Below are 72,089 nucleotides of genomic sequence, written 5' to 3'. Positions count from 1 at the left end.
ACAAGTGGGTACTTTTGACTATTGATTGCAATTATGATGATGACATGAACCAAAGCACTGTCTGTTTGCCCACCACACCCACACACAGAGTCCTTCTGAGGACCAATCCTACTGAACTAGAAGACTATATCATCAAAGGCCAAATCTCACTTGCCTCACTTTTGTCAGCCTCCAACTGGGAATTTGCAAACAGCAAGGCAAGCAGGATTTGGCCCCAGCAGGGTTAGCCTTAGGTATAGACCACTCTGACAACCACCTAGGGCAGGGGTAGTCAATAGGTGGACCATGGGCCAAATCCAGACCATCAGATGCTTTTGAACAGACCACGAAATCTTTTTATTTACTTACTATTGTTATTGCGATGTGTAGTCTGGACCTTGACTATATATTGACCAAGAAATTTGGACCTTGAAAAAAATTGACTACCCCAACCTAGGGAGTTGATTTTTCAGGGGTATATATCCAGCTTATTTTTCTCCCCTGCATAGCTTATGTGGGGGTCTTCCCTTTTAAGCCCTTCCAGTCCCCCACACAACTGCAGCTAGGGTCAGGGGCCGCTGCACAAATGCAGCTCCAGTTCAGCCTTTCCAGCCTTGGCCCCAGATAGTTTTCAGGCGAAGGATGCCTAGTGTGGCTTAATGTTTAGCTCCAGCTGGCCCTGAAGAGGCATATGAGGACATTTGTTTAAATATGAACTGAACTTGGGAAAGGTCTGACTGCATTTTTCTTTTGCAACAATCAGCCCATTAAAATAAATCCTGACAGGAAGACCGATACCCAAGTGATGGGCATGCTGCGTGAATAGAATAGAAACAGGAGAAAAGGCTATAACTACTGTATTTAGGAAATGCGTCATCCTACTCCACTTACCTCCAAAATCCCTGGAAAATTACTTGGTAACTGAATTTTTAAAGTTTGCTTTGGTTCCTCCTCATACACACCTCTCCTTCCCCCTTTCCTGTCTTTATGCCTCCATCCTTCAGGCATTCCAGAAGGAAGAATTATAAAACACAAAACCCACCATAAAACCCAAATCTACATATGCAGGAGAGACTTCTCTTAAGTCATTCCTTCTCTTTTTTCACTGATGTATTCTCTCAAGAGTGATAATAATCTTTTTTGAAATGCAGGTCTAAGACGGAAGGAATTTTTATCTGGAAGAGTAATATAAATTAGCTTTGACTGCCAGTTTCCACTGATTATTACTTTCCAGGCGGAATTCCTACAAATTCTTGAGGCATGACCTCTGATGAAAAAATAAACCCCTTTAAAACTTGTTGAGAAATTCCAGATAACTTTCACAAGAGATTTAATTTTAGAGCATTAACACAATCTTGGTTGGAAAGATAAAACTACAATGCAGTAATTTGGTAGGAGTCATTACTTAACAGTGAAGTCATTTGAACTTATTTTACTGTGCTTAACTTTTTTCTCTCTCTTTTTTTTCCCAAGCTAATTTTATTATGCATTACTTAATGCACTTTGGATTCACCCTCATAAAAGGATAAAGTATCTCAGCAGATAACCAGTCTTATACAGTTTGAGAGTAAACTTGTGAGCATTAGCTATCTACCACCAAAAAGTCAGAGTACAGGATATCATCTACATACTGTCAGTTAGCATTCATTAGCTTGTAAATCTTGGTTTTGTGAGGCTTAGGAAAAGGTAAAAGCTGCCATGGATAGAATGGAACTGTTTTAAATACCAGTGCCAAGCAGTTACTAATGGCAAATACATCTTTGAATCCTACTTCAGCTCTCCTAAGCAAATAAATAATAATTTAAAAAAAGGCAAACCAAGAAAGCACTCTATTTTCTCTGCAAACGCATGACAAAGTGAGAAACAAAGGCTGGAAGATGTTTATATTTTAATCATTGTTATAGTTTTTAATACTTAGGTTTTGAGCATATGATCCTCAGCAGGCAAGGCTTCTGTAGGCTTCAGCGAGCATTACGCGGATGGGTTTTGGTTCTGCAAGTAGCTTATGCAGGCAGATATTGCAGGGAGCCTACTGCTATCAATAGAGCTGCATGCAAGTACCAGGGTCTGCCCTGACTGGGGTCAGAGAGGATCAAGTCCTTAGTAATCATTTTCCCTAGGGTAAAGCCAGAAGCATTCTCAGCTCAATCCCAAGTAATTTATAGTAGAAGCCCAATATTGCCATAGACAAACGAACAAAAGGGGTGACCATCTCTCAGTGCTCTAGATTAAAAATAACAAGGCTCCATTTTGGAGGACATTCTTTCTTCGACCCAAACAGGACTACTGATTTAACCCTGTATATGTTAGCAAAATGGCTGGGATTTTCAAAGGTCACCAAAGAACATAGGTACCCAGGCCCAGATTCACAAAGGTTATTAAACTTCTAACTCCCACTGTACCCAATGGGAGTTAGGCTCCTAAGTACCTGTTTGAATCCAGACCTCAATTCCAATTCACTTCCAATAGGAGTTGGGTGCCAGGCTCTCTTAGGCCCCTGAAAATCCCAGCCATAACCTCCTCTCTACCTTTAGATAATAATAAATTTATTCCCTTCCTTTCCACGTTATTTCCAGCTTCACATATTCTGGGGAAAACCTGCTCTGTTCTACACACTGTAGAGTCACCGGTGATATTCCCCCTCCCCACATCCTATTCACCAAGGTCATGTCCTCCCAAGAGATGCATGCAGGTGCATCCCTCCGCTCATGCAGAGGCATGTTGAAGTCTGTGTACTTCACTTTGCAGGATTAGGGCCTCACTGGAGCCATGAAGCTGGATAGGTCAATCAGAACTTTTCTTTTATGGGTAAATATTCATTTAAAATAAAGCCCCACCCCTTTCCCTCCCAAAAGCTGCCTACGGCATTCTACCAGATTCAGCTATGTTACAAAGGAAATAATATATTCTACTTTAGTAGCGGATGACCCAGAGATTTGGGGAAATGGAGATTTCTGACTGAAATCTTTAGTGATACCAGACACGCAGCACCTTGGGTCAGTACGCTGAAAAGTGACGCAGATAGAATGAGAATTTGTGTGTAGGCCTCAAATTCCCCGCCCCAGCATGAGGCCCCCACTAGCAGTGCTGATTGAAAGTTTTCAAATGAAATCTTTTTCGCCAAAAAGTGATCTTTTTCAAAGTGGACATTCTCCCTCCCCCCACCCCGACCTCCCAATTTCTATAAACATTTTCTAAAAAAAAAAACAATTAAAATTTCTATACAATTTTATAAAACATTATATATTTTATATATTATATACTTTTATAAAATTATAATTATATATATCATATAATTTTATAAAATTATAAAATAAAATTTATAAATTTCTATAAAATTTTTATAGACATTTCTATAATAATTTTTATAAAAATTTCCAAAAAAATTGAATAAGTGAAAAACTCACTTTGTAAGCCCTCTTTCCCCCCGCCCCCCCCCCGCCCCCCAGTTTTTGACTAACTCTGCTGCATTACCAAGCTTTGTGCAGGGAATCTTCTCGTGGCCACAGTTCACTCCTGCTTTCCTTCAGTCCTAATAGATTCTATTTATCCTCTCCTCTCCTCACTGCATTACTGCCCCCATGAGCAGTTACTCCCTAGCCTCAATCCCTGCCCCCTTCCAGATGGAGATCCTTGCCCTTCTCACACCATTCCCAGCAGAAGCCTTGCTGAATAGATAGCAAATTTGGATTTGGCTTGTTGTGCTTAATCTGAGACTAGACGAGAGAGAGCAAGTGGAGCCCTGACCAGTGCACTTCAGCTGGAAGGTTAAGTATGAATGCTGTCCCCTCTAAGGTAGTAAATAGAATTGTCCAGCAGTTTAGGAGCATCTAGCAGCTCCTCCAGGTACACCCCCAGTAAATATCTGTGTTTGTAGAGGTACAGAACAAGGGACCATTTCCTAAACTATAAGGGTCTGGAAAGCAGCTGGATTTCATCTGGTGTGGGGGAGTCGCCAGCTGCCATAAATTCTGCATAGCTGACTCCTATGCCACCTTACTTACTGTCCCAGGGTATCCAGTGGAGCTGGCACAAGTTCTCTGCAGTAGGGTGAATTTCGTCCTTTACTAGTGCAACTGAAGCTTGCACTGTCTATGCTGTATTAAGGACAAGAGCTCAGTCTCCAGTGTTGTCAATCAGGAGCCTTTCACAAGAACTATATTCACTTTAACCACACACACACACACACACACATACAAAAGGAAATTTTATTTGAAAAGTTCTGAATTTTCCAAGAGTGTCATTTTAGAGCTGGAAAGTTCTCTGTTTTATGGGTATCTCCATATGACACCTATTGGAGCTGATCCATTCCGGAACTCAACCAAACTCATTAACCAGAATTGGACTGGAGCTAGTTCCTATGAGAAATGTAGGCTTTTGTTTTTAATAAAACATGTGGGCCAAATTAGAACGTAAATAAATGAATGACTCTCTAGAATCCCAGATAACACTTGCTGAGCAATGGGTCAGGCCAGATTTAATCTAAAAATCTTTCTGCTGCGTGTAAATGATTATGTCATAGCATTTGTCTTTAATTACTAAACTCTTTCCAAAGGCTTGACTCATAGCATGTTTCTCGGTTAACCACATAAACTTGTACTACACGATTTGTCATATAGATTTTTTTTCCTACAGCATTGTTAAGCCCTGGCTCCTGAAAAAGGAAAGTAGTGCTCTCTCAGAGAGACACACTTGATCTTTACAGTAGTGGCTTTGGTTTTTTGTTTTTTGTTTGTTTTGTTTTTGTTTTTTATAAAGTTTCCATATAAAGAAAAAAATTACACCATTCAACTTTTGGCTCATGAGGAATATTGTTTAATATTGATATAAAACCACAACAATGAAAGTGTTTCGTCAAATACATCTAGTTAAATACCTGTGCTACCTATAAAACAAAATGCAGGAGAACTGCCTTATAAATCCAAATGTAAGGATTGCTGTGTACCATGTCTGGCCCTTGGCCCACATACTCCAATCTCCAAAAGTAGCCAGTGCCAAACACTTCAGAAGAAGGCACAAATTCCCATGATATCCCTAAGGGTGTGATTCCCACCTGGCACTTTAGGAAGCATTTCTTTGTGATCCCATCTCAAGATCACTATCCCTTATAGGAACACAGAGTAGAACCGGCTGAAAAAAATGAAATTGCAATGAAGAAAACAGGGCAATATCTTCACAGGAATTCTGACCTGTTTTTCACCCAACTCTAAGAGTGACATGATTTGACAGCTGGGTTTGAGAGTCGCAACACGAGAGTTGGGGGGAGAAAATGACAAAGATAACAGTAACAGGAAAAAAAGATTGTATGAATTAGTTGGAAACCTTCAGTGGTTTCAACCTGCATCCTGATAATTTGGCCTGATCCTGAGAGGGGCTGGTCACTGGCCAATGAGACTGGCAGTCAGTCAGCACGGATTAGAACCAGGCTTTCTTTCTTTTAAATGAAAGGATTGCAGTGGCTGGAGGCTGTCAGTGATAATAAAAGGGCTTCAAGGCACATTGAAGTGATCTATTTATTTCTCCTGCACAACGAATTCCAGTGTTGCAGTTACGAAAGATACAAAGGTCTTATGAAGATTGTTAACCTACCCGCTATATGTCGTTGAGAGCATTAAAGTTCTGGTGGTTTCTCCAAACCCTGCCCTGATTACAGGACTTACTCTCATCTAGTCAGTGAACAGAAAAGTGCCTGTGCCATGTATCTGACTCATCACAACTCAACACAGTTCAAATATCAAATAACTAGAAGTTAGTGCTCCCAGTTAACTTCTTTAGACCGACTTGTAGAGTAAAAAACTTTTGGGGGAAAAAACATTTTCACCATCAACTAAAATAAAAAATACACTTGGATAAATTGCCATGTGCTCATGGACATCCCCAGAGCAGCGTAAGGGGCTAGATGCATAATGTAAATTATTCACCACAAGGGTTTTGCTCAGCTCTAAAGTTCATAGAGAGATGCAGGCAAAGCTGGAAGGAAAGCAGGAGAAAATGAAAGGGCCTAGGATTGGAGAAAAGAGAAGCCCTGGCAGCTGATTGCACAAGAGACATTACTGGGTGGAACCTAACATACCTGCCATTAGCTGCCATGATTCTCTGCTTTTTCTGCTGCTGTGCTCTTTCTCTTCCTGCCACTCTGCCTGCAGGATTGCAAGAATCTCTTGCTGCCTTATGCTCTTTGCTTTCTGTCTTTCACTCACTGGAAAATGTACTGTAGGAAATAACCCTGCACTGGTAGGGGATGGATTTTGCTAGATAACCTAGCAGGTTTTCTACTCTAATTTCTATTACTCTCTCTCTCTGAGCAGTCTGACCTGCCCTATCTGCTGCCAGGTCAGCTCCTTTCTCTTTCTTTCATTGTGTTAAATGATTCCTCTTTATTTCCAAGTCCTCTCCGTGTCCTTCCCGCCTAGAATTACCAACTCCTTCTCTTGTCAAAGCTCCACATTCTCTTTGCAGTGCCCTCTATTCCTCACTATTTTCTTTCCTCCCTACCTTCCCACCACCCCTTCCTCAGCCACAGACCCCCTAGTTGTTATTTATAGTTCTAGCTTTGCTTCTCAGCCGTGCTATCGTACACTGCTCAACTGTCTATACTGTGGTGTTCTTACCATTTTGGGCTAACCACTAGTACTCCTTTTCTTTTTGTGAATACAGACTAACACAGCTGCTACTCTGAAACTCACCATTATTGTCACTCACACTTCAGCTCCTCTTTTTCTCCCCAACCATGCCTCAAGGGACAGAGCTTAAACAGAACATGGACTTCAAATGGTTCATCTCTCTCCCCAGGAAATCCCTTAAAACCTTTTGGGGTGGATTCTCTCCCACACCAGTGTACCATTTTGCCTATGAGTTGGGGTGGGCATCAGGGAGTTGGTGACAGCTCGCGGATTCTGAGGCTGATCCCAGCACCAGTAAGAGCTGCTGCTGGGCAACTCTCAATTGCATCCGTGACATAGGATCCTTCATGGACCCTGCGCTAGTGAGAACTGATGTGGTAAACAGAACTATGTCATACCACTTTCCTGACCCCAGTGTGTCTCTTCTATCCCCCTGAGCCAGAGTGAGGAGGAAGAGGCAAAGACCCACATTAGGCACAGGTACTCCCAGCAGAGCGTTATTCTACACCAAGGGAACTCTGTGTTGGGAATCTGTATTCAGCTTGTGTTGCCTTTATGTCTTCTGAATGGCACAAAACAAACCAATCAACCAATCCTGACTAGAGAAGCTGGCCAATTACATTCAAGTACATTAAAGCTTTCTCCAAAAGCATTCCCTTAATCTCAATCCCAACTCCTTGCTTTGTTACTGCATATTTCAATCTCTCCTCTCTTCCCCTCATAAAATGCAGTAAATTGTCATTCACACAGTAAAGGGATGCAGACAAGTGGCAGAATTTTGCATGGGAACAGAGTAACTGACCTGGGCATCAAATACCACAGAACCATATTGGTTTGAGAGCCTTCACTAGTTTGAGCAGACTGAATAATAAAAAGTGAGAGTCCTGAGAGAAAAATTAAACTTTCCATTCACAGAAGGTTGTTGCATGCTCACGAAACTCGTAAGTCCTGGCTGCTGTTTTGGCAAAACTAGTAAGACACGCAAAATTAATGTCATGTCTCAGTGACATTACTTTCTGGAATTTTCTATTGACATAACCTCTGGAGTAAGGGTGAGAGCCAACAGACTATTGATCTGAAATCATTATTCCAACAGAAAATATTTTATACGTGATCAGGGACACCAATAGGAAAATCATGTCATGTTCGTGACAAAGTTAGAACAGGAACTTTCCTGTCATCCATTAAAACATTAATAGTTCCATTGCAAGAGACAATAAATGAAATACATGTTTATATTTCTGATAAAATACACTTCAAAGGAGAGCCATAGTTTAATTTCCAAGTGAATTAGGTCTAATTTTGTTTCACGGAAATTTGGAATGAATATATACATTTCCTCTTCTCTCACATACATAGAGTGGCCATGATTGTTCCATTCTTTCCGAAGTAGAACTCCCCAGTGGAGTTAATAGAGAAATCTGATTAACAGTGGATGGGATGATATGATACAGAGGCATCTGAGGTACCACAACTATCTCTTATTCTAAGTATAAAGAAGTGCTGTCTCTTCTTTCTAATATGCAATGTGTTTGCCACTGTACTGTCAGGATACTCGGTACAAAGCTTCAGAAATTATCACTACTGACTAATTAAGAACCCTACCAGGAGGCTAAGGGAAAGTGCATGAAGGCAGACCATCCCAGGTGTAACATCCTGGAAAGGTGAAGTTGAGGAGGTACTTGCATGAAGGTATACCCTCTGGTCCTTGTGCCATCGTACAGGGTCAAGAAAATCTTCCCAAGAAGAGAGACAGCAGTTCAGGAAGCCCCTCTCTGATATCAGAGTGCAGCTGCGGCTCAGAATCATAGAATGTCAGGGTTGGAAGGGACCTCAGGAGGTCATCTAGTCCAACTCCCTGCTCAAAGCAGGACCAATCCCCAACTAAATCATCCCAGCCAGGGCTTTGTCAAGCCTGACCTTAAAAACCTCTAAGGAAGGAGATTCCACCATCTCCCTAGGTAACCCATTCCATCTCCCTAGGTAACCCATTCCAGTGCTTCACCACGCTCCTAGTGAAAAAGTTTTTCCTAATATCCAACCTAAACCTCCTGCACTTCAACTTGAGACCATTATTCCTTGTTCTGTCATCTGTTACCACCGAGAACAGCTTAGATCCATCCTCTTTGGAACCCCCTTTCAGGTAGTTGAAAGCAGCTATCAAATCCCCCCTCATTCTTCTCTTCTGCAGACCAAATGATACCAGTTCCCTCAGCCTCTCCTCATAAATCATGTGTTCCAGTCCACTAATCATTTTTGTTGCCCTCCGCTGGACTCTTTCCAATTTTTCCACATCCTTCGTGTAGTGTGGGGCCCAAATCTGGATACAGTACTCCAGATAAGGCCTCACCAATGCCAAATAGAGAGGAATGATCACGTCCCTCGGTCTGCTGGCAATGCTCCTACTTACACAGCCCAAAATGCTGTTAACCTTCTTGGCAACAAGGGCACACTGTTGTCTCATATCCAGCTTCTCATCCACTGTAACCCCCAGGTCCTTTTTTGAAGAACTGCTGCCTACCCAATTGGTCTCTAGTCTGTAGCAGTGCATGGGATTCTTCTGTCCTAAGTGCAGGACTCTGCACTTGTCGAACCTCATCAGATTTCTTTTGGACCAATCCTCTAATTTGTCTAGGTCCCTCTGTATCCTATCCCTACCCTCCAGCGTATCTACCACTTCTCCCAGTTTAATGTCATCTGTAAACTTGCTGAGGGTTCAATCCACGCCATCCTCCAGATCATTAATGAAGATATTGAACAAAACTGGCCCCAGAACTGACTCTTGGGGCACTCCGCTTGATAGCGGCTGCCAACTAGACATGGAGCCATTGATCACTACCTGTTGAGCCTGACGATCTAGCCAGCTTTCTATCCACCTTCTAGTCCATTCATCCAGCCCATACTTCTTTAACTTGCTGGCAAGAATACTGTGTGAGACTGTATCAAAATCTTTGTTAAAGTCAAGGAATAACACATCCACTGCTTTCCCCTCATTCACAGAGCCAGTTATCTCATCACAGAAGGCAATTAGGTTAGTCAGGCATGACTTGCCCTTGGTGAATCCATGCTGACTGTTCCTGATCGCTTTTCTCTCCTTGAAGTGCTTCAAAATTGATTCCTTGAGGTTGCTCCATGATTTTTCCACGGACTGAGGTGAAGCTGACTGGCCTGAAGTTCCCTGGATCCTCCTTCTTCCCTTTTTTAAAGATGGGCACTACATTAGCCTTTTTCCAGTTATCAGGGACCTCCCCTGATCACCATGAGTTTTCAAAGATAATGGCCAATGGCTCTGCAATCACATCCGCCTACTCCTTTAGCACCCTCGGATGCAGTGCATCCAACCTCATGGACTTGTGCTTGTCCAGCTTTTCTAAATAGTCCTGAACCACTTCTTTCTCCACAGAGGGCTAGTCACCTCCTCCTCACACTGCGCTGCCCAGTGCAGTTCGTGAGACAGAGGCAAAAAAAATCATTGAGTACATTAGCTTTTTCCATATCCTCTGTCACTACGTTGTCTCCCACATTCAGTAAGGGGCCTACACTTTCCCTGACCTTCTTCTTGTTGCTGAGATACCTGTAGAAACCCTTCCTGTTACTCTTAACATCCCTTGCTAGTTGCAACTCCAATTGTGATTTGGCCTTCCTGATTTCACTCCTGCATGCCTGAGCAATATTTTTATACTCCTCCCTGGTCATTTGTCCAAACTTCCACTTCTTGTAAGCTTCTTTTTTGTGTTTAAGCTCAGCAAGGATTTCATTGTTAAGCCAAGCTGGTCGCCTGCCATATTTACTATTCTTTCTACACATTGATGGTTTGGTTTGTTCCTGCAACCTCAATAAGGATGCATTAAAATACAGCCAGCTCTCCTGGACGCCTTTCCCCCTCATGTTATTCTCCCAGGGGTGAGGAATCAAAAGATAGTGTCTGGGAGGGAGGTTTGGCTAATAGCAGAGGCAGTCTCTACATCATTAAACCCCCTAACCAAGCTGTAATTACTCAGTCAGCAGACTAAACTCAAGGTGTGGCTGAATGTAATGAAGTCCCCTAAAGGCAGGACGTTTTGCCTGCCTCTTCCAAGAAGCCTGAAATGCAGGCATGGTCTGAATGTAGCAAAGACTCGTGAGTGTGGCCACACATTGATGGACATCATCCAAGACTTTAAAATGAAGCAAGCCCTATGTATTGGATAGGAATTCAGACTTTTGGCACCACAGATACTTAACCCTCACCTGACAGCATCTTAAATGCAGCGGTGATTACCCAATAGCAGAAAAATAAATCTGGCATTATTCCATGAGGTATAAATTGACGTCTTACAGTTTATGAGTTTGTACAGTAATTTACAAACTGCATTCTGTCATTCATTGTATATGTGAACTGAACACTTGGCTTTGACCCAAGCAAATTTTGGCATGTGTCAATGACCTACAGGCCTCTAGGACTCTCACAAGAATGTGAGTCCATATTTTATGTGGCTGTGTACTGGTGAATGGAATGTTTAAATAAATAGCAAATTGAGTCACATAGCCATGAATCAACAAATAAAATGTCCCGAAGCAGATCCCAAATGGGAATCCCCTCAATTTATGACCATGTACTGTAGGACGCTCATGTTCTGAAGTGACCTCAGGGGTCTCTGAGATGAAGACTGGTAACATGGCAGACAACTGCCTCTCCTTCTCAGCTCTTAAAGTGGAGCTGCTCACCAGGGCACTGAGAAACACATTTGTATTGGCTCTGGAACCAATTCAATTCAGCCTGGACTCAAGGTTCAGAACATTTCTTCCCTGTGATTTAAACCCTTGGGTATTTTCCCCAATTTATTTATTTATCAATGTATTTAAAAAAATGTTTCTACACAAGGGAAACCTGAGCTAAGAATTAGGAATAGAAGAACTTCCTGTCCCACCAAAACCAGCTAAGCTAGCACAAGTGTATCCAATTTATGATATACCTCTAGCTATCTGTCTTTATATAAATAGAGAGGTAACAAGAACTTGTTGGGCAAATATAGTTACACAAAACTGAAATTTTAAATCTGGAAAATCTAATTGAAATATTTTATTTCATGTCAAGCCAAATGAAAACATTTCAGTTTGTCAAACCAAATCTAAACGCCTCACTTGGGGTCAGTCTGACATTAATTTGTGTCCACCTGAGCTGCTGTGGTGCCTCATGGGAGCTGTAGTTCAGAGCCTAATGATCCTATTCTCCCTTAGAGACTGGGTTCCCTGGCTGGGTTACATCTTCCACAATGCACCATCCAAAAACAATTGTGATGGGAACCTAACCTCAGCATATTGATTAGCACCTCCCACCTGAAGATAGAAAGTGAAATCCTGCCCTTACTGATGTGATCCTGGGACTGAGGAAGTGGAGTGAACATTTGGCCAAGCATAGGGACCGAAAGCCATATTGCCAATGCAGGACAGAATTGCTCAGAGTGTGCCTGAAACAACATGCTGATGCTCTGCAAAGGTGATGCGTGCAATACTGGCTAATTCCTGTTCCCAACTGATAGTGCCAGCTGATGGCCTGGCCATGCCCTTTAGCCAGCAGACCAAATCACCTCATGACCATGGTGTTCTGACAGCCAGTAGATGGGTTTATCAATCTGATCCTCCTGTTGCACAATGGGATGGGAAGGATCCATGTGCTGTCTTTGCCCCTAAAGTACATGGATCATGTCTGTATGAGGAAATTACATGGAACAAACAATTAATCTAAGTTTAATGTAAGAAACATGAAAGGATCATGCCTAGTTAAAAGACACTGTTGCATACTTTATACATCATACATGTGTGAACCTTGCATTTCTGATAGTATGAAGGCATCTACTGAATCCATTAAACACAGGGCAGGATTTGGCCCATAGCATTCTAAGTCAAATCAGTAATTCTAGTGAGAAGTTCAGACTTGAGCACGCAAGGCAAAACTTCTGAATGAAACTTTTTCCATTGCAGTTCACAGAAAAGGGTATCACACACATGAGCAAATCCCACATTTTTGTCATTTACAAAAGGCCCTTTTGCCTACACACATATTGCAAACCCTCCACTACCTCCCTGAGGGCTACAGTCAAACCTCAAAATGGGTCAAAATATATGAAGCAGAGCTGTTCCTTGCTCAAAAAAGCAAACGAAGAATATTCCACTCCTTTTTTTTTTTTCAGCTGGAGTTGCTGAAGTTGCAGAAATTAAAGTGGGCTGGAAACAACTGGCACTCTGGGTAGCTATGTGGATTTTTCACTCCATCATTTACTCTTTAAAAACAAAGCTACTTTATGTCCATTAGCATCCCCTGCCTTAGGTGATAATGCATGTGGTTGTGTCTATTACAAATCCTAATATCAATGAGACACTTTTTGCAAATTCAAGAGCTGCATAATGTCTGCCCCAGAGGTATTGACCAGTTATTTGTTGCTGGAGGAGGTCAGCAGTGAAATAATCTTGTTGAAGCTGATTCCCTCCACAACTAGTGTGTGATCCAAAGCTCATTGAAGACAATGGGAGTCTTTCAGTTGACTCCAATGGGCTTTGGATCAGGCCCTCAATATTTTCTCTCCTCTGGATTCTGGGTGGGATTGAATATAATTCTGCTTTCAGTCTTCTCCTGGGGCTGTCTCCAGACTTTTAAACACTCTTTGTTCTCCTTATTTCCCATCAAGCCTAGAATTTCATGTAGGAATGAACTGGAACTTCTCTTGAAACAGGAGCAACTGAAGGTGGTTGTGGATCCCACCTGGAAGATGGCAATCATTTAATATAAAAATGGACCTCTGGTGACACCCACAGTGCCCCATTTGTAATGGCTTTCATAGCAGGAAACATTGTACCGTGTGCAAGAAACCCTTCCTCAGCTGAGTGTCCCTTGTGTGTCTTCACCTCTTCTTCTTCTGACCTCCTTACTGCTTCCGATTCTCCTTTTCCTGGTTCCCGCTCTATTGTGTCTTCCTGTTTCTTTCTCCCCTCTTTTCTGTGTTTCACTTCCTTTCCATTTGCTCTTCTTTTTTCCCCTCTTTCTTCCCTTTCCTTATTCTCCTTTCATTTTTCTCCTCCTCTTCCCCGTCTCCTTTCTATTTTGGCATTATACTCCTCTTCCCCCCAATGCCCTCCTCTTTTTCTGTTAAAATAATTCTTGTTCATTCTCTTTATTGTATTTTTATATACACTTCCCTTTTACAATCCTGAGATAAGGAGAAATCAGAGAGCAAGGTTATCAACCACATAAAACAGTCCTCTGCACCATAAGCTGAACTTGTTACCCACATATGTTTGAAAGGAATGACTGAGAAATATTCTAGATTTTGTCAGTTGAGTTTAACAAAAATGGTTTGTGATATTCATATCAGTTCAGATGCTGACTGGTGCTCATGTTTTTCTTTTTATTGGATTTGACATAAACCTCCACAACTGCGACTCTTGCCAGCTCTTGTTTTCCCTTTTGTACAAAATGAAGAACACAATAATTTTGCCAGTAGATTTTGTGATCAGCAAAGTATTTGCACAGCCTAATTTATTTTTCTAAACAAAAGAGGTGGGGCTAGAATGATTCAAAGAACCCATTACACTCTCTCCTCTTAGCTCTCCTGCAGTCTCACATGAAGTCAGTTAAATGGCCTCAGCTTTACCCCCAGGGACCATATCTTTGAAAGCGACAGGCGGCTTCGGTACACAAAGCACATTTTCCCTGCTTATGTATTTCACACAGGATCCAGGGCTTCCCACTGATGCCCAATAAAAAAAAATCACTTGGCCCATGAGTTGCCTCTTGCGATGCAGATGAAGTAAATATGTCCTTTGGCAGGGACCAAACACTCCTGTTTCCCACAGAAAAGGAAGAAAATTCCTCTTATTGCATGGCTGGGGCACCCATGGTTCTCAGGAGAAGTGTTCGGTATTTGGGAGTAAGGGTATAGGATACAACAGTTACCACTGTTAATAAATGACAATCAGCTAATACTGCAATCGAGTGAAATATCACAATCAGGCCAGAGAGTAAGTTAAGGGGCAAACTGGGCCCATAGGCCTCCTTAGCGCTGGGGTAAGCAGCTGCGATGGCTGAGCAGAGGTAACCTGAACTCGGTACAATTGGGACACAAGCAGAAAGCCATGAAGGCGGGAGGCTGGGAATAACAGCTGGGGATGCAGATTAATCCTTAGTGCTCATCACAGCTCATTCAAAGAGCCACCACATGCGTTTTCCTGCACACCTGCTGCTAGATGCTAAGAGGCATGCAGCAGCGTGGGACACTGACTCCATTTGACAATCCCTGCTCAGTGCATAGAGTGCCGATGGCCGCACTAGCTGCCCACTGCTTGTGCTCAAAGAGCATTAAGAAAGCACACTGTGTAAGTCCTGCATGGCTGGGTATGGGTCAGGGTGGTGATGGCAGGTATGGGGAAGAGGCGTCTGTGCCAGTTTATCTCAGTTACATACCAACACACTTGTGCAGGAAGAGCCACAAGTTATCCCTAACTATGAACATATTGGTGTCCTGTCTTATTCCTCCACCTGGATGTGTCTGTATGATACCTCCTTACTCCCCTGTGTGAGCTACCCATTTTGCAGGTCATGGTGTGGGTGGGAGAGCAATCTCCATAGGGCCACTCCTCCTGCATAGGTGGGCAGGGAGTGGCAGACACTCCCACAACATGATGGGCATAAGTGATCTGGCATCTGTTTAAGGGCTGAGTCACAATCTGATCCCTGATCTGCTCCTGGGGCAGTCCAACAATGTGCTGTCCTTTCCATTAGGGCTCATGACAAAGCTTCAATCTCCACCTATGTGAGTCTTATCTAGGGCTTAATCCAAAGCCCACTGAAGTAAATTGAAAGACTCTTTGACTTCAATGGGTTTTGGATCAGGCCCTATTCACACGGGCATTTGCAGTGAAGTTTTGCTGGGGTGAATGTAGTAAGGACATGGGTCTATCTTGGGGGATCAAGTCTATTTAGTTACTATCAATGAGCTATGAATTTTTATGAGCCCTTGAAGCATGAAGAATAATTGCATTTTATAAATAAAATAATTAAATTTAAAAAAATGGTCCTGGCAACAATAACCTGTTGTCTAACATGCCAAGGATGTCTGCACTTGTTCTGACTAGAGGTACTGTATGTTCTGACTTTCTATTGATTTCTTTTTCAACAGACCATCACTAGGACACAGTCAGACAACTGCTGCAATGGAGTACTGCACAGGGGTATGGTAGATTATAGAGAGGAAAACAAAACCTCTGACAGAAAATAATCCATCTTCTCTCTCTCCCACACCATGAAAACCATTTAAAGTTATCCTGATCCTGATTCTTGGGGCTCCAAAACTGCTTCTGGTGTCCCCACTGCTGATAGTTCTGAATCTCTGGCTGTAACCGTGCCTTAGTGGGTCACAAATAAGGATGCCAAATTCAGGATGAACTGCTGAGAAATAGGGCAAACATAACCCCAAACTGGTGGCTATTCTTTTATAAGATATACCAAACTATCCACAAAAGTAAACTCGTGTTTCACTACACTGACTAACAAGAAAACATAAAGGCAGTTTCCTCAGGCATTCCAGTCCTTATATCACCACCAAAAACACTGGGTTCAGAGTTGAGTGGTTCTTTACAACCAGTCTCATCAAATAATAGGTTCTTCTGATCCCAAAGGACCAGCCACACACCCAGGTCAATATATAACTTAGATCTTACCCAGAAATCACACTGATGCCATTCCCTTAGTATCTAAAATCTAAAGGTTTATGAAAGAAAGAAAGAAAGAAAGAAAGAAAGAAAGAAAGAAAGAAAGAAAGAAAGAAAGAAAGAAAGAAAAGTGAGAGTTAAAATTGGTTAAAGGAATCAAATACATACAGTAATAGCAAAGTTCTTGGTTCAGGCTTGTAGCAGTGATGGAATAAATGACTGGCTTATGTCAAGTCTCTGGAGTACATCCACAGCTTGGATGGGTCATTCAGTCCTTTGTTCAGAGCTTCAGTTTGTAGCAAAGTTCCTCCAGAGGTAAGAAGCAGGACTGAAGACAAAATGGAGGTGTTTTCAGGGCCTTTTATAGCTTTTGCCATGTGTAGGGCAACCCATTGTTCTTACTGTGGAAAATTACAGCAACAAGATGGAGTTTGGAGTCACATGGGCAAGTCACATGTTCATGCCCAATTTCCCTCAGTCATTGCAAGAAGCCATTACGTACACTCCAGACAGCACCTTGACATGACAGCCCACTCAGTGTAGATAGGCATCTCCCATGGTCCATTTTCAACCAAGTGTTTCTCGATGAACCACTTAATTTGAACAGTTCCTCCAAGATGTGCTGGCTAGCTACCTTGTGGCCATTACCCCAGGAGCAAACATTTGAAATCCAAGTACAGAGGCAATACTTATAACTTCACATACAAAAATGATACATGCATACAGATAGCATAATCATAACCAGCAAAACATGACCTTTTCATAGACACCTCACTCAACAACCCTTTATACAATATTTGCTGCAAATATATACCAGTGGTTGCAACAGTGATCTATATAGTTATATTTTAATTAGATAATGTCACACTGGCATCAATTTCTTTGCTAGCTGGTTATGCCAAATGCTGCCTGTTTTTGAAAAGGCTGCCCTGCCAAATGCGGCAAGGCATATCCCGGTGAAAGAGAGAGGAATCATTCAGGGTCCTTGCCTTCCATTATTCCTAACTGTAACTAGAGCTGGTCAAACAAACGGGTTCTTTTCAGCAGAATATTTTCACTTTTGTGGAAAAACGAAAAATGAAAATTTTTTAGCTGAAAACTAATGAAAACCAAAACATTTTCAGTTTTTGTTTTTTCAACAAAAAATTGAAATAGTCTCTCCACTGCTAGCCTCATTCTCCCTTCCCCCACTGCTCCTCTCCAGCCTGTCCTCCCTACTCTGCCCCATATTTCACCCCTGCTTCTTTCCCTTCCTCCCTCCCTCTCAATGTCCCTCTCCTTTGTCCTCTCCTTCTTTCCCATTTCCTTACCCAAATCACCCTCCATCATTTACATACATAAAAAAGAAGGTGAAATGGGGCCAGTAGAATGTGCCCATCATCACCCTAATCACTTTACTTCTGCGTTATACCCCTTTCCACCCACATTCACCTGGGCTTGGGGATTGTTGAGGGGGCTTTGCTGTTTGTTTTGGTATGGGTTTTTCTGTGCATGTGTGGGGTCTTCTTAGCCTGTGAGCTCTTTGGGGCAGGGACTGTGCCTTCTGATGGGCACCAGAAAATATGAGGATAATGAAGTAAACCCGGATCCCACCAACTGTTAGCCCTCCCCCATTCCTAAAGCTCTGGCTGCAGCCTCCACCCATTTGCAAAGTGGGAGCTCCCATGCAAGTACCACCACTGATCACAACAGCAGCAATGTGGGCAGAAGGAGAGATGGACTCTCAAGTAACCAGGTCCCAAACGCTTTAGGTCTTCATATGCAACCTCTTATCTAGAAGTCCCTCACTTTATCAAACTCCTCCTATAACATATGATGGTGCTCTCTGGGCCCTGGAGGACCCAGGGCTCTGTGTTTTCAGCTCCACAATAGGCTAACTCTATGACCTCAAATGCCACCTGGAAACCTATTGATAGGGAGCATGGATTCTGGAGGACTGACTTTATAAGCTCCCAACTCCATTTAATTACCAGATTGTGGCATTCTATACTAGGTTCAGTTTCCAAGTGGTCTCATGGTGTAGTTCCAGGTAAATCACATTACAACAGTCTAGACTCAAGGGGACAAAGGCATGGATAATGTGGCAGAAAGAGAGAGAGAGAAAAGCCACAGTCTTCTTGCCAGGTGCAACTGGAAAAAAGTGACCTTGGCCACAGCTGCTATCTAATTATCCATGAGCATTACAACAGGCTAGCCTCAAGGGGACAACCCAGGATGTAATAACACGCCAAAGTTACAAGTGATGGTTGCACTTCCTCAGACAGTGGCATCCATTCATGTTCTGCCAACTCTTTTGGCTGCTTCCTCCAGCCCACCACTATTATCCCTCTCTTGCCAAGATTGAGACACTGCCAGCTAATCATCCTACAAGACCCAAGTTCATATAGACATTGGTTTAAACAGGTGCTCTTCCCACAATGCACTAAAACACTGTATAGAGTCAAAACTCCTCCTCTGCATGAGGTTTGGTTTTCTTAACAAAGACATTAGCAATAACATGAAGTTCATCCCAAGCTTTGCTAGTCTCAGGGTCCTAACTTCAAGACTGCTCAGCCTACATCCTAGATCCCGTGTCCTTAAAAAGCCAACCCCACCTCTCCTATGTCCAGCTGAGATACCTAACCACCTTCCTCAGTTAGTCAATAAGACCCACTTCACCCTTTCCAGCAGGATCAACACCCACTAAAAGACTAGGGTGTTTCAGATGAACACTGCCAACCTCTTACAGCTGGGATATTTGTCTCACTCCTCCAACCATGTTAGACATGAGTGAGATGTAGAGCTTAATGTCACTGGGATACTGAATACATCACAGGCCAACCCTCCCAATGGCTTCCTTTGTAATATGTATACTGAACAGAAGGGGTGAGTGTGTACACCTTTGTGGTACCTTGCACGAAAGGACTCTTGGAAAGATGAATAGCTGTCCACAGCTGCTAGGGTTGCCAACTCTTCAGGACTGTCACGGAGTCTCCAGGAATTAAAGATTAATCCTTAATTAAAGATTGTGTCGTGATAAAAACTGCAGGAATATGTCCAACCAAATTGGCAACCCTATCCATAGCTTCCATTTGAGTTCTCCCAGTATGATGAAAATGGAGCCACTCAAGAGAACATTGACTTGCCCATGCTACTGTCTACAGATGAGTCAACAGACCCTCATGATCAGTGTGTCAAAAGCTGCTGGCAGATACAAAAGAATGAGCATGGACATTTTATTGGGGCTGGCAACACATTACAGGATTGAGCCCTATATTAGAAGTGAGGTGAGGTGCTGCCTTCTGAGTTACCACTGGAGTCACAAAATGAAATGCTTATAAAATAAATTCACCACAGACCCAAGTCATTAGGAGAAAAAAAAATCCAAACCATGGACAATATTACATAGCTCAGATAAATCAGATAATAGGGGATTTTCCAGTGGAAGAAGCCTTACCTCATGCTTAAGCAAGCAAAAAATCCAGAACAAAATCCTTGGAATTGCATTTACTCTTAATACAAAAGGAGACATGAACTACTAGTTACATTTTTGGCTAATTATTAGTCATGCATTGTAATAATAGCAGCAAACTTATTCCATAACAGTGTCCTAATCTCAGCATTGAGTTAGTACTTTAGATTTTAAAATCAATGTCTTACAAGAGACACTATTTCCATAGGACAATACATTTTCCTCTCTCAATTATTCCCGATGTTTTACCCATTATTGAACATTTTATGAACTTCCTCAAGGAAAATAAAATAGCAGCTTCATTTATGAACAAACAAGTTACTTATGAAGCAAAGGGGAAAATAAATGTTACATATGAATAAAAACTCCACATGCCAGACACAGTTAGAAACATTTCCTGTATTCAGAAAAACAACAACACTCATCAGATTTTACATCTAAAGGTCACTAGCTAAAGGTTTCATGGTTTAGTGTTAATGGCCTGCTTCTTTCAAATAAACACAGAAAGCAGAAGAAATTTTGTACTGTGTTCATGCGAGGTGGAAAAATCATATACAGACATACAAAAGAAATTGAAGTGTGACTGAAGGGATAAACTGTTTAAAAAAGAGAGAGAGAGAGAGAGAGAGAGAGAGAGAAACATCCAAAATATGTTGTGTACAACATTCCTGAAAACAAAACCATCATTTCAAAGGAAAATGATTTGTGTCAGAAATCTGTGTAATGGTAGACAAATGAGTTAGGAATATTGTGTGATGCATGCTATTGACTTACAACATGCCCGTTAGACACTATCTGGTTGTCTGACGTATTACGCAGTATTTATTACTTTCCATTGCCGAGCATTGGAGATGACCTGAGAAAACTGGGTTTTAGTTGTGCAAAACCTCTTTGGTCAAGTTGTAGATTTACAAACCCCAAAACAGCGGCTGTTCTGATCCCAGTTCAATTTCTTCTGAACAAACCAAAGCCAGAATGCTCCTGAACTGCTGCTCCACCAAGATCCAAAGTGTGTGGGGGGGAGTGGGGTGTTGTTAGCATGTCAGATACAGCTCCTCTGTGCTGGTCCAGGCCCAATGCAAGTTACAGCAGTAGTTTACCAGCTGGCTATGGTTCCCAAAGGGCTACAAGCCAGACAAGAATAGGAGTGCACTGTTCTCTGTCCCTGACATGCCCCCTAAATGAGGTGGGAGGCAGTGGTCACAGGAGCTAGATATACTAGCTTTATGCAGGTGGCCAACTATGGCTATATTCTGTCCCCTTTTACACCACCTGAGTGGCACAAAGGAACTTGTTGGGGCAGGGCAGGGGGTGGAATCTAATCCACAAAGTTCAGATCAGGATCTGATCTTCTGTAAAGCACAGAGAGAGAATTTGGCAAAAGCAGAGAGAGACCTGAGCCACAGAAGTTCAGATCCCAATGCAAATTTCCCCAAATGTTGGGAGTGTTCAGCTTACGGTCCATTTCTAGATAAACGACTCCAGTTTTGGCCCATCTCCATTAAAAATAATCTTTTTTTCTGCCTTGCCCCTCGAAAAAGAAAATCAGTCTAAGTATTCTTGTTGCTATGCCAGCATTAACAAGATGTTAGCTGCTGTTGTTTTGATAACAATGTACTACTTGGCCTCATTTTGGGTCTTTGTGGACTGTCAGGTGAGAACCGCACATCTTTTATGATCACTGTGTTGCCTTTCACTAACTAGCAAGGACGGGCTTGATAGAATGACTGCTATGACAGACTTCCATTGACTTTAGTAGGAATTGGATTGGGCTCAGAAAATCATTCTGATCCATTGAAGGAAGATATTTTTTCCTTTTTTAGTTTATATTTTTGTTCAAAAAGGAAGACAGAGGGAAACAAGTGAGGAAAGAGGAGAGGGTTTACTGGAAATATAGCCATCTATAAACTATCTGCTACATATGTCATATTTTACCATATGGCTTATTACTAATTATACAATTTATTGTCCAACATTCAACTATCTCTAAGAAATCAAGCAAAATAAGATAAATTTATCCCTATTGTACCTTCACTGAAATAGACGTAAGTTAGGCCCTGTATTCCTAAATATATGTACCCCATCATTCATTTGGAACAATATTTCCCAAATTAGTCAGATCATTATAATCATCAGTCAGTACTAGTTAAGTGTGCGATAAGGCCTCTTATACTTTTCCATTTTTTTCAGTAGTGATGTTTATAGTCACCAGACTATATATAAATTGTATATGTGATTTACATTCAATAGTCTTCCATAGACGTTTCAAAGGTATAGCTGAAGCTTTTAGTTGAAGACAATGAAGATGCACTATTTGTAAATGAGGGAATAGTCTGGCCTATAAAAATCTCTATTGATGTTGATGCAAGAGAAGAAAAGAATCCAGCTTGATTTTTAAGCCTAGGTTGTGTTTGCGGAGCTGGCATATAAAGAAAATATCATTTTAATGTAAATGTTGAAAACTTTATACGGAACCAATAACAATAAAGTGGTACCCTACAATGCCATATTTACAGTCACTTTTCAGAGCAGAACCACACCTTCCAGCACCTATTATGGGTTTTAGTGAATTATCAGAGCAAGTACATTACAAAGGCAAGGGCCCTGTACTGAGAACACCCTGATATTGGTTCTGGACGAATTAAGAGTACCCCAAGATGGGAAACAGCACAGGAATATTTCTCTCTCTCTCTCTCTCTCTCACACTCTTTGACTAAAGAGCCCAAGACAACATTTAGACATTTGTTTAGTTCCAGAAATGTTCTTGAACTTCAGAGACTGATCTTAAAAAGCAATGTATAATATTCCTCTAGAAGAATATGGAAGGAAAAATTCTGTCCTGGGATGAATATGTGGGAAGTTAATGCCTCTGAATCTTTAATATACATTGCCTTTTAATTCACCCAGTCTGACCTTTTTACATAATACGTATTCTGACTTCTCTTTTCTTGCTCTCCATCAATCTTAGCTTATTAATATTTGAGTAAAAAACAATGAGTTGTGTTATATGTAAGTATTAACTTGTAATTTGGATTTTCTTCATAAAAATATTCACAGACTCTCATTTTTTATCAGATCCTTTGGCTTTATAAGCTGTTGGCAGTAACCCTTCCGCCAACACACTGCTGGAAATGGGAAAAACAGAAAAAAGTGCAATACTACTGATCAGATAACAGGATCCAGCTGGCTACTTCAAAGTATAGGTGGTTTCGGCTATTTCCACCAATAGAGACCACCCTGAAGAATGATAAATCTATCATTTAAACACATTTTTCAAAGGTGTTGTATACCTGCACCTCTCTTTGACATCAATAGGGTATTCAGCAGGTCTGAAAATTAGTCCTAGGTGTGATATTACCCTTGGCTACAGTAATACAACAGGACAATTTATTATGATTCTTTAGTTTCTACATTTACATTTTGCGTGGTGGATTCATGTTCTGTGTGCAGGACACTCGGGGTTTTCTAGATTTTAATTCTTCAATTTACTTGTTCTTCTTAATCTTAATTTTTCTTTCATGATTGAAGAGCAGAAACAGACATAGTGTAGCAAACAAACTGTTGTGCAGATTCTTGAATTTGGGGGGTAGACTAAAATCCCTAAAATATGGGAGTCATGAGGCTTATATGCAATGAGCTGGTGGCTGCAGTCCAATTCCTAGTGCCACTTGTGATGTTTGTTGTAGTAGCAAGGACTCATGTCAACACCACTTGGCACTGGGCTGAGAGCACCGCTTCATTTCATGTGGGCCACAGAAAAACGTCAATTGGTAATAACTCTGGGTGACCCAGGCTGCATTGGAGCTGGTGACCTAGATGTGAAAAATCTCCTTATCCCTTTTACAGTTTCCTGAACTCTTCTTTATTTGAAGTGTACAGCTGCATCCCTTCTGTCTTGATGTCAGCTGGCATATGCTGTCCAAGAACTTGATCTGGGCACAGAAAGCAAGACTCTGAATGAGGGAATAGTTACAGCGTATTTCTGTTCACTCAGACCAGAACAGCAGGCAGCCTGGGAGCTTTTAGACATGCAGTATGTGCTAAAATTCTGTTAGGGATTGGTTTGTTTGTAAGAAGGAGTTAGGAACGTGACAGAAGTTGGATGATATCAGAGGGAGGATAAGCTTACAGAAATTGGAAATGCACCCAAAAATACAATTTCTCTCTCTCTCTGTACAACAGCAAGACTGCCACCCCCAGGCCAGAAGGATGCACATTAGCATCACTTCCCTTTCCTGCAAAAAAATCATTGGTTCTCAAGTATGTATCCTTTTCAAAAGTTGGAAAGATCCAGGCTACCGTCAAGTTCTTTAACTCACATATATTAGCATGCTCATCTTAACTATTATTACAGAACGACTGTGTGTTACTTATAGCAGGTCACGGATACGCATGGTGCTTCACATAACAAATAGAAATGGAGTTCCTGCTCCAAAGATCCTAAAAAATCCCCCACACTGCAGGGCCTGTACAAGGGCCTTTCCCAACTGCAGTCCCTGGGGTCCTCCTCGTGTGCCCCTCCCGGGTCACATGGCTTCCCAGTGGGGACAGAGATGGGCAAGAAGTCATCACTACCCTGCAGCCTGGGCAACCCTCCTGTGCTGCTCAGGGAGAAATGTCCAGCGGGGGAAAACTCCCTATGGTACAGACCTTCCCTGAACTCACCTGGCAGATCCACCCCACTTCCTACTTGGGCCAATGGCTAGATGCCACAAAGCATAAATGGGGAGTTAAGTGTGGGTGAAGGCAATGAGACCCTGCAATTGTTTCAGAGAGTAACACATGCACCTCATGGGATTCTTGATTTTTAAATATGAAATATCATAGATTCAGTGCCACCTTGGAGAAGAGAATTTTGAGAAGGAACATGAAGAAAGAGGGTGGAGGTATAGAAAATGGGGCCCAGAAGGGTCTTCTAGGAACAAAGAACTGCAATGAAAGAAGGGGGACTCACATAGGCAGTATTTTTATGGCACAAGATGTACATCCTGTTCTTTGAAGACAAAGTTTTCACACAGCAGGAGTGAGAGGATTTTCCAGATACATAAAGCAGTGAACTAGGGTACACCCTGTGCTGTAAAATTCACCCCGTCAAATAACAGATTGGGGTTTTTTTCCTTTAAAAAAAGTATGGGGTTGGGACTCTCAGAAAATATAATAAATATGTTATATAATATAACACACACACACACACACACACAATCCACAGATGGAATGAGAGGGCTGCATGCACCACTTAAACCTTGCCTGGGGCTGCATAAGGTGAAATATGGGTGGAATAGTCACATAGGGTGTCTGCACACCCACTGTATGCCAAGGAAAGGGTCTCCACATTGGCTTTACATAAGTCAAGGTTACAAAGGTCACGGTGGGCTGATGTTAAGCAGGGGAACCGGGGGGACTCCAAACTGATTCTGATACAGAAGGGCTCTGGTGCCATCAGCTAGAATAGCAGCTACTGGGGACAGCACAACATCCTTGTACCCAAGGCCAGATTAGAAAGGGATGATTTCACCTCTTCGACACTCTGCAATTTACCTCACAGAGTCTGAATACTTGGGTTTTGTGTGGGTGGAGTGATTTCAGTGTTGTGAACACTTTTGATTTTATTGCAGTGTGTGACATTGGCTTTGTTTCATAAAACTCCAGCTTCTTTTGATTTGAGTACGAGACTCTCATTTAAAGCAAGAAGTAATTTTCTAGTCCTCGTGCATGTGGAGAAAAGATTGACAACTAAAGTCTCAAAGAAAGATAAAAATATTACTCAAATGTATTATTTTAAAATCTCATGATTTTAAAGCTAACCTTGTGACACTTGGAGGGGTGGGGGGGTGGACTCATGATTTTTGAATGCTTGAGGTTTGTACCACTATAATTTTCACTGCATATGAAGTAGGTGCCACCAAAGCTTTTGAGCATATGCTTAACTTTAAGGAGGTGACTAATCCCTATGGTGTGTGTGTACTTATGCAGGGGAAAATCTACAAGTTCTGTTTTGTTTAGGCACTTCACCATTTTATTTGTGAATAGTTGTTGTTTATCCACCATGTTGGTGACCTTCTTCTTGAGATAACTGGCACCTTTTTCCTCTAAGGAGGGAAAAGAGCAAGGGTCACATGTCCTGTGTTCTGCCTAGTAGCAGGAGAACATAAAAGACTGCTGCACCGGAGAGAAGGGGCGTCCTTCCTGGTGGCAGCACAGTGTGTGTCCTAGCCAAGACTGTGAGGGATCTACAGAAGATCACAGAAGAAGATCCAAACTCTCTAGTTCCAGTAACCTGTCCCTAATCAAATCCTGTCTTAGCTGTATTCAAGAACCTGTTGTACTCAGTCCATGACGTCCATTGTTGTGGGTCCATTCCTCTGAACCTGGTGTAGTATGCTGTGTATACCTGTACCTTTCCTGTGGTAAACCACCCCGCCCCCTTGTCTTGTGGGTTTGGGACCTTGACTTCATTCTGTTTTTTAAGCCAATCTGTACCTGAATACCCTTTGTGGTACTGTTTATTTGGGGTCCTATCTGTTACTGTTTAGTCTTTGTTAAATAAATCAATCTGTTTTATAGTCAAGCCTGTCCGTAGTTTCCTTGCCAATGATAGATGCGGGTTGGGGGAACAATTCTGCCGGGTGGGGCTTTAAGGTGAGGAACCTTTGGCACATCCAGTTAACCACTGGAAAGATATAAGCAGAGATTATTCCTGATTAACACTTGTATATCTCCAATAGGAATACCCATGTGCTTAAAGTTAATCATGAGCTGATGTGTATTGCTAGATCAGAACCTTAGGAAAAATACAGGACAATGAGGTAGGGTTAAAAAACCCCAAACATAAAAATGACCAGCTGGAGGACAGTTATTGGCACTGCATTATATATAGTTCAATCTTTCCCAGCCTTTCAGAGCCTTCCAGAAAAAATAAAGTATTTTGTGACCATCTCTGCTAAGACCTCTAACCCTAAGTGAACAGCATCTTGTGTTAAGGCATTAGTGATCCACGTCTTCCCCCTATGTGGGTCATAGAAAAGTCACGTAGCCTCTCTATGCCTAAGTATACCCATCTGTAAAATGGGGACACATTTCTTCACTACCTTTGTAAAGCACGTTGAGAACAATGGATAAGAAGTGTTGTATATGAGCGGTCAGCGTTTGTACTGTTAATTAGCATTTTATACTTTTTAATTTGGGGGATTTTCTTTACTTGCTTTGAAATATTTCAGAGGGTCAAAGTATTTTTCCCCTCTGACTAAAGCTGTCTCATTCCATTTGTGTTTTCATTTATTTTATTTTCCCTGCCTGTGATTTGAATGGAGCTGAAATTAACACGACTGTTGTTATGATGAGCAACAACTTCAATGAACTGCATATTGTGCCTTTGTGGTTTCATATTATTGTGCATTTGACTTGATGTTAATGTATAGTTCCCAGGGAAAATGTTTGTTAGTCATTTGCAAATACAAATCCAGCCTAAGCATTCAAAACATGCCGTTGGGTCAGCAGTATTGCTAGCCCAAAGCGTTCAAAAATAATGAGTCAGGCAACAAAAAATCATGAGATTAGCTTAAAATCATGAAATCTGAAAGATAATAAATTTTGCGTTGTTCTTTATTTGTCTTCTGGTGTTGGCACAAACAGTTCACATTTTCAAGCTTTCCTCCATAACCACAAGAGCTAGGAACTTGCTTGTATTTAAACAAAAGCTGAGATTTTCTGGTACCAATCTGATTTCAGCAGCTGGGGCTTTACAAAAATATGTTTAGTTGAAACTGCGTGGTATTAAGGACCAGCACTGAAACCACTTCTATGATACCCAGACCTCCAAACCAGTTCTGTTAGTGGAGGATGAGCCCCTATCTTCCCCACCTGGGGCCCCCTATCCCTCATCCCCCCCTTACAGTGGTAAGTGGCACCCCAAAATAGACTTCTGGCATGCCAACTGCAGTACTTTGGGTAGGTCAAAACTTCTCCATCAAAACTGTCATTTGACAGAAAATTAGAGTTTCAACTAAACAATCTTTTTGTGAAAAGTGTCTGCTTTCTGTGGAAAATTTCAAATTTTCATCAAAAAACTGAATACCCAAAAACCCATCTAGCTTTCAAATTCTGGTAGAAAAATAAAAAAAAAGATTGATTTGTAGTTGTAGTTTGGGAGCCTCATGCCTCATTCTCATTGGTGAGCCAGGCTCCCCAGCCAGACTTCATCTCCCATAATGCACCACAGCTATGATGTGCCACAGCTATGATGCACCACAGTGGCTCAGCAGAGAGGATACCCACAGGGCGTCATGGGAGACGTAATCTGGCCAGGAAGCCCAATCCAAAGAGGAGAACAGGGGCAAGAGGTAACCAACCTAAACTCCCGTGAGACATTGCAGTTACATTTCCTAATTAAAATTTTTGGTTTTCAGCCAAAAATATCTGGTTTTCATCAAAAGTTGACATCTTCTGAGGAAAATTTTGACAAAAATGATTTTTCTTTGGTCAATGTTCTGTGAGAGAAAAACTCATTTTTGGACCATCTCTAATCTGGGGCCTGATACAAAGCACACTGAAGACAAGGGAAAGTCTATCCATAGGCTTTGGATCAGGACTTAACTGTATGAATGCATCTCATGCTGCTCTCTACATTCTCTCTCAGTTTCAGGTATCATAGAATATCAGGGTTGGAAGGGACCTCAGGAGGTAAACATGGTTATATCTATATAATATATATATATATATATATATATATATATATATATACACCCTTCCATTAATATAATTACCTCCTTATAAAATATAAACATGTACTACTGAAATTCAAAAGTAGATACTTAAGCATTGTAAGAAGTTTGGATTTTTCAAAATAAAGGGTTCTTGCATCTTAAACTAGTGGTTATGGTTATGGAGGGGAAAGCAGGTGGGAATTGATGACTCTAGGACTGGCTTCACTCGGGGTGTTGAAATAAGGGCTGCATGACTAGGCCTTTATAACATGTTCCTTCTCCTTAGTGTTGTTCCAGTCTCAAAAAGCGTTCTTCATTCTTTTTAATATCAATTATTTTCAACACACAACATCCTAATCTAATTCCAATCTTCTCTAGAGATAATTTGATTCAAATATTATGAGGGTCATAATATGTACATTTTGCTGTCTTTTTTCTAAGTCATATCTTACGACTTATGCTAGAAAAGCTTAGCAACATTTGGCATCTAACTACTTTTTAACATAACACTTATCCATGCTTCTGTTCACACTGTAAAAGGTGATGTTTGAATGGCTGAAGCATCTGGATTCCATTATGGAAAAGTATAGCACTCAAAATGGATTTTTATATATATAAAAATATATTTATATATTTGGGTGGAATTCCAGCAGCTGCCTGAACTGCCCTTAGGCCTAGCTTTTTCAAAGAAGTTTGGTACCAGCTTTAGTCAAAAACGAAAAAAAAAATGGTCCAAAAAAATCTTGGAATTTCTTTTGGAAGAACATTAAAAAAAATAGTAAAACAACACAAACATTTCTGCCTTCAGATTTTTAATAAATGTTATTGCAGTAAGTAATAAAACTCTAAAAAGTCTTTTCCTTGTGTGGTCAAGCGCTGTTTCCACTTTCTTGTCTGTTTATATAACATTGGTTTTACAATGCTCCAGTTTACAAATCAAATGGTTTCTCTTAGTGATAGCGTGTTTTTATTCCATTTGGCCCATTTAAAATAGTCCAAACCTCTGTGGTTTTGTCATTAAAAATCTGATTGGCAGAGATATACTGCATCTTTATGTTTTCCAGCTGGGCAACTACCAGTTACACATACTCATTATTATCTATATGATCATGTAGTATTCACAACAACTGTGGATGATAATTTCATGTAGCCTCTAGAGTCAATGTTCATTGATCTATAGTAGAAATTGTCCAGAAACCCTTGGAACTGGATATCCCTGAGTTTTGAGAACATTTAGATTCAGATACAAGAGTCAAGACTTGCCCTTTTCTCTATAATAGAACTAAAACCCTAGCCAAGGTTTCTAAAGGTGACTAGCGCTTCCCAGTGCCTTAGTTGTACAAGCCCACCTGGGACCCTGGGTATATACTCAAGCGGTTGGCTAGCCCATGCTGCCACCTATGGCTGCTGCTGTCTAAATCAAAGCTGACTCAGGTATGTCTACATCTGCTGCAGTTACACTGCTTTTTGTAGTGTAGACATGCTCCTACACTGTTTTTACCAGAGTATAATTCCATTAGCTTCACTGGAGTTATACTGGTGTGAGAGCAGAATCAGACTTCAAAAACACCACTAGTCCATATTGTGGTTGTGCAGAATTCCAAGCTTTAAATCAAAGCTTTTTCATTTGAGAAAAAGATGAAGTAAAAATCGACAAAGCCATCTTTTCTCCCCTTGCTGGACTTGCAAATGGCCACACAAAGAATATTCACTCCTGGACTGAGATTTTACATGCCAGGTGATAAACCACCAAAACATGTAACAGAAGATGATCAGTCCCTAAACTATAGCAGTGCTTTGTGGGTAGCACTATTGCACTAGGCTAATGCAATGCAAAGCTTCCACTGAGATGATCAAATTCCTGGTCTCTGACAGAGCTGGAGAAGTTTATGAAGGATACGAGAACTTTTCTATTTAGTCACTTCCTTAGTATTCATATTGTGACCCTTCAATATATGAAAACCATGACTAAGCAATCTGTGAAGCACAGAAATATTAAAAGACCTAGATTTGGCGCTATTACTAATTTTTAACTCTTTTTATTCTAGTAGGAAGAAAGAAGGTTGTTGCATGTAGAAGAAGGGGGAAAAGCATATTACAACAATATTAAGGGCAACATTCTGGCACGTCTTGTGCTGTAGGAAAACAGGAAAGGAAGCTTCTTCCCTTCCAGTGCCCCCAGGCTCAAGTTCTGCAAGCGCTTTAAAGTCCAACATATGCTTAAGTACCTTGCTGAATCAGTGTGCCATGCAGGAGCAGGGCAGGATGCACAAGGTGAGCACCAGGTTTAAGGACCTTCTTGCTCACTCACTATTGCTCCACTCCGTCCTGACTGCAGCTCACCTCACATTTGCAATGGCAAAATTATGAGGAATTTAGTTGGATAATGATTAGCTAAAATCCTTAAAGTATCATCATTTTGCTTCCAGTTCAAATGTATTATTGTACTTTAGGTCAATATACCGTAGTTGGTGTTCTCAACTCAGAAAAATGTACAAGACATTTCTGATGGCGTTCTTGGCAATTCATTTGATTACATTCCCTGATATTCAACAGATGTCTGCAGCCCACATGGCAAACAGATCCATCCAGTCAGTAGTTCACCATAACGTTTGATATGACGGAGCCATATATAATATTTAATAAAAATGAACTATTATGCATCCAGTACTCCCACAGCTCAGTGCTGTACAAAACTTGTCTCTTTGGGGTAGCTTATAGCACAGAACCAAGTCAATTTGTATTCCTCATCAGTTTTCATCTAAATGTTTGGCATTTCAATTTCAGGGACCTTCAGAATTTATGGAAAGTGAAATGATTTGGAGTATCATTGCTGTTTGCAGATAGTTTAATCACCCTGTAACAACAGCCCTGACCACAAGTGGAATTTTTATTCTTATCTTTCATGTGAGATGTAAAACGGAGGTCCTAACTAGAGCTGGGCAAGCAGTGAGAAATACTATCCACAAACATTTCAGTGCCTTCTAAACAGATTTTTCACTTGAGCTACATGTGCAGCCCTTTTTGTGGTTGACACTTAAGCTAGGCCAGGAAAGATGTTGAGGCTTGCCTAGGAGCAAGACTCCCATGACTCTTCATAGTTAAGATGAGAGAGAGAGGAATTTTACCATTTACCCTTAGCATCCTTTGAAAATTGTTGTAGGAGATATCTTACCAAAGCACTGACTGCAAGCTATGAAAGGAATTGCAATGGAACAGGGAACTTTATAAATAGCCTAAGATAAGACATGTGTACCAAAAAGAGGAAATAGATAAGACCAGAATAATACATAGCAAGGGTAACAATGGTAATAATTGCCCCTAAAACACAGAAGAAGTAAGACCATCTGCAGACTGGATACAAGCTGTCAGAAAACTACAGAGAAGGTCTTTCGCAGCTGTTGGTAACTGTATGCCTCTGTGCAGGGAGAGGAACCATGCAACTCCGCAGGCACACAGTGCCCCCACCTTCCATGGAAAGCCCCAGCATCCGGCTGCATCCCCACATCCTCTCCCCTCCCAGCCTGAAGTGTGAGCACTCTGGTAGGGGCTCCCCCATTAGGTGGGGGTGCTGGGGCCCGAGCCTGTAACCTCCTGTGTGGGCAGGGGGTCCCTGGGGTGTAGGCAGGTTTGCAGGGCTTCAGCCACAGAAGTAAGTGCCAGGACATGCTGAGCGCTGGCTGCAGCCGGATTTGCAGGGATACAGCCAGGGAAGATTTGTCCTCGCGCTGCCTTCCCTGGACGTACCCCCACAAACCTGCCAGGAGCGGGGGCCTTTCTTCCCCCCAATTTTTTTCTCACTATGCAGCATGCTGTTGCCAATATCTGAATCCCGTTAACATTAAAGTCAATGGGAAAGGACTGATTCCCAGCAAAATGTTGCTATTAACGGGAATATCAGGATTGCTATTAAGCAGAATCGACTCTATGTGCCTAGTAGAGCTATGCAGACAACGGTACTTCTGTTTCACAGAAGATTTCAGTACTTCAGAATTTCTTTGTTCTGATTTGGAACAAACCCCCAGATTCTCAAAATTCTCTGTGGAAGGGACTAGAGCCCCGCTGCTGGAACAGTCCACCTCGCGGGCTGCCCTGGAGCCATAAACCCAGGAAGCCCTAGGGTCCGAGGTCAGGTGCAGTCCACATGGCACCTGTCCCAGAGCCATGGATCTTGGTATTCCGGAGAGTCCGCCTTTCATACTGCCTGGTGGGCTGAAGGGAAGCTGCGAACTTGGAAGCCCTGAGATCCCCACCCTGTGGCAGCCCATAAGGTGAAGTATGGAGGAGCCAAGGAGCTTATGAAGTTGGGAGCTGGTGCTCCCAGGATTTCCAGGCTCTCAGCTCCCTGTCAGCCCACTAAGTGGGCTGCCAAAGAGGATGAAGCCTGGAAGCTTGGGCTCCCAAGTAGTCCACCAGTCAGGCTAATGAGAAGCCAGTCGTGCAAGGAACTCAGGCAGTGTTCCTGAGTTCTGTCACAACTTCATCAAGATCAAACCATCTCTGCGAAATGTTTCAATTTCAATGAATCAGCACTCTCCAATGGAACAATGTCCTGTTGTAAAATTTCTCACAAGCTCTATTGGTTAGGCCTTGCATGTGGTATACAGTTAGTAAACATGGCTATCTCGACCCCACTATCCCCATGAAATTTCTTCATATTAGTTTTGTTGTGTAAAGAGCGAAAGACAACACAGGTCTTCAGCCAATATTTGTTTAATTGGGACTCAACATTCTGTTTTTAAACAAGTGAAATTCATTTTGGGAGGAAATGGAAGTCATCTGTAGGGCCAAGTCATGGAATCAGGCAACAGAAACACCACCATGTGACTTAGGTACCCAATCAAATAGCTCAGGTATTGAATCACAATTACAAAATACTTAAGTGATACTCTCAGCAAACAGTTTGTGAAAAACCCAAAAAAGAGGATATTGTTGGCATAAAAAAATTAAAACAAATTTTAAAAATATAGAATTATGAATGCTGCATAAATTAATAAAAACTGCAGTCCATTAACAGACAATTCATGAATATGAAAACAAACATTGTTTCTTGGAGCTGATTGATAAGATCAACCAAATAGGTATGGAGCTAACTGTAAAAGAAAATTCCATCCCTGAGCAGATTGTTCTATCTGGCTAAGTTTGGCCCTATCACACCTGCTGAAGTTCAAAACGCCCTGAAAAATACTACAGCCACAGCTTGTGAAATAGATCCTTTCCCCTCCAAACTGGTAAACACAAGTTAAGAACAACAAAGTCCACTTCTTATGGACATAGTTAATACCTTGCTCTGAGAAGCTCCCTACCTACCTCGCTCCCTACTAAACTCCTTGAAAAATGCAAAAGTTTTCCCAGTTCTCAAGAAGCTAACACTCGACCCTGGAGATATCTCCAAGTACCATCCTGACTTTAACTTCCCATTCTTGGGCAAAATAACCAAGAGAGCAGTAACCACCAACCTTAAACAGGTGACATCAGCCAGCATCCTGGATGCCTCACAATCAGGGTTCAGATGAGGGCATAGCCCAGAGATAGCTCTAGTGGCACTAGAAGACACTATCCTCGTGGCCATGGAGACAGGAAAGCTCACCATGCTCTGATTGTTGGACCTCTCTATAGCCTTTGACACAATGAACTACTAGATACTACTGACACACCTACATGATATAGCAGGAGTAGATGACCCAGCTCTACAGTGGCTCCAATCGTTCCTCTCAAGCAGAACTCAAAGAGTGATGATGGGCAACTGCTTCTCTTCTCCAAAGGTCTTTATCTAATTTTTAAGCCAAATTCCAGTTAGTGCATTCACATCCTGACTACCTAAAATTTACCAGTCACTTTGATGTTTTCCCCCCATTTCCTGTCCTAAACAGTTGTTTCATATCTGAGATTCAGTAGCAGGTGGAATTACTGATGATTCTCAGATAATAATGGTATGGTAACTGTTAGCAAAAGGTACTTTTTAACAGCAATCTCTGTGTGGTTAGCTGCTTATTTGACTGTTTTTTATGACATACACTTGAATTGTGTGTGTCATAAGCTGGTGCACTTAGAGACACAGAACCACTGAAGCATTTTTTAAAGCAAGCCAGCTTTGAAAATATATCATAAAAAAATCAAGAAAGACTCAGAAGTCTCATGATTTCAATATGGCAGAACCCATGCCAATAGGCTCCAATTTTTCTGTCAGCAAAATAATTCAAGAACTCACCAAATATCTTTCTAAACTTTCAGAAGTCAAAGATGAAAAATATTATAATATTCTTAAGGAACTTTGGTGACATTTTTCTGAGCATACCTTAGAGTTTTCATTCATTGAGTAGAAGACACACTGGAAAACATACTCCAAGACTTGAGGAGACAAACGAATACAACTACAGTACAGTGCAGTAAACAGATGAAGGAGAAAACATATCCATATTTGTAAATTTCAGAGAGATGTTCACACAGATCTACCAGCTATCTAAAATTGTAATGCTCATCTTTATTTATCATGCATAATTTCTTACTAGAGTCTGTCCTATTGTGTGGTAGTTGTTGGCAATTGTTAACTGTTTATTGGTGACCACATTAGGTGTACTTGTGTACGTCTGTGATGTTACATGGCAGAGCCCTTAAGTTTAGCTAACTGTTCTGAAGAAAACTAGCATTTTCTGAATCATTGTTTAATATAGAGTTGATCCAAAAATCAGAATTTGCAGTGAATTTTTTCTTAAAGATTTGTCTTTTATTGAAAAATTTCAAAATTCAATTATTTTTGTCTCTAGTAACTCTAGTATAAATAAAACGTATTTCATTTGAACTTTATTTCTAACAGCCAATACCGTCAAATACAATTCTGATGCTGAACAAGATCAACAGACTTAAGAACTCTTAGGATTCATCAGCTTTATAAAGGGGCTTTATTGTAGGACTTTGAATTTATTCAAACTATATGCTAATAACTACCGCCATCCTTTTGACCAGCTCTTCTAGTCCCTCCATTTCAGTACATTGGCAGAAGCTGAGTGGCAGAAAAAACAGGCTAGAATTTATTCTTGCTGTTACTCTATTTTCTATTTACTCTATTGGCGAATTATTTCAGAATGAACAATTGAAGAGATTCATATTTCTCCAATTTTGAGGGCTTAAGACATAGATGTGTCTTGTGCAGGGCCTCTGCACACAATGAATTTCAATCTACTAAGAATTAATCTCTAGGATGAGTATATTTGACATGTATGGAAGTCCATTATAATTTAAATGCAGCTTTGTCTTTTCTTTGGCATCCTATGTATCTGGTATCACGGACTAATTTTGAATGGGCACAGAGTCAGGATTTCAGTTTTCCTTTCTCTGTGAAAGAAGGTACTCCTAGCCCACTACTTTTTATCAGCATTCACATAAGGCCTTGTTACCCGTGTTGTGTCATTTACCTTTAATGTTATGATGCAGAAACCCAAGAAAAGAGACTGTCACTGACTTCAAAGGGCTTTGGATGAGGTCCATACTGTTGGGATATTTGATTTTGGTATGTATTTGTGTTGGAAGGCAAGCATAATTCATTTGAGCATATAGAATCATAGAAATGTAGGGTTGGAAGGGACCTTGAGAAGTCATCATGTCCAGTCCCACAAGCTGTGGCAGGACCAAATAAATCTATCCCTGACAGGTGTTTGTCCAACTGGTTTTTAAAAGCTTCCAGTGATGGGAACTCCACAACTCCTTTGGAAGCCTATTCCAGAGCTTTTCCTAATATCTAACTAAGTCTCCCTTGCTGCAGATTAAGCCCAGATTAATATCTGTTGCTATTTATTCAAATTGAAATTTGTCTATATAAAAGAACCAGTTTGCATGAAACATACCGAGCCATCTTAAAATGTATAGAAGTCAAAAGTCATAGACATGTTGCTTTATGAGTCTAGGTATTACACGTGGGTACTGAATTTGATGTCATGGAATGTTTCTACAGTCATCGGGGGAAAGAAAGTAATCATCTCCAGGACATTCTTTATCGGTATTTTGGCTTCAGCTATAGTAGCAGGGGACAGTAATGGAACACTAACTACAGTTTCCTCTCTCCAGTCATTATAAAAAGTCTAATCTTGTAACCAGAACACTTTTATGGCCTGACCGTCACATAAGCAACAATACACAGAGGCATTTGGTTCTTGACATTCACAGCTTGAGACAGGCAGCTTTTCCTCAGTTCTGTTTGCTATTGAAGATGACTGGTACATCCTGTGGGTAATATAATATTGCATTTGTATAAACTTATTAAACACAGATATTTTATGGATTACATTTAGCACTTTTTGCCAGTCTTTGTCTTTGATATTTATACCACCCCCACCCCTTCAAAAAAAATTTCTCTGCTCTAAACATGTTTGACTACTTGTTTTTCTTGGGATCATACTTAGAATATTGTGAAAGGTCAAGACCAAATGTTTGAGGAGTGTAGTCATTACCAACTCTGGTTCGCTATTAGCATTTCAAAAGCTTAAAATACATAGGCATATTAATCAAATGTCTTAACTGAAAGTACATAAGGAATTATATGTTAATGAAACCATATTTCACTCCAATTTTTTCAGTGTACCAATCCTCTATGGAGCTATATGTAGGACTTTTGTTGTCCAATCTTTGTACTGCCCATTTTCATTCCTGGTTGTAAGTGTGACAGGATAAATCCAATTTGACCTCCCATAGTAAGTAAGGACTTTTCAAATGCAATGTCAATTTTAAAATGTAGTGATGTGGATCAGGTTACAGAGGGTGAATCTTTGTGCCCTATTTATTTATAGTGAACTATAATACTATGCTTGGGCCTGATCCTGCACTCACTGACATCAATAGCAAAGCCTCATATATGTGTAGATGTTGTGTGAAGGGTCACCACATATATCACAATGGACAGATTAAATACTGATAATAAGAAGATTCCAGAAATAGTATCCAAGATCCTAGCTGCCTATATCCAGTTCAGATAAAAGTCTCACATTACTACTTATGTTGTAGAGAAAGTTTGGGAACTGGTGAGAAAGAGGACAAGACGTTGTAAACTCATCAGGCCAGAGACCATGGGCCTGAACCTGCACTGTTGTCACTGATTTCAGTGGGAACAGGACTGAGTCCCACTGACTCCTACATCTACCTGTGTGGTTATACAGCACCTAGGGCTTAATCTTGCACCACTGAAACCAATGTGAATTTTTTCATTGACTTGAATGGAAGCAGGATGAGGTGCATTGAGGCCAAGATCCTGATTTGAATCTCTAGTGCTATCACAATAGAAATAATAAATATTGATAATAAGGAGCAAAGGGATGGGGGTCTACAGACATCAAAGAGGCAAACTGGTCTCCCCAAGATAATTACACCTCCCAGAGCAAGACTTCTTGCTGCCTCTGATACCTAGACCCATATAAAAGCAGGGATAAAAATGCTACCAGAACACAAGCAATATGGTCTTCTCCAGCATTAAAGAACAAACCCAAGATGGTAGTGGTGCCTGTTGCCATTCACTAAAAGCAAGACAGCCAGGTGCTACTGACAGAAAGCTCATTCATAGGGGCTTGCAGCAAAACAAGATCCTAACAACCCCAGCTCCTCAGAAGTGGATGACACTCACCAGGAACATGGATGGCCAAAGAGTTCAGAAGATGCACTGATTTCACACATCCCTTGCGTATCTCTATGGAGCCCAGTTGCAAATTAGATTGTTCTCCCTAGCAGAACCTGCTAACGAAGCAGTAGTACACATGCTCCCTGCATTCCCCTTAGGGCGACCCATCCCTCCCACTGTACATCTGCATCCGCTAGCCCAGTTAACCGAGAGTGGTGAAGCTAATCCTATGTCTGTACAGTGTATTGGTAACACATCAGAAGGAAATATTACTTAAAGACTGAATGGAATTCAATACAGGTTAAATTTGTAATATGCAGTTGCTTATGAGGCACCAAGTTAATTGGCACATGGAGATCCCTCAAAGGAATATTTTTACTGTCAGAAATATTTGCACTCAATTCTACATATGCTTTATAGTTGAGACATGCCTTTAGTAGCTGTAATACAATCTTGTTACCCGTGTTGTGTCGTTTACCTTTTATGTTATGATGCAGAAATTTCCAAAAATCACCCAGATGAAACAAAGTTGTATTTTTTCCTTTCTCCTAGGTTTTGCAGACTTTTCTTCTGTGGTACAACCCTGCTGAAGGAGCATATTAAACAATATTTTTCTTGCATTTACACTGATATGATATTGTGGGTCCTCTAGCAACAGTAGAAGTGAATTACTGAGTGGTGCTGTTAGCTATTAAAATACCACAGTGAAAGGTGAAGAATAATAACTTAGAGAGACTGACAATGGACATTTTATGTTATAGTAACCAGTCTGGGCAAATTATTGAGCTGAAATCCAGCCCTTTTGTGCTGCTCTGTTGGTGAAAAGGGGCTAGAATGCAGCCAGATTTGTGAGGCTCTTTTGCATATGAATTGCACCCATTGACTCCATTTCATGCCAGGGAGATGAACATACGAATGCTAGGCATTAACCTGCAGTTCCAACTTCATTTTCCACATGAACTCAAACAGTTGCCATGTTTCACTCCAGAAGTGACTGCACTTCACTGGTAGATTCTGTATTGTATATGCTGAGTAAAGTTGGTAAAGCACTTTGGGATTAATCAACATGAAAGGTTCTGTATAACTCTAATATTGTTACCATCACCACTTTTCCTTCCTAGCCTTTTCTCATTGCTTCCTTATCTTTAATTTCAAACAAGAGCACTCTGCTGCTTACAGAATAATCTTGCAAGCTAATGCAAACAGCGTTGACTAAGGTCTTAGCAAATGCCTTAGAAGATTTTAGTCTTCTACATTAAATAGACATAATTTTTGAGGCAATTTCTGCCCTTCATTACACTGCTCTAAGTTTGTTGTATCCCCACTGATTACAATGGAGTCTGAAGTGGGAACAAAACAGATACACCTGTATGATATTTTCCCTCCAGTTAAATTCAGAATTCAAGGTCCTGATGATGACCTATGTCTCAGCAGCTGACTCTTTCTTCATGTCCAGTGTGACAGCCGCTTTGGCTATAGAATTCATACCTACTAGAGATCAGGCTGACACCTTTAGGTCCCAATGCAAGAACCATCTAGCCATGCAAGGGTTTTCCTAACGGAGTTGAGATCTCAAGGCAATGCTCTCCCAAGGTGTACCATCTCGATTTGCAGGTGCTGTCCTCCTGACCATGGCCATCTCTGCTGGGAAGAGGTGTGGCCTAGTGATAAGTGAAACTTGGGAGTCAGGTCTCCTGGGTTCTCTTCCACTGGTAGTGTGTAGATGGTATGTAGGTAGTTAGCAGAGAGGTACTTTCTGAACAAGGGATACATGTTTAGGCTGTCTTACTTTTCATATTTCTTATCTCCATCTGGGTTCACACAGTTTCTTTGGTTCACTTGGCTCTATCCTATACATTCACTTTTCTGAGTGGTGCTGAGTTTCTAAGACCATAACGAGCATTCATCTGTGTGCACAACTTCTATTGGCACATGAATCAAGGTGCCGTAGTCCCTAAAACAAATTTGCTTTTAATTATAGCATAGCGGTATGAGAAATATTTAATAACATATTACAAATAACTTTGTGAGTACTACTTGTCTGCCAGGACTAGCACATTCAACAAATGAAGTGAACAGGTCTTGTGGTGTAATTTTTGTTGCAGGGAATACTGTGCCTTCCACACGTGTACTGTTTGAATCACTCAGCCTATGTCTATTGTGCTTAGTGAGCTTGGGAAACAGATTTTTTTTTTAAATGGAAAGGAAGAAAAATATACAATTAGATCTTTCTCATCTCTGTGAGTTTAACCGTTGTTCTGTGATATCTGTTTCTGTTTGGAAAATGTAAAATGCCAACCTTTTATGCAATGATGTCACTGTTATAAAAATCATTTAAAAAAATCTTGAGTTTGTTTGGTTTCAGCTATATGCTGAATTTGGGCACCTGAATCTGAGGTCTAGCAGAAAGACCCCAGACTATCCATCACCTTTAACACTAGCTGAAGTACTTTACCTTTCACCTACAGACTGTTATGAAATGATGGTTTTACTGTATAGTTCAAGCCCTCAAAGATCTGAGAATTTTACCTAAAAAAGGACAAGATTTCTCTAAGTGTTCTGTGTTATTTATAGACCTGAAAGTTTGTATTTTATTTAGGTGCACAAAGCATCTAACATGTACAGGAGATTCAAAGAAGGTTGAAAAAGAAAAACACATCATCCTCCAACTAGTTCTGCTCCTCTCGAAATGGATGCAAGTTCAGGAGTTTTGGACAAAGAAGGAGCAAATTCCAGAGCCAAAGGGCACTCAAAGACCTTACAAAAGAAAGGAAAGGGGCTCTTATTAGCGAGCTTCTGATAGCCACAGCTGCAGCAGTATGGCACAGGGAGTGAGGTAGACTCTTGGGGAGGAAGGTCCCAGGTCATTTAGGATTAGAAGGAGAGTTATGAAGCTGAACTCATTCTAAGAGGAACAATTCCAGGGGAACAAATTAACTAAAAATAAAACTTTTTTTTTCATTCTGGAAATTTCTAAGGAACTAGCTGTCTCATCTCCACCTTTTTAGGAGTAGAGCCATTTTCTGAAATATAATTTATGTTTCACAATGACATATAAAACAAATCCACTTGTCCATTTTGTGTTCTTATTACAATAAAGGCAAAGATTCCACAGTTTATCTAGAGATGGGCCAGCACACAGGGCAGTTTAGATCAGATGGTGTAAAACTTCAAAAGACTTCGAAGGTATTCGATTCAAGGGTTTTTTTTCATACCCATCTCTGTGCTTATCACATTCAGTATTCACAGATGAGCAAATACAGAATAACACATCTGAACTACAATCAAACAACACGAATAAAAAGGTAACTGAGAGACAGCTATCTCCTTTGTCCTCAGTTTGGTTTGTGCTACGATACTTTAATAGCTGGGAAAGGCCATTCCAACTATTCCCTCTGCTCGCTCTGGCTCTATCCCATCACACACAGCATCAAGTCAACTAACACAACTTTTTAACTTAATGCCTCTTGATTTGGTTCTTCTCAAAGAGGAACCAATGTAAAAAATGAATGAAGATAAATGTAACCAATCTCCATGACAACAAATCACTCCATGAACCTGTGCCATCTTCTGGGAAGTAAATACTGCCACATGGACAGGAACCTGTCCATAGCTATCTTATTAGCAATACTCTAGGAACTTGTTCCCTTATGTACTGCAACTATTGACAGAATCTAACAGAGGTGCAGGACTTTCTTAGGCTGTGATCAACATTAGAGCGGGTCAGGAATTCTTCAATGAAACATTTTTTTCAGTAAATCCCAGTTCACGGAAACTGAAACTTCCTGCAGGAAACGTGTCAGGTTTAACTAATTTTTTTTTAAATAAAAGTTTCCAAAATGTCATAGTGCTCCATTTATTTGGAACAAAACTTTTGATTTTTCAGTTAGAAACAACTTTTGGTTTCAAAATGTATACTTTATATTTTTAAATCATGAAGGATGTCAAAATTGAAGCAAAACATTTTGAATTTATCAAACCAAAATGTTATGATTGACCCAAAATTATTTTTTTCAGCTCAAAAATTTTGTTGAGATTTTAGCTTTTTGGCCTGATTCAGGATGGGATTTTTTTTTTAAACTCTCAAAATTTTGGGGAGGATGGGAAATCTGTTTCCCGACAAACTTTCATCAACTTCTATATGAAACCATGTTCTCCAATTACATGCTTGCCAGTTCTTCTTGGTTCCTGAAATAGTCTCTGTTCTGCAAGGACAATCGTAATATCAAGGTTTTGTTATTCCTGAGGGGAAAACAAAATTTGCTCTTGTTGAATGTAAAAAGGTTTCAATATTGTTTCCACAAAAAATAGTTGTTCTGTAGAAATATACCCAAATAGAAACCATTGAAGATCTTTCCAAGCAAAGCAGTAAGCAGTGCACACCAATTACGATATAATAGTCTAAGGATAGGTTTGTAGGGGATTTAAACTTTCATCTCTTGATTTGAAGGCAAGAGCTCTGCTATTTGAGCGAATGTAGCATTTTTTGCTGGGTGAGCCTACTAGACAGTCTTTATATCTTTACCTTCAGCTCCTTATACAGTGTTGCCTTTCACTTCTGTAACAGAAGAATTCTCAGTGGAGCCGTCTCTGAACCATTAACATTCTCCAAGAAGTTCCCGGAACAGCCCATTACTATAACTTGACACCAAGTTAGAAGCTGCCCAATAAATGTTTGCAAGACTGCAATAAACTCTGTCTCTAATAGCGTGCTTCATGCTGTGCTAGCAAAGTGCAGAGGAAATGACCAAGCGGAAAGCTCATATACAGTACTCAAAAACTGCACCAACAGTGTTCCAAGTATAGTACCTCTCAGTAGATTCTGACTCTCCGCTTATTCTTTTCCACAGCGAATATTTTGCTCAGCTTCCCTGACTGTAAACTACACAAAACTTGAATAGAATGCTAAACATTCAGCAAGGCAAATTCGGAGCAGTTGTACTATTTGTTGTAGTTTAGGATGGATTTTAGGTGACTGGAGTTGGTTTAGAAGGTTAGAAAACATTAAGTTCCTCAAAAAGCCATAACAGTTCTATAAAATAACTTTTTTCAGGGTCCCTCTTGAAAGTACTGCACACTCCCTGTGAAGTGAGCCTAAACAGACTATTGGGCCATTTAGTTTCCCTGCCTACCCTGTCTATCTGCATTCTGACCCTACAAAGAGAACTATGCATCAAGACCCCTTTAGAGAGCCCCATTAAAATCAATAATTCATCAGGGCTCTGCATGGGCACAGGAGTCTTCCCATACAAAGCCCAATAAGGCACCTCACTGACACTGGGTTCATCTGCACATTTCTCTGTGCAGAACTGGGGCCGAATACGGTCCTCATCAGCGTGATATCTGAGCACCTCACAATTATTAATTAACTCATTATTTACCTATTTAGATATCAGTCACTTACAAATTCCACAACAAAAGGCACCCATCCAAAGCTCTGGGCACTCTTAGCATACAAATTAAAAAACAACTAAAGTAGCAGTACTGAGGAAGAGCAAAATATGGTCCAGCCAGAGCCACCCCTATCCCCAGCGCCTGCTGGAGCCAGAACTGTGCAGGGGGAGACTCTGAACTCAGGGCACTAGGACCCAGCAGGTGTCTCCCACCCACCAGAGGCGACTAGTGAGAGGGACACAAAGGAGGCACCAGCTAAAGGGGGGCACGTGACCTCCCCACGTGACCCGTCCCCACCCCTACGTGACCCCCTCATGTGACTCCTCCCCGCCCCTCTCCCCATGTGATCCCCCACACGTGACTCATCCCTGCCCCCACCCCTGGGGCCCCATGCTCTCCCCATCCCCTCCCCATCACCTGGTGGGAGGGTGGGGGCTCTTCTCCAGTCTTCCTGGCATGTGTGGAGCCACTAATGCACTTTCCCAGGCAGCCTCCGGCCATGCTGCCTGCCTAGGCTGTCCCATGCAAGCAGCATGGCCAGAGACTGCCTGGGAGAATGCAGCTGCTGCGTGCCACACCAGGCCGCATGGCCGGAAGAGGAGGCCAGAAGAGGAGAGGCTCTGGTCCCGCCTCATCCCTTCCAGCTCTGGCCCTGCCCCTTCATCTCCCCGGCTGCTGCCTTCCCCACACCAGCATTTGGGGGAGGGTCATGTGACTCTTTGCCCTCCCTCCCCCCAACAGATTGACATTGCATGTAGGGACAAAATCAGAAAGACATAAAAAGCAATAAGAAGAGATTCTTTAAATGCATTAGGAGCGAGAGAAAGATGAAGGAAAGCATGGGGCCTTTACTTAGCAGAGAAGGAGAACTAATAACTGATGAGATCAGGAAGGCTGAGGTGTTTAATGCCTATTTTGCTTCAGTCTTCACTGAAAAGGTTAATAGTTAAAAGATACTTAACATAATTAATATTAACAACAAGGGAGAAGGAGCACAAGCCAAAATAGGGAAAGAGCAGTTTGAAGAATATTTAGATAAGTTAGATGTATTCAAGTCAGCAGGGCTTGAAGAAATTCATCCAAGGGTACTTCAGAACTAGCTGAAGCAATCTTGGAACCATTAGCAATTATCTTTGTGAACTCCAGAGGACTGGAGAAGGGCAGACATAGTACCTATCTTTAAAAAAGGGACCAAAGAGGACCTGGGAAATTATAGTGACGGTCACGTTAACACCACCCTATACCGAAAACCCATCGACCGCTATGCCTACCTTCATGCCTCCAGCTTCCACCCCAGACACACCACACGATCCATTGTCTACAGCCAAGCGCTGAGGTACAACCACATTTGCTCCAACCCCTCAGACAGAGACCAACACCTACAAGATCTTCACCAAGCATTCTCAAAACTACGATACCCACATGAGGAAATAAGGAAACAGATCAACAGAGCCAGACATGTACCCAGAAGCCTCCTGCTACAAGACAAGCCCAAGAAAGAAACCAACAGAACTCCACTGGCCATCACATACAGTCCTCAGCTAAAACCTCTCCAACACATCATCACTGATCTACAACCCAGCCTGGACAACAATCCTTCACTTTCACAGGCCTTGGGAGGCAGGCCAGTCCTCACCCACAGACAATCTGCCAACCCGAAGCATATTCTCACCAGCAACTATACACCGCACCATAGTAACTCTAACTCAGGAACCAATCTATGCAACAAACCTCGATGCCAACTCTGCCCACATATCTACACCAGCGACACCATCACAGGACCTAACCAGATCAGCCACACCATCACCGGTTCATTCACCTGCTCGTCCACCAATGTAATATATGCCATCATGTGCCAGCAATGCCCATCTGCTATGTACATCGGCCAAACTGGACAGTCCCTACGTAAAAGGATAAATGGACACAAATCAGATATTAGGAATGGCAATATACAAAAACCTGTAGGAGAACACTTCAATCTCCCTGGACACACAATGGCAGATTTAAAGGTAGCCTTCCTGCAGCAAAAAAACGTCAGGACCAGACTTCAAAGAGAAACTGCTGAACTTCAGTTCATTTGCAAATTTGACACCATCAGCTCAGGATTAAACAAAGACTGTGACTGGCTAGCCAACTACAAAAGCAGTTTCTCCTCCCTCGGTGTTCACACCTCAGCTGCTAGAAGAGGGCCTCATCCTCCCTGATTGAACTAACCTCGTTATCCCTAGCCTGATTCTTGCTTGCATATTTATACCTGCCTCTGAAAATTTCCACTACATGCATCCGACGAAGTGGGTATTCACCCACAAAACCTCATGCTCCAATACGTCTGTTAGTCTATAAGGTGCCACAGGACTCTTTGCCGCTTTTACAGATCCAGACTAACACGCCTACCCCTCTGAAGCTTGGGAAATTATAGACTAACACGCCTACCCCTCTGAAGCTTGGGAAATTATATTGCCATCTTCAATACCTGGAAGGCTACTGGAATAAATTAGTAAACAATCAACTTGTAAACAGATAATAGGGTTATAAGGAATAACCAGCATGGATTTGTCAAGAACAAGTCATATCAAGCCAATCTAATTTCCTTCTTGGACAGGCTTACTATCCTAGTGGATAGAGTGGAAGCAGTAGACTTCATATATCTTGATTTTAGAAAGGCTTTTGACACAGTCCCACATGACATTCTCATAAGCAATTTAGGGACATGTGCTCTAGATGAAATAACTATACATTGGGTACACAACTATACACTGGGTACACAACTGAACACATGTGTTCTAGATGAAATAATTATACATTGGGTACACAACTCAGCTCACCATGAATTCTCACTCAGACAGCTGGGCTTTGCAGCGTGCCTAGAAGGTCCACAAATTTAGGCTATTTCAAACCTGGGCGAGCAGAGCATTCCAAAAGAAAAGAGCCATTAATTAATCAATTAATCTTCACAATGGCTCAATGAGATAAGGGAGTATTATGCTTGTTTTACAGATGAGGGACTGAGCCACAGAGTGGAGGTTTAAAAACCACGGCAGTGAGTCTCAGAGCCCGGGTCTACACACTCAGGGTCGCGCTATGGTGCTAAAAGCAGCTGCGTAAACATCTGGGCTCGTGCTGGAGCTCAGGCACTGCAGTTCAGGGAAGGAGGTGGGTTTCAGACCCTGAGCCACAAACATATACATGGCTATTTTTAGCGCCATAGTATGAGCCTGAGTCTGTAGACCTGGGCTGTGAGGTGCACTGCCACGAGGTGGGGCAAAGGTAGCCATATAGACATACCCTGAAACTCGCTGCAGTGGGGCTTAAAATATAGTGTAGGCATACCCAATGAGATTAAATGGTACCAAAGGCACAGTGTAGTCAAGCAGGGACTTGAACCCAGATCAGTGTCTTAACAACCAAACCATCTTTCATTCCCCTCCGTCTAAAGCTCAGTTTCAAGCTACCCTCTTTCTTTAATTTTAACAAACACACATCTACAGCCTTAAAATAATTTAGAAATGAAAAAAGTAGTTAAACAACATCTATCCCTTCAGCGGAGGCCAGCACATTCAAATCCATTTTAATTATTTTTAAAAAATTAAAAATACAGTCTACCTTCTATTCAAGAAAGTGGAGCTTTGAAATGGAGACAGAAATTTGATCTTTTTAGCATGGGTATAGTGCTTAGTAAAACAAACTGCACATGACTCAGTACAGTTTATCTCTGTGTCCAAAGGTATGCACCAGTCAAAATCAAATGACTTTGTTTCACATTCATGCATGATAAGTTTCTGCTTCAGTAACCATGTTAAATAAATTTAAGCAACAAGACTACCATGGCCTATTTTCTAGCTTTCAAAAATACCCCACCAGGCACAATGCATGCTTTCAGATAAAACTAAAAAATACCTTTTTTAAAAAAGACTAATGATTATAGTTTGGCTAGAAGCGTCATTCATTAACAGTTATTGGATATTTTAAATTAAAATAATGCTAACTGATTTCTTCTTTAGTTCAATCAATAAAATATACTTTTAAAGATTATCATTGGTGTTCACAAAAGTGGATAATGAAGAACTAGTTAATAGGCCAAATATTTAGGCACCTAAAGATGCAGATATGCAATCCCACTGAGAATTAGGCACCTGTTTAGGTGCTTTTGAGACTCCCACTAGGTGCCTATCTGCATCTTTAGGTGCCTAAATACCTTTGACAATCTGTCTCACTGTGCTTGCCAATGAAAAGTATTCCCAGGTTATGCATACCAATACATATTCTGCATATCCTGTTTAAGTCAGTTAAATCTAACTGGAAATTGCTTTCCTGATCAAGGCGTTTTTGCTTTAATATCTTGATAAATTTGCATTTCTAACTCTGAGCATGAGCACTGAATCAGCATGAAGAATAATCTGATTAATATCACTGTTGTAAAGACACCATACACTTAGCAACTATTCACCCTTCAAGTATCACTGGGCCAAGACATATGGTTAGGGCTCCGTCTTTGTCACAGAGGTCGTGGATTCCATGACTTTCCACGACCTCCGTGATTTCTGCAGCAGCCAATGTGGCTGACCCCAGCGCCGCCCAAGCAGCTGGCCCCAGAGCCCAGCTGCTCAGGTGACCTCAGGGACAGCCAGACTGGCCGCAGCTGGAGCAGTCACAGCCAGCCGCATGGAAGGCCCAGCAGCCAGCTGCACCAGTGCAGCCAGAATGGCCCTGGGGCCAGCCGCACCAGGCACTGCTCAGGCGGCCCCAGGCTTCTGGCCCCGGGGATCACCCAAGCAGTGGCCGGTGAGGTTAGCCCCAGCGACTGCCTGAGCAGTGGTCCTGGGGTGGCAGGAGCAGCGACAGAAGCAGAGGTGGGTGGGCAGCCGCGGGGGCTGCCGGAGCAGCTGCTGCTTGGTGGCCCCCGGCAGCTGGTGCCACTGGCCCCTGCCCACCCCCAGCAGCAGTTCCCTGCCCCCCCCAAGAAGCAGCCCTCCCCATCTGCCAGAGCAGCACACTCCCCCAGCCTCCTGCTAAGGTTTAGTCAGGGGTATATAGTACAAGTCATGGACAGGCCACAGGCCATGAATTTTTGTTTATTGCCCATGACCTGTCCATGATTTTTTCTAAAAATAGCCATGACTAAATCATACCCTTACATATGGTTAAGCAGTTGTCCCTGACCTGGTTACAATACAATTCTATTTTGTAGCATAGATGAGGCCTTAACCATACTGTCTACCTACAATATAGCGTGTACTGTAACCGATGAGAGGACAACACTTCGTAACTGACCCCTTGACATGGTTGGATTTGTATTGTAGTTATACATTTACAGTATATATTTCTAATCCTAAATAACTTTTCTTCCAAGTATTCAGAACTCTTCATGCAGATTATAAATTAAGACCCTACATTTTGAAATGAACTTTTTTTAAGAGCACTAGAAAGCATCTTAACTTCTGCAAATGAACATATGGTAGAACCTCAGAGTTATGAATTTACCAGTCAACCACACACCTCATTTGGAACAGGAAGTACACAAACAAACAGAAGCAGAGAAGAAAGAAAGAAAGAAAGAAAGAAAGAAAGAAAGAAAGAAAGAAAGAAAGAAAGAAAGAAAGACAAGCAAATACAGTACAGTACTGTGTTAAACATAAACTACTACAAAAAAACAAAGGGAAAGTTTAAAAAAAAGATTTGACAAGGTAAGGAACATGTTTCTGTGCTTGTTTCATTTCAATTAAGATGGTTAAAAGCAGCATTTTTCTTCTGCATAATAAAGTTTCAAAGCTGTATTAAGTCAATGTTCAGTTGTAAACTTTTGAAAGAACCATAACATTTTGTTCAGAGTTACAAACATTTTAGAGTTATAAACAACTCGGTTCTACTGTATATTTTCCAGAGTTCAGCCTGGAACATTTGTATGGTTTAATTCAACACCCACCAGAATACACAGTAGCCCACATTGTCCCCCCCGGAAGTAAACTATACATAACAGACTGACAGCTTACAAAGGGTTCAGCTTGCAGAGTTTCCTAATAGATTCTTCTGTATTAATGGTTCTGTTGCATTAATATGTAATGCCATACATATGCAAAATATGTATTCACTTAATATAACATTATGTATTAATGACTGCATTACCTGTGAAGTCAGCTTGGAGAACTACACATGAAAGGTCTCCTCTGAACATAAAACATCAAGACATTAGGCTAGTATTTGTAATGTGCCTAATTGCTATTCCTTGCCAGGCCACTAGCTGGTATCTGACTGAGCTGCTCAGGAAATTAAACTAGGGGGAATATAGCCAGACTAAATGACTAGTCTTTAATGGTTATATTGCATTAAGAAATGTAAAAAATGAATGCACTGCCACTTTTTTATTTCATAAATCCACTCAAACAACTATGATGTAACTGTTCATACAACCTTAATTGTGATTAGAAGTAAGAAAAATATTCAGTGAACTTTAAAAGGTTCAATATTTGAACATTTTCACTTCTGCCAATTTCAAACTGGTCTCAGTTTTGTGAGTCTCCATGCTATAATGGAGAGCACTGTTAGTGGAAATAGGTGTTCTTTACAGAAACATTGTTTTCACAGTCAAAACATGGACAATGTCATGATTCCTCATGTTTTCACAATCAAATTTTCATTTTTTGCAATGTGAAATTTTAGCCATGAAACAGAGAATTTAAATTTTTAAAAGTCATGAAAAAAATTGGCATTTTCTCTGAGAACAGATTAGGTATTTTGAGATTTCAGCACTGAACCAGGAAATCTCCTAAAGCTAAAGAACCATCATGAGATTCTGGTAGAATACTATTTTGTCACTGATTCATTTGAGTTTGGTGAGGGGATAGTGTGTCAGAGAATGGGGGTAGCTGGTTTCATTTTCCCTTTTAAAATATTTCCATGTGGATGTATTCACATGAGAGGTGTGGTCCAGGCTGCAGCACTACAAATTCAGCTACTAATAGAGAATATCGAAGCTGCCAGTTCAAACATACATAGAGTACTAGTAGTCCCCTCACATCCTCCTCACAATCTCTTAGGATGAAATTCACCCCTGGACAGAGGGCTGGCACAGAACTAGGTACCAGTTAAGTCCCGCTTAAATTCTCACCTCTTAAGCCCCACTCATAGCCCTGGAGCTGGCCCGCAGTATGGGGTGAATTTCATCCTGAGAGATTTGTCAGGCTTTCCTCTTTCTAACGGTCTCTGAGAATCAGCTAGGGTAGGGTAAGAATCTCTCCACTAGATTGGGGAAATTCAATCAGAATACTATTATCAGCACCATGATTCATTTCACTTACAGTAAAATGAATCAGCCATCAGATGACCATGACTGTGCAGAACAGTTTGCCAGAAATTCACAAAGTGACTGTCGCATGTTGGAAATAATGATTACCAGAGGTGGTTTGGGCTTGGCAGAGATCATCTGGGAGGCTCCAGGGTATTTTCTTTCAGAGTTTGGTTGGGTTTCACTCTTGGCCCTCCAGTCCTCTTACTATGCATCTAACCTGTCATTATGGGTAGGCTGGGAAAATGAATAATAAATGTACCAAACATGAATATTAGTGCTATTTGGGCAAGTGAACATTACTCAGTCATCACTTGGGTGACATCCAGTAGGCAAATGCACACCTACTCCTGGCCTCTTTCCACAGGATATCCCTGTATCGGACAACCCCTGCACCTAGTAGGCCTAGCCCTAGAATCAAATGAAATGGCCATAGTGAATAATTATCTTCAGAAATACCGCTTTTTTCTTTTGGCCAATGATCCAACACCATGTTACTCCATTTTAAAGGTTTGTTATTCTGTTCACAGTTCTCTTTATTTCTTTTTCCATAAAAATTCACAAGAGTGATTTTATTTTGTTCACAGAGAGTGAAAATCTCACAAATACGTGTGTGTGTGTGTATGTGTGTGTGTGTGTGTATTAGTGTTACATATACATGTAAATATTCACACTGGAAATGTTTGTGCAGCCATCTTGAAAACTCCTTCTATTTATCTAAGTATCAGCTATCCAATCTGGGAGAAAAAACACCACATGTCTCAGATGACCAGTCTCATATCCCAAATAATGGAAGGTGAGAAAGTGAATGAACAATAGTCTTAAATATTATTCAATAGTTATATTTAGAACTTTTTTGATTTTCAGGTGACATTTTTTTGGTTTTCAGAAGTTTGGTTTGTCAAAAACAAAATCAAGATGTTCCTGTGGAAAACAGAGACTTTTAATGAACAAAATTGAAAGATTGAAAACCAATTTTCTGTCAAAAAACAGTTTCTGTAGAAAATTTTCAGCCTAATCTAGTTATACTACAACAGTATTTAGAGGCCCCATCAGGTGTGGGCTCCATTGTGCTAACCACTGTAAAAACATTTGTAAAGATGTGGTATCTTCCCTAAAGAGCAATATGTTCCCATAAACATGTTTGTTAAACAGTTTTACATAACAAATAAACATATGACAATCAAAGGGCTTGATTCATCACTGTATTACTCCAGGTTTACTCTGGTGTAACTCTATTGATTTCAAGAAGGAAGAGTGTGTGTGTATGGGGGCCAGAAAGGAAGATGATGTAGTCGTAGCAAAGAGAGAGATTTGAGCACACAGTGGATTCTTGAAGCTGTGTCAATGGAAGCAATTGCCTGGAGGCAGGGTGTAAACTGTAAAGTAAGAAGAGCAAAGGGCCAACTAAGAACAGAGCCCTGGGCAACCCCTCAGGCAATGGAAGATGAAGAGGAAGACCCACTGAAGGAACTTTGGAATAGGGAGAGGAGAGTGTCTCAAAAACCCAGTGAGAATAAGATGTAAAGGAGAGGAAGGCCAACTTTGTCAGATCAAGTTGTAGAGGTTGTGATAGGCAGCTTTACATAAAATATGAGCTGTGGGAGGAGAAGGAAAGTTCAGTATCAAGAATGATGCCAATGTCATAGGTAGTGGAGGCCAAGGGCAGGTCTGAGTCAAAGGTGGAGTCATGTTTAAGGATATCCCTTCTGACCTGCAGCAGCATCTCTGTCTTTGAGACAGAGGAAGAAGAGATGAAGAGTCAGGTTCAAGATATTCAGTCTTGGGGTGTGAACACCATTCAGCTGCATAAATAGATGGCTGAAACTTAGCAGCTTACTTATGAGCCGCACTTTACCATTCAGAAGCAGTCGTGGTTCCAAAACCCCAGACAGCAAGGTATGAATGTGATAAAGTAGTAGACACTGAGTTGTTGGAGTGAAGCGATTCCAGCACGTCAGCCTTTGACTCATTTGACCTCCCCCCAGTGTTATTTTTAATGTCATTTTCTGCTGTTGAATATGTATTACTGTTATACAATGCTTACTAAGTTGGTTATGTAAAATTCTGGAGATAAAACCTCAATCCAAGGCCCCCTCTTAAGATTTCTGAACTTCCTGAGGGTTCTGGGAGCACATCCAAGGATTTTTATTATTCCCAGAAGATATGTGGAGATTATCTATCATTTGAAGAATGTGTGTATTGGGGGAGACGGGGAGCATAGTATATTGTTCCTTTCCTGGATAGAAAGTGGGATTCAACGATGACCCAAAACAGATGTCAAGAAGGGAGGAAAACTAGTAAATAAATAAAGAGAAACCCCTGAGATATGCTGAAGGATTACTAACCATATTATGCATTTTATGATGGTGCCATCAATATTACTCATCCACAATAAGTTATCTTAGACTTTATAGGTTTTCTTTTAGTTGCACATATTAACAATACAACAGCATGGAGCTGACATTCGTCTTCCATACTGAGCAAGGTTTTATAGCTTTTTTTTTCTGGCTGTCACCTCTTTCTGATTTTTACATTAAACAATAATTCCATTTTTATGAACATTGTCAAATACTTTTTATATTTTTTTTTAAATTACACAAAATTTTAGGGCCTGTTTTTTAGGACTTATTTTGTTTTTTGAACCCACAGAATTACAGACGCAAATAATTAAAGCCTGGCCCCACTGAAGTCAATGGGAATTTTGTCACTGACTGTAACATGACTGGAAATCCAAGTACTTGTACATGCCTACAACTGCCCAACAACTAGTCTGTGTCTACAAACTGTGAGTGCAAAAAGGCAGCTAGATATTTGAAAATCCTTAACCACCCCTGTTTGTGATGCCCTCTTAGGAGCTCATAAGTAGAATTTTCCTCTCTGGGGTTTGGTCCTTTTTTATGTAGCAAACATTGATTCAATCTCACTGTTTGTTCTGGAGCACAAGCCAACATGACTTTTCCCCATTTACTACGTTGATGCAGTGGATATAAATCCATAGCAGCAGCATCACAACAGTTTGGAGATTTAGGATTTGCTATTTCACTCACCCTGTTTGCTAGATGGCGGCTTCTCTGACAGCATCTGAACGCTGGGGCAACAAATAAAAAGAAGGTACAGGGTTTTAATAAATTTGTCAGCGTCACAATGACAATTTTTGTTTTGAATGGGTAAATTTAGAACCTGGAACAAATTCTCATCACTTCAAGACTTTTGGCCTGAACAACTTGCTAGCATCCCTTTAAATCTGAGTTTACAGTGCAATAGTTGACTGAAATTCTTGTAATTTATTACCGTATTTTTTAAAAAATCGTTTAGTTTAATTAAAAGGCCAGTTAGTCCTGGCCCTGTCAGCCTGCCGAGATTGTCTTTTCAGATGGCAGGTAAGGAACCCATTTAGTGCGAAAGAAGAAACAGTGAGAGGCAATAAGTCATAAATTCCCATTTCAGGATGTTTCCAGTAACAATAGATCATTGTGGATGTGCAAGGAGTTCCACACTTTTACATCAGGACAAATGTGAACAAAGTCTGTACTGCTTCAGTTTCTGAGCTATTTGACGATGGGCACCATGGAAATGATAACACACACACACACACAGCAGTCAAGACATATACTATAATATTACAGGTCCAAAGTCCCCATAGCCTGCTCATTTAGAAAGCAATGTCACCATTATCATCTGCATTAGGAGGCTGCAGAATGGAAGGTTGCAGCCTTTTAAAATTTATTTTATTTTATTTTTGGTGGGTTACTGAAGTTGAAGGGTAGGATTCTGGGGAAATCACAATAGCCAGAACTAAGTTAGGATCCTAGAAAATCCTTGTCCCTGGACTACAATTTCTAGGTTCCGTTTAATATTCCTAAATCAGTGGCCTTGTAAGTTTACTCTTTATACATTTCACTAAAAAAGACACCATCACCTGAAGCTCCTGGCTGAGAATTTGCATTCATGGAGCTCACTAGATTTAATCTTTTGCACTGGTGATAAAGGACATTTGGTTTCATATTGGAAACTATACACATCCTAATCTGTCTTCTCACAAATACTCTGTGTTCCCCATAATAAATGCACAGTTTGCTCAGCACAACCTGGCATTAAAAAGAAAAGGGCTTAATTTACACACACGTGTCTCAGGGACATGATTTTGGCCAAAACACTTTTCTTTTTCTGAAAAAAAACCCCCTGTCTTTCTCAGAAACACATCAGTGACAGCAAATGACCAATGCGATTCTGGAATAAGTGTTTGACTCATTGCATTCCCCACTCCCACCCCAGTTGTTCCAAAAAATGCTGATTCATCAACACCTTTTTTGTCTAAAGCCCCTTCCAGTGGATTTTTCCTCCATGCAATCATTTGCTTTTCCTTAACCACACAAATTTCATTGTGTTCTGCATTCCTTTTGGTTTTCAGGGATCATGATATCAAATTCAAAGGTAATTTAAGTTATGGTGTGGGGAAGGAAAAACATATGGCTCCAGAGTCAAGTCACTTTCACTAAGATTTTTTTTTAATCATTATATCTTATCTGTACTGTGGTAACATCTAGATTCCCCAGTCATGGACAAGGGCCCCATTGTTCTAGGCACCGTACAAACACAGAACACAAAGATGGTCTCTGCTCCAAAAAGCTTACAATCTAAATATGAGAAAAGAGACAACAGGTGGAGACTGACAGGCAGGCACAGGAGTACAAGGAAACAATGAGACAGTACTTGTTGGCATGGTAGGCTTTGGTCTTAGCACACCAGCTGCCTAATCATCATCAAGTTTTTTGTAAGCATCACAGTAAAAGAGGGACTTGAAAGTAGATAATGAGGTAGCTTTGTGGATGTTTACATGGAGCTCCACTCAAGCATGAGGGGCAGCATGGGGAAAGCAAGAAGGTGCTTGCTTGAAAATATAACAAATGGGCCATGGAGGCTGGCCTCACTAGCACAGTAGAGGTGGGAGTTGATGTCTCAATAGTGTATGAGAGCTAAGCAGTGTGGGGGTAGGCCACGCCAGGCCTTGAAAGGGACAACAAATAGTTTGTATTTGATGGAATGAAGAAGGAGCCAGCGAAGGGATGCAAAGAGAGGAGTTGGCACAGTCAAATCAATGAGCAAGGAAAAATTATCTTTGCATCAGCATTCTGAATGGAACTAAGTGGGGCAAGACGGCATGTGGCAAAGCCAAAGAAAAGGGGGTGTTGCAGTAGCTGACTTCACCTTCATACTTGAGAACTAGTGAAACCATTCCTTTGGCTCCCCTTTTAGAACTGAAACCATTCTGTGTATGTACATACAGCTTTTGCTGTGGTTGGTCTGATCCTTCTTTGTCTTATAATAACAGAGGTTAGCCAGAACTGGAACTTCAACACCCAAACTCCCAGAGTTCATTGATTTTATTTGGGGGGAAGTGGGGAAACAAGGGGCATGAAGCAGCCAGTCACTTTACCAGAAAAGTACTGAAAAATAGATTGATTCTAATGCCTCATACATCTGCTATTTCACTACTTGCATGTGTTATACCATGTGCAGAGAGAGCATGATAAATTCTCCCCCTCTGTTTTCTCCTTACAGCACGCGTGTTACAGAAACTGCTGGATTTTAAAACAGATGTGCATGCAGATAAATGACAAACCAATTGTTCCCTTCCCCTATATCAGGGGTGGCCAAACTAGCCATGCACAACTCTTTTACTGTTAAAGTGTGGCTTGTGGAGTCCCCTCCCCAGCCGCCACATTCTCCACGTATCAGACTGGGGGAGGGTGGAGCTCCGGACCTCTGCCTTGCAGCAGGGTGGTGGGGTAGGGGCTTCTGCCCAGTGGGGATGGGGGGGTCTCTGTGCTTCCCAGCTTCTGCCCAGTGTGGAGGGAGGTTTCAGGGCTTCTGACCTAGGGGTGTACCTGCTGGGGCTTGGCGCTTCAGCAGGAGTGGGGATGAAACCCCAAGTCCTATAAGGTGTTTCCTTCCAGGCTGAAGCCCCAAGCCCCAGCCCCCAGCAAATGTGCCCCAACTCTTGAACTGCTGAAAATTGTCATATGCAGCTTGGAGGGCCAGTAAGTTTGGTCACCCCTGCCCTATATGTAGTGCTACTGTAACAATGAAAATGTTTCTTCAAGATCTGAGTACAATTTTGACTCTCACTCTTTCTCACAATATCCTGTCAAAGGGATTCTTTGCTTTTCAAGTGTTTGGCCAAGATTTGGACTTGAATGGGAGCAAGCTCGTTGACGCTTGAACCAAGCAAGATGGAGGTGATGCTAATGGGTGAGGTATGGATCTTTCTGGTTTAGCAAGGAGCGTTTCTGGTACCAAAATCAAGAGAGTTTGTCCACCATTTATTCAAGAAATTAATAATTCAGGGTGCTTTTAAATTTCCATCAACTACTGTAATCTCAGGGGGCATAAATGATCAAGAGCACCTTTTTCCTGTCTGCCACTGGTAAGGATTTGTGACTCTCTCTCTCAGGCATGGACCTTGCTACACTAGCCCGGACTTTTCTAATTTCTTCTTTGGATTCATGCAATGTGTTCTGCATGGGGTTATCCAATACCCTTGACTATTATGAGGAAGCTTCTACTAGGGCAGCATGCACCTATCTGTCTGCTTAGCAGATACAACCCCATGAAGAATATTACATGAGCACTTCACTGAAAGTGCTACTTTCTCAGTGTCATCCACATGGCATTTAAGGTGTGGGTTTATCTCCTGTCTGAGGAACCACCTTTATCCTCCTGGCTGAGAGAAGCTTGGGCACACAAACTAACAGTCCCCAGATTAAAACATTGGTATGTTCTGAATAGAGGCCCCTCAGCTCTGCCAGTCAATTTTCTTGCTGGCTTGACAAAGCCTAAGTTTGTTAGGGCATGGAGCCACTTTGTGCGGCAAGGGTGTATCGTTTGGGGGAATTTTTTTGATTTTTCTTAAATTGTTTTTTAGAAGTCCTTCATTGTTTCATGCCCTCTGAGACTTTTTATATCAGGCACATTTTATACATTAAAATATAATCAAAGAGATAGGTATTATCATTGTTATGGCCAAACTCACCAGATGGTACTGTGACACATAATCTGACAAGGACTTTTTCTTAACCAGACAGCAAGTTTTTATTCATTGAAAAATGCTGTATTCTTCATTTTGTTACACAGTGGTCCTTGGAGAGGGGTGGTGGCAGATCACAAACTCTCCCCTCTGTATTATTCTCTATATTTGGGGAAATTCTTGGAACACAGAAACTTCATGAAAACAGATATTTGTGCGTGGGCTGGGATTTCTGGAAGGGGGGACTGCCTGCATCCTGTTTGTCTAGTTGGAGTGGTATATATATGAAAATAAAGTAAGTTATAGTTAGAACACACAAAGAATTCAGTCAAACTCCATGTCACTGATTTCTCCTCTACTGAGAAGCCAGTGAACAAGACTCCAGAGTTTGACTGCTGCTCAGCAGAGAAGCAATGCTGTTGTCAGAAACAGAATCCTAGTGTTGAAAGAGCGGACACAGATATTAATTTAAGCATCCAATCCTACAAACATTAAACATTTATAGTGTGATAAGACGCACGCTTAACTTTACATATATAAGTAATTCCACTGACCTCATCAGAATTACTCATGTGCATAAAGTTGTTGACTGTTGACCCCTGCCCTGATCCTGGAGGGGTTTGTGTGATGTAGTTTATCAGCATTCATGATTAATGGAATAGTTATGCAAAATTGGAACACCATATATAGATAATGGGCAGGTATTAATCTTGTTATGATCACAAAAATTGATCAAATGTGGTTGTGTATCTGATAATTTACATATGCATACGTAAATTGCATGGGTGATGTTGTGGTGGGAGTCTGCTATAGACCACAGGACCAGGGGGATGAGGTGGATGAGGCTTTCTTCCGGCAACTAACGGAAGTTACTAGATCGCAGGCCCTGATTTTCATGGGAGACTTCAATCACTCTGATATCTGCCAGGAGAGCAATACAGAGGTGCACAGAAAACCCAGGAAGTTTTTAGAAAGTGTAGGGGACAATTTCCTGGTGCACGTGCTGGAGGAACCAGCTAGGGGCAGAGTTCTTCTTGACCTGCTGCTCACAAACCGGGAAGAATTAGTACGGGAAGCAAAAGTGGATGGGAACTTGGGAGGCAGTGACCATGAGGTGGTCGAGTTCAGGATCCTGACACTGGGAAGAAAGGAGAGCAGCAGAATATGGACCCTGGACTTCAGAAAAGCAGACTTTGACTCTCTCAGGGAACTGATGGGCAGGATCCCCTGGGAGAATAACATGAGGGGGAAAGGAGTCCAGGAGAGCTGGCTGTATTTTAATACATCCTTATTGAGATTACAGGGACAAACCATCCCGATGTGTAGAAAGAATAGTAAATATGGCAGGCGACCAGCTTGGCTTAACAGTGAAATCCTTGCTGATCTTAAACACAAAAAATAAGCTTACAAGAAGTGGAAGACTGGACAAATGACAAGGGAGGAGTATAAAAATATTGCTCAGGCATGCAGGAGTGAACTCAGAAATGCCAAATCAGACCTGGAGTTGCAGCTAGCAAGAGATGTTAAGAGTAACAAGAAGGGTTTCTTCAGGTATGTTAGCAACAAGAAGAAAGTCAAGGAGTGTGGGGCCCTTACTGAATGAGGGAGGCAACCTAGTGACAGAGGATGTGGAAAAAACTAATGTACTCAATTCTTTTTTTGCCTCTGTCTTCACAAACAAGGTCAGCTCCCAGACTACTGCACTGGGCAGCACAGCATGGGGAGGAGGTGACCAGCCCTCTGTGGAGAAAGAAGTGGTTCAGGACTATTTAGAAAAGCTGGACGAGCACAAGTCCATGGGGTCGGATGCACTGCATCCGAGGGTTCTAAAGGAGTTGGCGGTTGTGATTGCAGAGCCATTGGCCATTATCTTTGAAAACTCATGGCGATCAGGGGAGGTCCCAGACAACTGGAAAAAGGCTAATATAGTGCCCATCTTTAAAAAAGGGAAGAAGGAGGATCCAGGGAACTACAGGCCAGTCAGCCTCACCTCAGTCCCTGGAAAAATCATGGAGCAGGTCCTCAAGGAATCAATTCTGAAGCACTTAGAGGAGAGGAAAGAGATCAGGAACTGTCAGCATGGATTCACCAAGGGCAAGTCATGCCTGACTAACCTAATTGCCTTCTATGAGATAAGTTCTATGCCTTCTATGGCTCTGTGGATGAGGGGAAAGCAGTGGACGTGTTATTCCTTGACTTTAGCAAAGCTTTTGACATGGTCTCCCACAGTATTCTTGCCAGCAAGTTAAAGAAGTATGGGCTGGATGAATGGACTATAAGGTGGATAGAAAGCTGGCTAGATTGTTGGGCTCAACGGGTAGTGATCAATGGCTCCACGTCTAGTTGGCAGCCGGTATCAAGCGGAGTGCCCCAAGGGTCGGTCCTGGGGCCGGTTTTGTTCAATATCTTCATTAATGTTCTGGAGGATGGCATAGATTGCACCCTCAGCTAATTTGCAGATGACACTAAACTGGGAGGAGAGGTAGATACGCTGGAGGGTAGGGATAGGGTACAGAGGGACCTAGACAAATTAGTGGATTGGTACAAAAGAAATCTGATAAGGTTCAACAAGGACAAGTGCAAAGTCCTTCACTTAGGAAGGAAGAATCCCATGCACTGCTACAGACCAGGGACTGAGTGCGTAGGCAGCAGTTCTTCAGAAAAGGACCTAGGGGTTACAGTGGATGAGAAGCTGGCTATGAGTCAACAGTGTGCCCTTGTTGCCAAGAAAGCCAATGGCATTTTGGGCTGTATAAGTAGGGGCATTCCCAGCAGATTGAGGGACGTGATCATTCCCCTCTATTTGACATTGGTGAGGCCTCATCTGGAGTACTGTGTCCAGTTTTGGGCCCCACACTACAAGAAGGATGTGAAAAAATTGGAAAGCGTCCAGCGGAGGGCAACAAAAATGATTAAGGGACTAGAACACATGACTTATGAGGAGAGGCTGAGGGAACTGGGATTGTTTAGTCTGCAGAAGAGAAGAATGAGGGGGGATTTGATAGCTGCTTTCAACTACCTGAAAGGGGGTTCCAAACAGGATGGATCTAGACTGTTCTCATTGGTAGCAGATGACAGAACGAGAAGTAATGGTCTCAAGTTGCAGTGAGGGATGTTTAGGTTGGATATTAGGAAAAACTTTTTCACTAGGAGGGTGGTGAAGCACTGGAATGGGTTACCTAGGGAGGTGGTGGAATCTCCTTCCTTTGAGGTTTTTAAGATCAGGCTTGATAAAAGCCTGGCTGGGATGATTTAGTTGGGGATTGGTCCTGCTTTGAGCAGGGGGTTGGATTAGATGACCTCCTGAGGTCCCTTCCAACCCTGATATTCTATGATTCTATGATAGGTGTTTGCAGGATTGGGACCTTATTTTGTTTAAACAGTATCCAAATATCTGCTTTGAAAGACAAAAATGCTATGCACTGCATATGTAAAGTGAATTTTCAAATACTGTTTAACTTTCAGAGCACTGTAAACTGCTTTACAACATTTGGCTCTTACAAAATGATTCAAGAATGCTGGGTAACAATGGAGATTTCTGATTGGGTGATAGTGATGTAATACACGTCAATATTTCCCACTAAAAGCACAGGTATGACCTTTTTACGTTGGACTTTCCATATCATAATAGCTACAAGGCACTCATGGTTAATAGATTTCTGAGGGATTATTGCACTTTTTGAGTAGCTGAAGTCACTTGACTTTTGGCTGGTGCCTCATGCTGCACCTGAGCTGTGTGATAATCCCTCAGAAATGCACTGCTTGTTGAGTCTTATGGCTTAATTATTAACATTAACTGAAGTCAGCTATAGATTAACTGGCCTGCCCAGATGTTTCTGTGCATGATGGATGAATGTGATGACTGATGAAAAGAAATCCAAATCATGGAGAAAGTCCAGTCTTTTAGGAGTTCTTCTGGTATAGTGAGAGAGAGAGAGCACGCACAAAGTGACTGCAGTTTCTATTAACAGGACACCAGAGATCTTTCCACTGTGTATGGTGCTATAAACAGCCAATTTAACACTGATTATTCCGTTGCTAGGGGACTGTGAAAAGATTATACAAAATATGGTAGACCTTATTAGTTTAAAAAGCATAGGGCCCAATCATAATACCATTGAAGACACTTGTACACCACAATCCCCTCCTAAAGCTCTTCTCCTGAAGACCTAAAGAGGCCTGTGGCAATGGAGCTCCCCTCCTGCACAACTTCTAAGGTCACTAAAGGCCAAAGATACCCATGAAGAAAGTCCTTTTCCATAGATTCCTAAGTTCCCCAGGAAAGAAGTTTGCTCCTCTTCTGCACAGATGGGAGAAGCCATGTCACTGGAATGTGTTTGTTTTCTGCGGAGTTTATAGCCCCAAAAGGCAGGTGCCTTCCTCTATATCTGACATAGCTATTCCCTAACTGAGCCCGTCCATTAAAGGACTCACTTATGAAACTTTACCCATTAGAGTTTTGTCATGTATAAATACATCACCATTTGATACATATTTCCTCCACCAGTTTTTATATTTATATAAAATAGGGGTGAGAGGGAGAGAGAGTATTACTTCTGATGCATATTTGGAACTTTACAAGGGCCAGTTTTCCAAAGCTCAAAGTAATTGTTGCCGTAACAGATAGGGAACACAAATTTGAATTGGGAAGAGTCATCAAAATATGGGAATTGTTCAAGGACATCCTACTGGATGCCCAAAAAAGCCACAATTCCACAGATAAAAAAACCAAGCCGATAACAATAAAGTTACCTTGGGAAAGCTATTCCGGTTTAAAGGAAATGTGGAAATAGCAATAAAACTAGAGAGAGAGAGAGAGAGAGAGAGAGAGAGAGAGAGAGAGAGAGAGAGAGAGAGAGAGAAGGGCTGGAAAAAAGAGGGAGGAAACGGCAATGAATTTAAGTTACAAGTTTAAAACTGTAGAACTGTAGGTAACTGATAAAGGAAGACAAAGGAATCAGTGAAATATCAGTGGTCAATAGGGTTAGAGATAAGATGTCATTTAAAAAAACATATTAGGAACAAGACATAACCAAACTCAGGTATAGGTAAATTGTTAGATGCAGATGGTAAAATTGTAAATAGTGATGTAGAGAAGACACAAATGTTCAACAGAAATTTCTGTTCTGTATTTGGAATGAAGCAGGAGGATGTATCTATCCCCTATGATGATGTGGACAGAACAGAAAGTTTATCATCTGTTTAAAAAAAAAAAAAAGATGTGAAGCAGCACAAGCTAAAAATTCAACATTTTCAAATCAACAGATCCAGATAACTTACACCACCAGTCTTATAGGAGCTAGCTGAGGAGCTGTCCAAACCACTAAATGTTAATTTTTAACAAATCCTGGAGGACAACCGATGTAGTTCTAATATTTTAAAATGGTAAAATGGATGATGTAGGGAATTATAGACTGATTAGCCTGACATTGATACTGTGTAAAATAATTGAATGGTTAATTCAGGACTCTTTAACAAAAAATTAGATGCTACAAATATAATTCATGCCAGTCAGCATGGTTTTATGAAAAGTAGGTCTTGTTAAACAAACCTGTTGGTGTTTTTTGCTTGTTTGAAAACTGGATTACAGGTCTGGTTAATAAAGGCAACCGTGTTAATATAGACTAGAGTAGTTGGAGTTCTCCAATATACAGAGTACCACATTTCTCCATGCCTTATTATCACCTGGCATTTTGACTAAAAAACCTGCGTTATATGGACATCATAGGACACACATTAGATGGATTAAAAACTGGCTCACTGACCAATCTCAAAATGTAGTTGTTAATGTGCAGATATCCCCAGGTTCTTGGTTCAGTTCTTGCGCCAACATTATTTAATATTTTTATACATCATCCAGATAATGGTGTAAAATCTTCGCTGGTGAAGTTTGCAGATGACACAAAGATTGGTGGGGTAATAAATAATGAGGAGGAAAGATTATGGAGTGATGCAAATCATCTGGTTAACTGGTCACAATCCAACAAAATACATTTTAATACAACTAAATGCAAGGTAATACATCTGGGATCCAAGAATGCATTTTATACCATGGAAGACTCTGCCTTGGAAAGCAATGACTCAGAGAAGGACTTGGGGTCATCACAGATAATTGCTTCAACATGAGCTCTCAGTACAATGCTGTGCCAAAGAGGGCTAATGTTATCCTTGGGTCTAGAAAGAGGAATATGAAGTAGAAGTAAGGAAGCGATCTTGCATCCAAACGCTACTCGAATACTGTGTCCAGTTTTGGTCCCCACACTTTAAGAAGAATGTGGAAATAATGGAGAATGTTTAAAGGAGGCTGGAATGATCCAGAGGCTGGAAAATGAGTCTTAGAATGAGGCTTAAGGAGCTCAACTTATTCATCTTATCAGAGAGAAGATTGAGAGGTGACTTGATCACTGAGTCTAGGTACCTACACATGGAGAAGATATCTGATAGTGAGAGCGCTTTTCAGCCTTGCCAAGAAAGGCATAACGAATTCATTCCCTTTGAAGCATCTGGCATGGGCCACTGTCAAAAGACAGGATACTGGGCTAGATGGATCATTGGTCTGACCCAACATGGCCATTCTTACGTTATATCCTTCAGTCCAGCTTCTGGGAGAAATTGTATGGCCTGTGTTTGCAGGGACTCAGGCTGCATGGTTGAAGTGATCCCTTCTGGCCTTGGAACCTGTGTGTCTCTGAATCTGTGAATTACCCTGTTATTCTCTTCCTTCATAGGCCATGGGGAGAGCAGGATTACCTGCCTTGTCCTTAACAAGCTCATAACAACTGCGGTTCAGCATTAAGGTAACAACTATAATCAAAGTAACAACTATAATCAATGCTTTAGGACTTTAGCCAGTAGGGGTCAGGAAGGAATATTTTTCCCTGATGCACAATTGGCTAGATACAATCTGTCTTGGTTGGTCTGTTTTTTCCCTTCCTCTGAAGTATCAGAGATTGGCCACAGCTGGAGACAGAACACCAGATAGGGTGGACCAGTGTTCTGAGATGGTACAGAGAATTGTCTTTCTAAAGCCTGCTGCTGTGGCTTGCTCACATGCTCAGGGTTATGCTGGTCTCCAGATTTGGGGTCAGGAAGGAATTTTCTCCAAGATCAAAATGTCTGGGATCATACAGGGTTTTGCCTTCCTCTGGTGGTTTGGTTTGCCTGCTGGGATCACCTGGGCACATCTCATCTAGTCAGTTCCCTGCCATTGCAGGTGGCACCTTGGTTTCTCCCATTCTCTCCCTGTGGCACACAATTTAGTTTTCAGAGGACTGCAATGCTTTGGTCTAACTAATATTGGGTTTAATACTGGGGTATCTGGGTAAACACTAGTGGCCTGTGATATACAAGAAGTCAACTAGATTATCTTATGGTCCTGGCCACAAACAAACAAAAACAAGAGTTATTATCCCATTTCTTACTAATGCTTCTTCACCATAGTTTCACAGAGTAATATACTATCTCAAGGCTAACCTATGCATACAATTCTGGTTAATTCTACTTCTTCCAAAAGTCTGAACTCTTAGAAAGCCGTACAGGAAGGATCTGGAAAAAAGAAAAACTGTTGCAACTTTGGTTTCAATAAATATTTGTTTTCATGCCTAATTAAACAACCTTACCTATGGAGCTGCTATCAGTGCCTCTGTAATAATACAAATATGCATAGTTATACTTCCTAAGAGTAAATTTTTATTAAGGGATACAAATCCTCATGCTTTGAAGTATAAGCCAACCACTAACTGTCTCAGGTTAGGAAGAAATATTCACCACAGGCATTTTATTGTATAGTTGCCCAAAAAAAAGCTACTTAAATCTTCTTCACAAGCATAGTTCCTTTTGAAATAGGATATGAACTAAATAAAACCACAAGTCTGAGCTGATATAGCAAATCTTATGCCTCTTTGGTCCTATAGCTCTGCCTTAACAGCACAAACTAGACCACAGTGTTTAGAAAACATTGCCATTGGGCACACATGAAATGTATTAGCTTTCACATATTAACATAAACAGCGTGAACCAAATTCATATCTGGTGGATTGCCATTGACTTAGTGGGGTGACACCAGGGATGAAATCTGCCCCCAAGGTTTTGAATAAAGGGAACATGCACTGTTTTGTTCTAAAGAAGCAGCACAAAGGGTATTTAGGAAGTTCAAGAGCTAGTTGTATTTCATAGCATGAGAAAAGAGTGCAGTACAAATTCAGTACTTTTTGCTATTCATAAAGTATTCATAAATGCAAGGGTGCCGGTGTTCCTTCTTCCCTGGACTGGATCAGACAGAGTGGCCTGAGGCAGTGGATGGTAATGTAGCTAGATTAAAGAACAGCAATTTGCATGTTTCTCTCTGCCTCTGGAGACAGTCATGGGATTCCTGATATCACCAAATGGACAGATATTAAAGGAACTTTGTCATTACCATAACCACAGGATGGCCTTTTCTTTTATTGCATGTTTCTTTGATGGGCTTACAGTATGCTGTGGGTAGCTGACCTCATGGGCATGCAAAAAGATTCCACCCTTTCCGATGTTTATCTTTGAACTTGAGTGGTGACACATACTTGGAAAAATTGTTATGTAGCAAGTTACACTCCTTAGGGCTGTTCAGCTCCCTGGTCTAGAAGTATTCATTTGGGTGCCTACAGTTCCTTTCCTCTCACAGGGGGAAGAAATCTCTGCAGGGGGTTCCTCCTGTATGGTTCCACTAGGGCAAGGGGGGCAATCTGATCCATGGCAAAGGCTGCAGGCCCAGCACTCAAATCTTACACGCCCCAAGGGAACCATGTAGGGAGCCATTCACAGAGATGCCCTGTGCCTTTGCTCTGGTTCTGGAGCTCACCCCACCAGCTCTCAGACAGTAGGGCTCTATTCAAGCTAAGAGGGACACCACAAGGTACAGCTGCCTATGGGAAACAGCTTCAAGATATAAAGTGCAAGGTGTACTCTGTAGGAAAATTAATACAGCTTTGGACTGCAATGCCTTTACCTGGGGAACTCCACAGGAATAGTGGGTTGAAATGTTCATCCATCCAGCATACCAGTAGCCCAACTCCTCTCCCCTTATGGATCTGGGACTCACAAGTCATCTGCGCATTGGATGAAAGGGAACATGATCAGGTCCTTTGTAATTAACTGGCTAATGTGCATGTGAATCACCACCCTCAGAAGCTTCATACTGATCTATCCAGCCCCCCCAACCATCATTGCAATTTCTATATGAAACCACATGAGACACAACCTGGGTTGCACAACCAACAATACGCAACTGTGTGTCCTTGACATATTTCTTTCTCAGTCGGTGCAATGAAGATCATCACAAAGGTGTCCCAGTTCCTATAGTACCTGGATGAAAAACTGAATCCAGGCAAAATCTAAGTGATTTTAACAGGAAAGGGGAACCATTTTAAGAAACTAGTCAGGTCAGAACCTCTCCTGCAATTAAAGGCATTTGACCTCCTCCAGGTTCTGCTGCATTTATCACTATTCTCAGACTCCCAGGTATTATTAATGGCCTTCTTCTGTCCCCATTTGCTAGGAGACTTTGTTCCATCTGAGTAGGCAAATTTGTGACGCATGAGATATTCACCAGCTTCAGACTGGATTTTTATAATTCACCTATTTGGGTATAAATTTAGAACCAACACCCAGATTCCCACTTGGCCAGAACCCAGCAGCCTGCCTCCTCAGCAGGACGAGCTGACAAGAATAAACCACCACTCTGCACTGTACTCTGCGCCTGCTCCCAGTTAGCTTCTAATACCATTTCAGTAGGTTGATCATCATCTGGCAAGAAATGGATCAGGACGCAGCTACACAACAGACCACCATATGAACCACTAAAATAGCTGTGTATCTCTGGTAGGATGCAGTTTACAAACACCAGGTGGAAATAGGCAAGACATGAAGATAAAGCACTCTTGGTCCAGGAGGCTTGTTTGTGAAACAAGCTACCAGAAGGGATAATCCTAATCCAGTGCATGTGTCCATTGTTAGAGCAAGCTGCAATACCTACCTACTTGATACAAAATTTTCCCCAGAGTAACCAGTATTATAAAAACAAACAAACAAACAAACAAAAAACAAGTAGATCTTATAATCCATTTGGGCAAAGAGCAGAAACTTCTATGAAGTCTACAATGGCAGTTGTCACAGATCAAGGCAACTACACCTGTATTCCCCTTCCATGGTCTGACAAGTGCACCCACTTTTACACTCCCGCTTCTCAGCCATCACCTTTTTGGGCAGATAGCTGCATCTCTCCCCCTCCTGACCAGGGTTTTTCCAGGCTGCCCAGCGCACTGCCTTCACTGCTTGACTTTCTTCTCAGAGGCCATAAACAGTGTAATTGCCCAAGTTACAAGTTATCACACGGCCCTTTCTAAGCAAGCACATTTATTCTTAAGGTGAAAGCATTCCAGAGAAAATATTAAGAACTTACAGGCATGCTAATAAGCTCACCACCGATCACCGACCTCTCCCTCCCCCCAACTCTAGCAGAGGCTCTGGTAGGATTTAGTCCTTCAAAACCCACTGTGATGTGGTATACAAATCCCGCACTGGCCACCTAAGGATTAAGGAGCTGCTCAGGGCTCAACCAGCCCCACTGTACCTGCAAAAGGAGTTAAAAGGGAGCAGAACAACTCCCTTGTGGACAGACCAGGGAAGAGAAAGGACCTTTACCTTGCAGCTTTTGAGGAAAGGACTGAGGGAAGGCAGGATCTCTCCCCTTTACAACTGCCTGAAGCTTGGATCTGCTTCTGATAGACCCTGAGAGGGAGGCATTTCCTCCCACCCCCATCTACTAACCCAGGTTATTTGCGTAGATTCCCCATTTTTTGTTTATGGACTGGCCCTGAAGGGGAGAGATTTAGGAATGACCTGGCCGGTGGTCATTTCTGCCACCCCAAGAGAGAGAGAGCGCAAGCTACCATGCCACACCCGGCCATGAAAAGATGCCAGGTGATAAGCTGAACCCCTCACACTTTCCTGTTGCAGACTGAAAATTGTGGACAAGAGAAGGGTGGTAGGAAGTGACCGAGGGAGGGCAACCTTCAGGAGCTCCTAGGTGTCAAACCCTCTTGTTCCCCTCACAGGGCTCTGGGACAGAGCCCAGTGGAGTTGGGGGGCCTGGGCTCCCCTGCCAAAACCCTCCCTCTGTACGTCAAAGGGCCTAAGCCCCTGACCACTAGGCAATGCACCCCATAAACAAAAACTTTCACACCCACAAAGGGAGTTTTCTGTGGGCAAGTTCATAACAGCTTTTGCTCAGAATAAGAACCCCCATGCAACTAAGAGTCACCCCATTGTACAGTTTGGGTCTTTCATCTTGGGACACTTGGAACAGGTAATCAACAGACAAAGATCCCCTGCTCAGGGAGAGTGACTTCTTCCACAACCTCAGGTGGTACATTTGCATAAAGCTTCCTCTAGAGATTTCCTGAGAAACACGCCTGACTTTGTTTATCCCCTGAGTTTGTTCTTGTCTGTTTCAAATAGTCCTGTGAAGCACATGTCGCTTCTGCAGTGTTCACATTGGTCACATCTTCCCCCCCACCCCCCCATCACCACAGAAGTTAGATACAATTCCACAGTAACGCTTAAAATTTTGCATTTTAATACAATGGACTCCAAAGCTACTTACATTTAATTCAATAAGGTTTTTCACGTATGTTGCAGGAAATTGCCAGATATGTCACAGAGCTCACCACTGCAAATCTAACGTACCTGTTCAGTACTTGGAGACTATGGCAACGCATGCCATAGAAAACCTTGGGAGTTCTTACAAGACCTCTGATTTATTACACTAAGAATAATAAATGATTACATAGTGCTTATAGGGTGAGATTTTCAAAAGTGCTCAGTACTGGACTAAGTCAATGGGAGTTTTACATCTGACTTCATTGGGAGCAGAGCTAGCCCAATGCTGGAGTACATATGAAAGTCTCACCCTACATCTTCAAATCACTTTACAAACACTAAGCAATGAATGAGTTAGGTAAATATATTAAAGACGTGTAGAATAGTCACACAGTGCAAAACAAAAAAATTCCCCACTTGACATCTTAAGCTGGACAACGAAAAATGGAGCCACCCCAAATGAGTGGACATTTGAAGATTTTTTCTGGATCTCAACTTCCCAGTTGTAAAATGGAGCTAATAATTTGAACAGTGGGGTTTCTCACCTGGGGTTTATGGTATCTCAGCATCATCCAGTGCATACTCGGTGTTTTACCTTAACAAACAGAGTTTCATTGCATTACTGTATTGTTGGACATTTGCAAAAGCTCTTTTACCAACGTATCTGCTTGAAGTAAAAACAAAGCACTAAGTAAATTCTTTATCACAAAGTAAAAGAAATGACACCAGCCATTTCAAGATTATCAAATGCATCAGTGCACCTCCTCCTAATATTCTTCAGCACCTGCTCATTACGTTGGGGTTAAAAATAAACCCACCTTCCTACAAAATGTTAGAAATAGTATTTTTCAAATAAAGTCCTCTATTTTGAAATTCAGTTTTTGGCACCCATTTATTTCCCAACCAGCTGTGGCATTTCACCTTCTGAAGAGCATAAGTGACAGCTGAAACTCCAGCACCATTGTGCTAAAGACTCCATAAACAACCCCACCAAATCCTATATGATAAATTTCCCTGTGATTAGTTAAACAGATATTGTAAAGCACCAGCAGAAGGAGGTTTTGTTGACACAGCATCCCTGGAGACAGCTGTCTGTTTTCTTTTAGTATTTCAGCATTCAGCAACTGAAGCAGTGAGAATGACAGAAAATCAGTCAGTATTATTCACTCCTGATGATTTTTCTCTCTTTCTTTCTCTTTCTGTTTTCTGGTTTTCATTACACTGCCAGATAGAATTCTGTTTTGCGGAATTGAAATCGAGTCGAGCTTTTGAAAGGCAGAATGTGAAAATATTGTGTGCTCCAATCACAATATGTTCCATACAGTCACTTGTATGTATTAAGAATGAAAACAAAAAATGTATTTAGTGATTTTTTTATGGCTCTCGATTTTACAGTTACTGCATCCCTGAGTCACTTTTTTGCATTATTTTGAAGTCTTTGGAGTACTATTTCCATGAACATGTTGGTTTTATTTCAGAGTTTCCACTTAAGGCTTTTCGTAAATCTTTCCACAGAATGGCAGCTTTTTGTAATTGGCCATTGTTAAAACAACGTTACTGGCTACAATGGGCGTGACAGTCAATGTGGGAAAGATTTGGCTCTTGGTTAAGGCTGTTGTATCAGCTTTCCCAGTCAGGAGGAAAGGGATAATTGTGTGTGTGTGTCCCACCTCTACACTTTCATTCAGACAGTGGTTAGATGAATGGTTTTCAGTGGGAAACAAATGAAGCATGGATGAGTTTAATCACTGTGGCCTGCTCAGACATAAAATATGGACTCACTGGATCAATTTCCAGCAGAGTACAACGTGCTCCAGATTAATAGTCGTTTACAGTAAAGCAGGAGAATGAATGTATGTGAATTCAGTTTGAAATGTCTTTGGTTCCTTATGTAGTCATGCTTTTTCCATCAGATAAAAGGAACATATTTGCAGCTAGTTGACCAGAAAAAAGAAAGTCCATGTATGTGAATGTGTGATCAACTGGATATTCTGATACCATGTCATATACGGCTCTAATCACCATGCTTTGACTACTAAATGAGAAGAATGCAATGCTATTTTAATCAATCTCCTGGGATCTGTTATTTCCATTACTTAGTTTAAATCCCTTTAAAAGACCAGTACAGAGAATTTGTTTCATGTGCTCATGGAACCCCAAACTGTGCTACCTCTGAAAGCAGAAGCTCACATTGACTCTGGATAGTTTATGTCTATTCATAATGAAGACAGCAGAACAGTGGAATGACAATGAGAAATTATGACATACTGCTGATTCAAAGGCTAGTCAGAATTTCAGACTTCAGCTGTAGGTTAAATTACAGTATTTTTAATTATTTGCATTATTTATGATGGAGTGCATAGAATTCATTCATAACCCTCTATACCGGGGAGGGAAAGCCACTTAAACACAAACTATGGGGCCAATCCTGCTCCCATACTGAAATCAATTGGCCTGTATTCCCATATATTCTTGATCTATCCTGTTGAAACAGATTGTAGCAGACCTTAAATCATGTTAAACATGCTCTACAATGTAGAGAGAAATGAAGCAAGTGAAAGATTAAAATGCATATAGGAGCAGAACTGGCAGAACAGCCACTGGGGTGGAAGGCAGGAGGCATTTCAGGTAGGCACAAATTTGAGCAGTCCTGAGGCTGTTCTGGTGTGCAAGGTGGTACACAGCCATTTAACCACCCCCCGC

At 41.4% G+C, this 72,089-nt stretch overlaps 1 long non-coding RNA gene across 1 annotated transcript; it reads left to right on the top strand.

Annotated features, from left to right (window-relative positions):
• The first annotated feature begins 15,582 nt into the window (after positions 1 to 15,582).
• LOC141985278 (uncharacterized) lies at positions 15,583 to 49,041 on the top strand. The gene is made up of 2 exons (XR_012638896.1): positions 15,583 to 16,419; positions 49,013 to 49,041. It is a non-coding gene; the product is annotated as an uncharacterized LOC141985278 (long non-coding RNA).
• The last annotated feature ends 23,048 nt before the right edge of the window (positions 49,042 to 72,089 follow it).

The sequence above is a fragment of the Natator depressus genome, chromosome 3 (genome assembly GCF_965152275.1).
Source record: "Natator depressus isolate rNatDep1 chromosome 3, rNatDep2.hap1, whole genome shotgun sequence".
Lineage (NCBI taxonomy): Eukaryota > Metazoa > Chordata > Testudines > Cheloniidae > Natator > Natator depressus.
The sequence above is the reverse complement of the archived record's forward strand: the minus strand, read 5'-3'. Positions and strand labels throughout refer to the sequence as shown.